General features: G+C 35.6%; 1 pseudogene; it reads right to left on the bottom strand.

The window, feature by feature from the left end:
• Positions 1 to 14,054: 14,054 nt before the first annotated feature.
• On the bottom strand, positions 14,055 to 23,857 carry LOC139706377 (peptidyl-prolyl cis-trans isomerase FKBP1A pseudogene; annotated as a pseudogene).
• Positions 23,858 to 58,038: the final 34,181 nt, after the last annotated feature.

Below are 58,038 nucleotides of genomic sequence, written 5' to 3'. Positions count from 1 at the left end.
AAGTTAGTCTAAATGGACAATTGCAAAATCCTCTCTGTTTGTTCACCTAGGGAAGTGAATGCCTAACTCTCTTGCGGTTTTGAGGATTTATTTTGCATTGACCAGTATAGCCAGATTCTTGTGTTGAACTTTTTATAGCTTGGTCTTCTTACTTTATCTCAAATGGTAACCTTTATAATAGAGCCCCTGCCATGTTGTGTATACAGACGGTACTACACTAAGTAGAAGAAGCAACCCCCGAGCAACCCAACCTTCTTTTATTCCTTTTGTACTGATATAACCTAGAGTTACTGACTACTAAGCCTGTCCTTGTCAATATTGAAAAACATGTAGAGTGAAGAATCCCATACTATAGATCTGTGGGTGGACCATTATGTCATTTAGGTAAATTATCAATAAACAAAATAATAGATACTTTCTATAAATACTTATGCTAAAAATAGAATATACATATATTACTCTTATTGTGCCTAATTAATAAATTAAAATTTGTCACGGGTAGATACGTACAGGAAAAAACATACTGTATGTAGTGTTGGGTATTGTCCATGGTTTCTGGCATCTACTGGAAATCTTAGAACATGTTCCTTGTTGATAAGAGGAGAATATTGTATTTTAAAATTAGGCAATATTCTATATTACAATTCCTAGAGGGAAAAAAAGAAAGTAAAAGGATGGATAATTAATTGAATTTTATAATTTTTAAGGAGGTCAGGAAATGCTTTAAACTAATCTGTTTAAGTGGATTTCATTTGGCAAAAAAAATAATAATAATTACAGCCAGGTACGGTGGCACACACCTGTAATCCCAGTGGCTGGGGAGGCTGAGGCAGGAGGATCATGAGTTCAAAGTCAGCCTCAGCAAAAGTAAGGTGCTAAGCAACTCAGTGAGACTCTGTCTCTAAATAAAATACGAAATAAGGCTGGGGATATGGCTCAGTGGTCAAGTGCCCCTAAATTCAATCCCCAGTACCAAATAAATAATAATAATAACTAAACTTTCTCCTTTTTTTTTTTTTTTGGTTCAGAGCACTTAACTTGCCAATGCTAAATCACATCCAAAAGGTTGGTGGCTAGATCTGTTTTCATAGCCTTAAGATAAATTATTTGCTCTAGTGCCATCCATTTCCCTGCAAATTCCATGATTTTGTCATTTTTTAGTGCAGAGTAATACTCCATTGTGTATAAATGCCACATTTTTTTTATCCATTCATCTATTGAAGGGCATCTAGGTTGGTTCCACAGTCTAGCTATTGTGAATTGTGCTGCTATGAACATTGTTGTAGCTGTGTCCCTATAGCATGCTCTTTTAAGGTCTTCAGGGAATAGTCCAAGAAGGGGAATAGCTGGGTCAAATGGTGGTTCCATTCCCAGCTTTCCAAGGAATCTCCATACTGCTTTGGCCGCACCAATCCCTAAAAAATAAATGCCAAATGTCATCTTTGATATAAGGAGAGCAACTAAGAACAGAATAGAGAGGAAGAGCATGAGAAGATCACCACTAAACAGGGATGAGAGGGGGGAGGGAAAGAGAGAGAGAAGGGAAATTGCATGGTAAAGGAAGGAGACCCTCATTGTTACACAAAATTACATATGTGAGGAAGTGAGGGGAAAGGGGGAAAGAAACAAGAGAGAGAAATGAATTACAGTAGATGGGGATGGGAGGGGAGGGGAGGGGAGGAAAGGGGAGGGGAGGGGGGATAGTAGAGGTTAGGAAAGGCAGCAGAATACAACATACACTAGTATGGCAGTAGGTAAAAAAGTGGATGTGTAACCAATGTGAATCTGCATTATGTATATAGGGTAAAAATGGGAGTTCATAATCCGCTTGAATCAAATGTATGAAATATGATATGTCAAGAACTTTGTAATGTTTTGAACAACTAATAAAAAAAAAGAAATACAGGCCAAAATTAGGATGAATAATCAACAAAAAGGGGAACAGCACTATGTATTATAGAGAATTAAAAGATGATAAAATGAAAATGTGTGTTAACTTACACCAATGAACCTAAAATAAATGAGGCAAAAATGAAAAAAAAAGATAAATTATTTGTTACTCCAGCTATAAGATTTCTAACACAGTTCATATTGACAAGATTTCACGAAAGCAAACATAAATCCCAATTTCTAAATGGAGATTTTCCCATAAGACCTAAAGAAATTAATCACTAGAAGAGAAGGTGAGACTCATTAGTGGAGAAGATGGGCCAGACACTCTGACTGATTGCAGCATCCACATGGGTGTCCAAGGCCCTCATAGGTTCTCCTGAGACTCAGATCATGTTTTTGTGTTTTCCTCTTACCAGCAAGGTACTTGTAAACACATTTATCATTTGGCATAATTTACATAACTAAAGATTTTATAAACTTCCCTTTCACTTATAAAATTTTGATTGTATTAAATTAATTTCAATTTTTTTTCCAACAAAGTCTCTATCATCTTCTTCTCCAAAAATATATGAGCATCATATCGATTCCATATGTATAGGAGAGCTAAAATTACTTGGGAACTCCTTGAGAGAAGTTGTTTTATTCATCTTTATATCTCAAGAACCTAGCACAGTGCATGACACAAGTGGAAAAAATTGGATTTTTTTTTTGTTGTTATTTCTTTGTTTTTCCATCGAAGAACATCTTATCATTATCTGTTATAGTTTGTTTATGGTTTAATTGTGTCCTGTCCAAAGGTTTGTGTATTGGAAAATCAGTCCCCAGGGTGGAGCTGACGAGGAGTATCTGAACATTTAAGAAGTGGGGCCTAACAGGAGCTCTTTAGATCATGGAGGATGCAGAGTAGTTCTGGTGGGATCCCTCAGTAGTTCTCATGAGAGGACAATTATAAAAATATGAGTCTGTTACCAAGATCTGACTACCTGCTCAAATACACATTCCCACCAGAGCCTTCTTCCACCTGCCATCAGGTGACACAGCCAAAGGGCATCCCTCATCCCAGAGCCTGTGCTAAGCTGTTTAGTCTAGTTCTAATAGTTTTAAAAATATATTTCTAGTAGCAATTGTGAGGCACTTCATATTTTCCAATCCTGGTGTCTTTCATTTCTTTTTCTTGCTTTATTCCCTTATCAATGCCCTCCACTGCTATTTAAATAAAAATGACAATGGGGACACCATTCAGATGAAGGATATTGTCTTCTGTTTGTAGTTTACTGAGTTTTTATCATGAATGGGTGTTACATGTTGTGAAGTTTTCATCATTCATTGAGATACTATGTTAGTCGGCTTTCCATTACTATATACAAATACCAGATATAATTAACTTATAAAGAGAAAAATGTACTTTGGCTCACAGTTTAGAGGTTCCAGTTCATGACTGGGTGGACAAGTTGCTTTTAGATCTCTATTTGTGGGTACAATATGGCAATTGCAGGAGACTGTGGCAGAGCTAAACTGTCATGTCATGAGTGTGAAGCAGAAGTGAGGATGGGGCCAGGGTCCCACCATCCTCTTCAAGGACACCTCCCCCCATTGGCACCACTGTGGTTTATCCTGCTGTGTGCCCTGGAACTCAGATGCTTTCTATAGTATAAGTGAGTTTGTTTTGTTTTTTGATTTTGGGGTTTTTGTTTTGGTTTGGTTTGGGTTTTTACTTTTGCTATAATAAGTTAGAACTCTTCTAAGCTCTTGGACTTTGGGGGGACTGTTTCCATCTGTTCCTTTCCTGGGGAGTTGTTTGTCCAGTCTCTAGCATTCTCCTCCCATACATGGCTGGTCATTAGTCAACTAAAATTTTGAGAAGCCCACTGCAAAGCCCTGGAGCTCTGTCTCTGCACCCTCCTTTCTCTCCTTCCCTCTCCCCACCCTCACTCTAGTACTGTAAGGGGACAGATAGATGAGGAAGGTGGGAACACAAGGTTAAGAGAATAATTCTATAAAATAGGCCCACTGTGCTGGGCACCATGGCACATGCCTGTAATCCCAGCTACTTAGGAGGCTGAGGCAGGAGGATCATGAGTTCAAAGCCAGCTCAGTAATAGGGAGGCGCTCAGCAACTCAGTGAGACCCTGTCTCTAAATAAAATAAAAAATAGGGCTGGAGATGTGGCTCAGTGGTGAGGTGCCCTTGAGTTCAATCCCCAGTACCAAAAAGAACATTCCCACGTACTGACCCCCTACAGGCTTTTTTAATCAAAAAGCAATCTGCCTGCAGCCCCACCTGGCCTAGGCAGATACAAAGGTCAAGTAGTCAGTAGGTAATGGATGATGGGCTCTAAAGAAACTGAGGACTGGTTATCAAAGACAAAAACAATGGGTTATTAACCTCCATGATCATGCTCCAGGTCACTCTGGGTTGCTAAAAATTAGCTTCTTGTCCCTGCCCTTGGTAACATACATGGGGAAGAAAGAGAATGCAATAATTAAAAGAGGGATTCTTGGGTCTGTAAAAGAGAAAACCCCATCCTCTTCCACAGACACCCAGCTCTGGGGCCCCTTTTCTCCAGATAAATCTGTCTTTGTCCTTTTCTTAATAAAACTTGCTTTCTGTACTTGCCTCAGCATTTCTTGGGGTTTTATTTTCAACACCAGGGAACAAGGACCCATTCCTGATCTCCAAGACCGGTATCAGGATTTATGTATTCTACCTGCCTTGGCCTTCCCAAATTCTCAACTCGTGTGGATTTATCACCTCTGTTTGTGTTCTTTCTTGTTGTACTTATATAAAATGTATTAATGTAAGATCCTGTTTATATTACTCATTTTTAAAATTTCTTCAAAGTAACAGAAGAAATCTGGTTTCTATTATTTTTCTTGAACAAAAGCAGAAGTCCTGAAATAAGCATTCTGCTATATTTTAATTCCAGCTTCTCTTTGGTCACATTCTCATCAACAGCATCAAAAATAAGTAGGCATTATAGCAAGTTGAATAATATCTCCTCCCAAAATATGCCCTGGTCTAACTCTTGGTGCCTGTGAATATGACTTTATTTGGAAATAGGGTCATTGCCAATGTAATTAAGGGTCTTGAGATTAGAACCTCTGGATTTACAGTAGGCCCTAAATACAATAGCTGATGTCCCTATCAGAGAAAGGAGATTGGAAACACTTGGAGAGACAGAGAAGGACATATAGAGATAGAAGCAGAAATTGGAGTTACAGAGCAAAAGCCAAGGACCACTAAGGATGGCTAAGGCTACCAGAACCAAGGAGAGAAGCACGGAATAGATTCTGCCTCAGGCCTCCAGAAGGGACTGACCTTGCTGACACATTGATTTTTCTCTTGGACTCCAGAACTATGAGAGGATAGATTTGTGCAGATTGGTTGTGACACCTCTAAGAAACTAACAGAGGCACCTGCAATCCAGTGAGCGTAGAAGACACTGCATGAAATAAGGTGCACACGTGCAGCTCATGCTGAGCCAAAGACCATGGCGACACCGCAGAGCAAACAATAGGTATAAAAACTTACATGTCACAAAGACTTCAAATAAATGACTTTTTTGTCTCAACACAACTGAGCATTTTTAAATAGGACAGGATGGGGCATACTCTTTTCCTCTCTATAATAAAATCAGATGTCAAATGATATTTATTTTTATTTTTAAGAAAGAAACTAGATGACCTAGAATTTTGTGTGAAACATTTCAGGCAGATATCAGAGCAGAAAAAGCTGTGGCTGAAATTAGATAAGAAAAATATTGTGGGTTTTTTTTTAAGTTTCCTAATATTGTCAATCAGATTTTTCTAGCAAATAGGACATACAAGTGGACTCAGTGTTTTTTGTTTTTTAATTTTTGCCACCATTAAAGTCTGTGTATGGGAACTCAGGTCACTTTTGTCAATTTTTTCCTTATTGAAGACAAGCTACCTTTTTGGAATGCAGTTACATTCCTATTTTAATGATCCCAAGAAAAACTGAAAATTTTTAAATCTAGTATTGTATTATGTGTGTATGACTTGCCCATCTTTCATTTACATTGATGCTGGGGTAAACTTAGCCTCCCTAGAGCTGCTAAAAATAACTCCATATAAAACAAGAAAATTCTGATCTTCACTTGTAATTGCTCTTATTTAGCAGATATTGCTGAATCCCAAGAATCTTCTTTATTAGCTTCTCTATTCTATTACAAATGTTTGCAAGAACTTGGTGGTGAATAGTCATATAGTAAGCCATTTTACAGCCTTCACTTGTTGAACCATAAAAAGAATCTGAGCTTAAACAGTTGAATACATTGTTTTTTTAATATTATTACGTGGAGATTTTTTTCTGTCTAAGCCAATAATAAAAACAACATGGTTATTATAAACAAAGAAAGGAATATTTAATTCTTTGGAAGTTTTTTTCTGGATCACACCTGACCTGACATTATGTAGAAATTTACTCCCTTTTCTCAAAGGCAATTTAAGATGCCTAGAAGAATGGGTGGAAAAGGGCCTAATAAATAAAATATCGTGGGTGTGACTGGGTGGTAGAACGTGCTTAGCATGTGCAGAGCCCTGGGTTCAATCCCCAGTACACACACACACACACACACACACACACACACACACTGGTTAGACTTTTTAAGAATTTGTGTGCAGTCTGAAAAAAGAAATAACATTCTCTCCATATACAATAATGTGTTTCTTAACTGAAACATACATAATATTTATTTCCTGAAAGATGAAAAAGTCAGGTCAGTTGGCATTTACTTGACTGGGCACAGTATTATGACATTGGTGGTAAATTCATTCATAATACATTTTAAGTATATAAAATGTTTACTATAACAAAATAAATTTTCACAAATTTTGAGAGAAACACTATATTAAGACATGTTATATGAAATTTTATGCATTTTGTGAAATTTGCATGTTGATCAAACATGGAGTAGAGAAGCACCATTTTATGTAAGTTGAAGTGAAACTTCTTCAACAACAACTACTATAAATTTCTGTTGATGTAGAAAAGGAAGGCAGGCAAAGAACACATGGAAAGTTGAACTTGTCTAATCATGCAAACAGTTCTTAATTAGTTTTGAATTCCTTTTCAGCATATAGACATCCACAGAAGTTTCTTCATCTCTATATTAGAGCCAATGAATGGAGTAGAAATCTGTTAATAACTCCAGTAATGCGCCAGGGAAAAGGCAGATGGGAAAATATTTTATTATTTGTTTTTCTTTCTACATACTTATTGGGAGAGTCCTCTCTTATCCTTGCCTTGCTCATCTATTAAAAGTAGAATGTAATGTTACCTTCTTCATAGGGCTGTTATGAGAACCAAATAGGATGATAGCAATAATAACCATATTTATTCAGTATGTGCTAGATACTTGACATGTTAAGAACATTGCTTTCTTTTTTTTTTTAATGAATTCTCATAGCAACTTTGAGACAAGCTCCATTACTGGCCCTATTTTATAAAATAGTCCTAGGATAGTATAATAATATCCACAGAAGGCTCATCATGTGCCAGGCAGTGTGCTCAACATGTTACGTGTGCAAGCAAATTGTCTTCACTAAGATGGTTTCATCTTCAGTCTAACAGGAATAACTCTGGGAGCCCCTAAAGGCATTGGCCAAATACCTGTGTACTCATTCACCCCAAGGGACAAGCATCAGAGATGACCAAGAGCAAGCTGCAGCAGGACGTTCTAATGTAACTCAGGTTCAAAGGCAACATGATATTTTTGTAATAGCTAATATACTGTAATCAGCAAACAATAGGAAAATCACTGGGTTGAGTTGAGAAACCTACACTCAACCATCAGTGAAAACTTAGGCAAATAATTTAATACCTCTTTATTTCTAAAGTTTATTTTCTGAATAAAAATAACAAATTTTAAGTTAGAAAATTTTAAAACTGCTGTTCAAAAAGCTCATGTAAGATGACTGTAATATATTGATATGAATCCTTCCAGAATTTAACTACTCAGATACATAAATACACGTAGTTGGCAAAACTGAATTGTACTGCATTTATTATTTTAGAATATCACTTTGTTATTGAATATATTGTGAACATATTTTCATGTCCATCAATATATTTCCAAAGCATCACCCTCAAGTAGAATAGACATTTAGTCCCTTCTCCCCACCCCACCACCCCTTTGGTTTGGCCATTCCTCTTGGTTATAAAAACCTTTTTAGAGCCCATTTTACATGTTGTACATGGGGTCTCTTTATTCTACACCTTCCTGCTTCCAGAGGCCACTGAATTGATCCCAGGTTCCTCCCAGCATCAGTTTACGAACTTATATATGTCTGAAGTGAATGACAGGGTAGGATTTGAGAACTCAGTGACTAGGTACTCTGACACTTTTTTTAAGTCTTAAAGTATGAGTGGCACTCACGATCTTCTGAGGTCATAACACTAATAAAAATAGGAAAAATCTCATTTTCAACATGCTACACTGAAAATACCCACATTTTCCTGTGTTTGTCACTATGCTCATGATGGACTGAATCCACATTCCACATGGTCCCTGCATTCAGTACCACTTACCTTAATTTAATGCGTCTCACCTGTTTAAAAAGAAAGTATTGTACATGCATAAAGACATCTGATATCCAATTTTAAATCTACCTTACAGATCAAGGCTCTGAGCCTCAGGAAATTAGAGTTCCTATCCCTTGGCTATGATGCAAGCACATGATGAAGTCATGACTTTGAGAACTTTTCTACTCAATCATTTAATAGTCACTAGATTCCAACCACATGTGAGGCTAAGGAACAGAACAGGGACCTGAAGAGACAATGAACTCACCCTGAAAAGGACAGCTTGCATTTCAGCAGCATAGCCTGCTTGATGTCATTTCTTGACAGAAGGAAGAAGCTCCCCCTTCTCTGGTCTAAAGTCTCTCCTACCTCATGGTACATTTCTTTACCTTCTTCACACCTTCCTTATCATTAAGCCCTCTTGTCCCTCCTGGAAACATCTAGCATCTTGATCTCACAGTGTATTTCTGGTTTACTCTTTTGCTTTTCTCTCACTAATTTAAGTCATGTTTTAGTCAGCTTTTGCACTCCTGTGACCAAAAGACCTAAAAAAAAGTAATTAGAGGAGAAAAAGTTTATTTGGGGGCTCACAGTTTCTGAGGTTAGTCCATAGACAGACTTCATTCCTCTGGCCCCAGGTGAAGCAGAGCATCGTGGCAGAAGTGTGTGGCAGAGGAAAGTAGTGGGCACATGGCCCAGGACGCAGAGAAAGAGAGAGTCTGCTCACCAGGGAAAAAGGCACACCCCCAATGACCTACCTCCTCCAGCCACACCCTACCTGCCTATGGTTACCATCCAGCTAATTGGGTTAAGGCCCTCAAGACACAATCATTTCACTTCTAATCCTTCTTGCATTTTCTCACACATGGGCTTTTGGGAAGACAAGCCATGTCTCACCCATAACAAGTAGTCAACACCATGCTTTTGTAAAATAGGTGCACAGTGAATATTTACTGAACAAGTTTAAATAACCTAAATCCTAAAGGCTTCATTGATGCTAAAATTGCCTCAAATTCTGGTTTATGTCTCACATCAAACAAGCAGTTTCAGCAAAATTTCAAGAAAACATATAGTTTCATGGTGTAGTTGTCTTTTCACAATCCAATTAATATCCAGCATGAAACATATGATTATTGAAAAACTACTTTATCTTTATTACTTATCACACAGAGCAAAAGTATACAGTTATTATTTTTGTCCTATCTTCCTCAGTTAAAAGAATATTTTTAGAATAAAAAGAGTACCGAATAAAATTAGACAGTTTTCTTTGTTTTCTCTTTGAGGCTCAAGGAGTACATTAGTACACATATCTTAGATGTAAAATTATCTTAGATGATGTTAAAACTCAACAGTCAAGAAGAATATACCCAACACCCAAATATAGGTTTATATTTTCTCCAGAGAGAAAAAATAATATTCCAAGCTGAGGCTATAACAAATTCTACATTGTAGACATGACGATAAAAAGGACAAGTACAATGAAATGTATTAATATTTATATGCAGCAACCACCCCCAAACACTAGACAGCTGGGCATGATGGCATATGCCTATAATACCAGCAACTCAGACACTGAGGCAGGAGGATTGCAAATTTAAGGTCATCCTCAGCAACTTAGTGAGACCCTAAGCAATTTAGAGAGATCTTGTCTTAAAATAAAAAATAAAAAGGGCTGGGGAAGTAGCTCAGGTGTTAAGTGCCCGCTGGGATCAATTCCTAGTACCAAAAAAACAATATCCTTGGTTTCTGGGTTAAGCTTCTAAATTTTGACATTCTGATAATAATGTATGTCTCAGTGCTCCTAAAATTTTCCATTTTAATATACATGACAAAATATGGCATCAAATAACTCATAGTCTACTTTCTTAAAATTTAAGTATATTTAAAATTTGAGTATAAAATTTAAGAATATTAATCTCTATGGGTTTTACCATCACTAATAGACATCCAGAAAAATATTATTTCCTATTCATTTTTCATAAATTGCAACTTAAATGAATACCCAGATTCCAAGTATATAAATAGTATCATGCAGTACAAGTGGCATATAGACCTTGTCATAGGCTGGAATGTTTATGAGAACTGAAACCTCTACAAGGAAGAGTCATCCAAATTTAATAATGAGAGAAAAGGTAGTCAGTTGAATTGGTTAAAATATTCACACAATATGAGGAAATCTAGTTGTCTGACCATTTAGTTACTGACGTTTATCAAATAGTCATTCAATCAATTCATCTCTACAAATACATTTTTTAATTTGACCACTAGAGGGAGGTATAGGTTTAATTGTGATAGTCCTTACAACCTTTTTGCTCTTAAATTCTTTCTCCCTTTCCTATATCTGTCCACTGAATGACCATATCATTTATAGCTTTTTAAAATCTGACCTAGAAAAGAAAGCTATTACCTATTTTATAAAACTATTGTATATGTCATGCTTCACATACTATCAATCTAATTCTCAATGTGATGGCTGTCTTTCAGTCATTGAGTTTTCATTACTTTATTATTTGGACTTTAGTATTTAATTTCATAAAAGTTAAAAATGTCATAAAATAAGCTCATTTTTAGAGTTATTTAAACAGAAGAGTATGTTCTTGTCCTAGAATAGTCAGGACATAGAATTCTCAGAGTGCCACCAATCTTAATGACTTGCCAAATAACAAGCTAGAAGCCACATTATTCTCTGACCCAGTGACAAGAACATCACCACTAAATCAGTAAGCTGAGAGGCCTCAGGTTTCTCTAAGATGCACTAATAATTCTTTGGCTTAATTAGATTCTTAAGGTCACAGAGACCTGGGACTATTTGCCCTGTTATTTTGGAAGACCTTTTGGAATCAAGAGGCCAAAATGTTTTCCCAATAGGCTCATTAAGTCAATCATTTGCTGTAATTGGATGTTCAATTAATATTAATTCCTACAAGTTTTTTTCATCACTAGTAGACTGAATTGAAAACAGCAATCTCCCATTCCTTTTCTCTGGTTATAGATTAAATTTGATGAAGGTAAATAATTGACATAAGCTGGGTAGTAAATGAGCCTGGTGTTTATTTCAGTGCTGAAATGCCTAGTGGAAAAATCACCATGACACAAACTCCATTGGAATAGGAAAGTTGGATATGTCTAAAAATGCTCAAATCATAAGCTGAAAATGTTTTCCAGAATCTTCTTCATTTATATACTTAAAATCAGTTCAAATCCTATCCCCTCACTTATGCTGCCTTAGTCTTGATGCTTCTTATATCTGAAAGTTCTCATATCTGAAATTCAAAATCATCTACATTTATACTGCCCTGTCAATAGAATCACAAACTTTAACATGGGAATGTGAATATTTCTTAAATATGAGGTAAGAAAACAAATCTAAATTTCACAATATATTCCAATAGATTTGTGTGCATTTTATGGGGTTGGTGAAGGAATGGAAGGCAATTTGGTCTTAGACACTTTCAGATAAAAGAGATCTTTGCAGCTACTAGACTACATAGGATGTACTATTTCATGTAAATGTGTATCTCTTTTCTTTTCAATGGCTGTTACAAATTTGTGTAATCATTGTTAACATCTATGCTTTATGAGATTAATTTATCTATCTGAAAATATGTTTCAAGATCATAAATCAAAGGAGAAAATGTAATCTTTCTCAGCTTTTGAGTGATTTTCCTGGGTTCTGCACCTGCAAACTTTTCATTCAGGCAAACTTTTCAGAAAAAGCTACAAGAAATCTGTCAGAGCCAAAATGGCCCATACTTAGGCAATTTTTTTACCCATGAGAGAGAGAAGCACGGCAATAAAATCGCTATTCATATTGGTTGGAGTTTAAATTACAATAAAAGAAAATTATTTATAGAACAGGATTCTGACTCTTTTAATGTTTCTTCTAGTCTGCATCTAAATTCTCTCTGAAATGTACATAGATTTTTTTTAATTACATCTGTTTATTGCTTACTGAGAAAACAAGTTCATCTTAAAAAATAATGAAAAAAAATATTAACTGAAAGTTAAACAACATTCCTATTCTTTCCCAGTCTCTCCAATTTCTACCTTACACACTCATATATACAAACAGAAATTTAGAGATTGTCTCCAATATTTTGTTACTAAAATAAAAAAGATACCATTAATCCAGGCAGGGCAGCACATGGCTGTGATCCCAGGGACTCAGGAGGCTGAGGCACGAGGATCACTAGTGCAAAGCCAGCCTCAACAAAGACGAGACCCTATCTCTAAATAATAACCTACCTATGCTTCAGTGGTCAAGTGCCCCTGAGTTCAATCCCTGGTACCCCCTAAAAAAGACATAATTAATATATTTGCATATTATTTTATGTTCTTATACAACTATGTTTACAAGGCATATTCTAAGAAATATAACTGTATCATGAGAAAGATGCGATTAAATTTTAGAGTTGAGTATACCATAATGCTCTACCAAAAAAAAAAATTGTAACTTTTACCCTAACAGATTCTGAACATATTGTCAAAATTATTTTTTAAATCTTTCCCAATGTGATGTGAATAAAATGATATCTAAGAGTCTTTGTGTGTCTGTGTGTTAGTTCATAAACAAAATTGATGGATTCAGAATTGATTGATTCTGGGCTGGGATTGTGGCTCAGCAAAAGAGCGCTCCCCTAGCACAGGCGGGACCTGGGTTCCATTCTCAGCACCACATAAAAATAAAGGCATTGTGTTATGTCCATCTACACCTAAAAAAATAAAATAAAAAATTGATTGATTCTTTCTTTGTGTATCAGCTCCTTGTATTTACCCTTTTGTAACATTTCTTCCTATTTATATCTCTCAACCATTTTTTTCTAGGAAGTTTTGGGATTTAAACATAATTTGTAAGATTCCTTTGCATATTAAGAAGAATAATCTCTCTGCCTGTATTGTAATTTTTGGCAAATATACTTCCCAGTTCATTTTTAATGTTTGTGGATGGTTACCATCATTTAATCCTATGTGGTAAAATGTACTAAACACTCCCTTTTAACAGAGATGTGTGGTCACACTTTCAAGATAATTATTTTTTAATCTCTACTACATTTTCTAGTGGTTTTATTTTTATGTTTCACATTTAAATGTTTAATCTCCATAGAGTTAATTTTAGAATAAAAAACAAAGTTTAAATTTTATTATTTTTAAGATTTTTGCCCCTCCACATTTCAGTTTTGGATATTTTCACTTAACCCAACAACATCTCTCACATGAAGAATGAGTCAGCCTTCCAAAGTTCTCAAATCTGCCATAGCTTTGCAATTCAACAGCAAGAATATTGAATATATAATAGGAAAAAAATTTTGAAAAATAAAGACTTTTGCAACCCCTCACCTCACACCACCAATTCCTATCTTAACTTTAACACATCACTTATGCTGGGAATATTTGACAACATACTTCATTGGAAACCAAGATCCAGAAGATTGAAGCTGAATCTTTACCCCAAAATGAAAACTAAATACAATGAGTAACTTGAGGGTTATGGCACACAGATTAGGTAAAGGCACATACAAGGAAAAAGGGGAAGAGGAGATGGAGGTGTGGGAAGCAAAGCTGATAGAACTCATTCCAAGAGTGTAATGGAAAGAACACAGGAGAAGCACTGTGTAGACTCATTGTATTGAACATGTCTGGAGGCACAAGATCCCTCCACGGCAGATCCAAGACCAGGGAGCTAAGCTAGGAGAAAACTGCCATTCTTCCAGTTTTAAAAGTCTCACATGGAAGAAAAGAGCAGCATGTAGTGGGATGATGCCCTGTGCCTGGTGGCACCATTGGCACAGTCTGGGAAGATAGTCTGAGCCTCACTAATCTGGAGGACCACCCCTCTCCCCAACCTCAGATACCTCCTGATTGCCTTGCACAGTATTAAAAGGCTTATTTCTGTCCTGAGAGAAATCAAATTTCTTTCCATCTGCAAGCATCCCAGGGTGGTGCACCATGCAGGTCCACTTCAGGAAGGAGCAGGTCTCCTGGGTATCTGGTCTCCACCTGCATTCCCAAGGCTATGGATGATGCCACCTAGCAACATGGACCTGGCACTGAGTGGTTCCGTTTTTCTTAAAATCCTCATTTTGGTTTATTGCAAAGCTGGGTATTGATGGAATCCAGGGCCTGGGGCATGCTAGGCAAGTGCTCCACTACTGAGCTACACCCCCAGCCTTCCAAATACTTTTGACATATTTCAGATTCCTATAGGTACTTAAATCAATTTCTACTCTGGGTGATCATTGTGTGTGTGTGTGTGTGTGTGTGTGTGTGTGTGTGTGTGTGTGTGTAGTTGTAAATATTCTCTTGATAGTGTCTTTAAGTTGTTTAGTTGGTCCACATCATTACTCTTCTATTTTAGGTTACCCAGTCTATTCCTGTTTACTTTTCGAGAGGAATTTGAACAAGACTATCACATACTGAACAAACAAACATACTTGTTGGTTGAACATCTGAATTTGCAAATCTAACTTAGCAACAACTGATATCTTTAAAATACTGACTTTTCCTATTAAACAAGACTCAATGTTATTGAACACTTTTGTAACATTTTCATTATACTGCCATATGGTTTTCTATTCTATTATTATTGTTGAATTCAAATACAAATTCTTGGTTTTATTTGTCAATTCAACTATTTATATAATTTTTATATTTATGCTTTAATCATTTTAATACTTATTTTTTGAGTATGTGTCATCTATTTTATTCAACTCATTAGTTAATCAGAAAACCTGTAAGATTCAAATGAAGGTAGAAGTCAAAGAACACCAAGTGGTCCATCAGGAATACTGATTGCAAAACTACTCAATAACTAGTTTGGGACAATAATCAAGTACATCTCCAAGAAACATGCTTTATTTGCATTTTAAAGTATAAAAATTATTCGTATTGCTATCAATTGTCTACACCTTTCAGAGTTAAAAATAGCTCAAAGACAATGATTAAGACACAGATCCCAGGTAAAGTTGAATTACACTAGAAAGGAAAACAAAAAGGAATTTTCTTTCCCCCTACATTTCAAAAAAAACTCTTAATATGTTTTCTAATGGAAATATGAGGGTGTTATCTTAAAATATATTTAACATAGTTCTCAACACATCATGATTACTGTCATGTTGTCTTTTAAGCTAATAAAATCAGACAAAATTATTGTCTTTGAGGCAAACACTGCTAGAGAAATGCGTACAAGGACCTCAGTATTCAGAGGTAAGAATTTTCTCATCTGGCTGGGAGAGTCTTCCTGCTAGAAGAGATCTGGTCACCTTGAGCCCTACCCCTTTCTCTGGCAGCATTTATGCCCCAACCCCACAAAAAACACCATGAAGCCACAATATCCATGCTAACATTTCCCTATCTCTTTACAGCATATACACTGTGGCCACTTTAGCATTGCTCATTTGTTACTCATAACGATCATAATCATTCTCATTTTAAACAATTTTTTATCTTTTACTGCAGTTTTAGTTTCACAACAAAATTAGGCAGAAAGGTACAGAGATTTTTCCTATCATTCTCTGCCCCTAACATGCATCACCTCCACATTATCAACACCCTCACCAGAGTGGTACTTTTGTTATAAACCTACATTAATACATCATAATCACCCAAAGTCCGTAATTTGCACTAGGGCTCATTGTTGATGTACATAATCTATGGATTTGGACAAATGTATGATGACATGTGTCACCAATGATGGTATCAGACTGGAAGTTTCACTTCCTTGAAAATGTTCTGGGCTCTGCCTATTCATGCTTCCCTCCTCCCTTGTCCTGGCAACCACTGATCTTTTCACCATCTCCACAGCTTTGCTTTTCCTAGAATGTCATATACTTGGAGTCACACAGGATGTGGCCTTTTCAGATTGGCTTCTTTTAGTGGGCAATATGCACTGACGTCTTTTTTGTGACTTGATAACTCATTTCTTCTTAGCATTGAGTAACACTCCCTTGTCTAGGAGTACCCCAGGTATATTTTTTCATTTAAGTACTAAAGGACATCTTCCACAATTATATCTAAAGTGCTATGAGCACCTAAGTACAGGTTTTTGTGGGGACATAAATTTTCAAATGATTGGAGCAAATACCAAGGAACATGATTGCTGGGTCATATGGTAACAGGATGTTTAGTTTTGTAGGAAACTGATGAACTGTGTTCAAAAGTGGCATCCCGTTTTACATCCCCACCAGTGGTGAATGACAGACAGTCCCTATTGTTCTACGTTATTACTATCAGTTGGTGTTATAATTATTCTGGATTTTGGACATTCTAATAAGTATATAGTGGTTTATCTTTTTTATTAGTTCTTTTTAGTTATACATTGCAGTAGAATCAACTTTGATATAATTATATAAGCATAAAATACTCTAATTAGGACCCCAATCTTGTGAATGTGGGATTCAGTGTGGTGTTTTCATGTATGCACACAGTTATGTCAGATGAATTCCATTGTCTTTCCTTTGTTTCCCCACTCCATTCCTCCAATTCCCCTTTGTCTGATCTATTGAACTTCTACTCCTCCCCTCTCCCAACCTTATTGTGGGTTACCAACTATATATTAGAACAATTGACCTTTGGTTTGGGGGGATTGGCTTATTTCACTTGGCATGATAGTCTCCAGATCCATCCATGTTCTGGCAAATGTCATAAAGCTATTCTTCTCTGTGACTCAATACTCCATTGTAGATATATACCACATTTTCTTAATGAATTCATCTGCTGAAAGGCACCTAGGTTGGCTCCATAGTTTAGCTATTGTGAAGTGTGCTGCTATAAACATTGAGCAGCTGCATCACTGTAGTATGATTTTAAATCCTTTGGATATATACTAAAGGAGTGAGATAGCTGAGTCAAATTGTAGTTCAATTCCTATTTTTTTTGAGGAATCTCCATACTGTTTTCCAGAGTGGTTGCACCAATTTACAGTCCCACTAGCAATATATGAGTGTATATACTCCTTTTCCTGACATCTCTGCCAACATTTATTGTTACTTGTATTCTTGATAATTGCCATTCTGACTGGAGTAAAATAAAATCCCAGTGTAGTTTTATTTTTTTAAGTTTCAAATAACTTTCTTTTGAATTTGTTTTAATTAGTTATACATGACAGTAAAATGCATTTTGACACATCATACATAAATGGAGTATAACTACTCATTCTTCTGGTTGTACATGATGTAGAATTACACCAATCATGTAATCATATATGAACATAGGGTAAAAATGTCTGATTCATTCTACCATCCTTCCTACCTCCATACCCCTCTTCACCCTCTCTATCTAATCCAAAGTACCTCCATTCTTCCCTAGTATCCTGCTTATTGTGAATTAGCATCCACTCATTAGAGAAAACATTTAGCCTTTGGTTCTGTGGAATTGGCTTATTTTGCTTAGCATGATAATAGTCTCCAATTCCATCCATTTACCAGCAAATGCCATAATTTTATTGCTTTTAAGGCTGAGTAATATTCCATTGTGTATGTATACCACATTTTCTTTATCCATTCATCTGTTGAAGAGTACCTATGTTGGTTCCATAGCTTGACTATTATGAATTGAGCTGCTGCAAACATTGATGTGGATGTGTCACTATAGTATGCTGTTTTTAAGTTTGGGGAGTATATTCTGAGGATTCGGATAACTTAGTCAAATGGTGGTTCCTTTACAAGTTTTCTGAGGAATCTCCATACTGCTTTCCATAGGTGGTTACACCAATTTTCTGTCCTACCAGCAATGTATGAGTGTACCTTTTTCAACACATCCTCACCAGCATTTATTGTTGATTGTATTCTTTGATAATTGATATTCTGGGTGGAGTGAGATGGAATCTTAGTGTAGTTTTGATTTGCATTTCTCTAATGCTAAACATGTTGAACATTTTGTCATATATTTGTTAATTGATTATATTTCTTCTTCTGTGAAGTGTCTGTTCAGATCCTTAGCCCATTTATTGACCGGCTTATTTGTTTCTTTGATGTTTTTTGAGTTCTTTATATATCCTGGAGATTAATGCTCATGTCTGAGGTGCAAGTGGTAAAGATTTTCTTTCATTCTGTAGGCTCTCTCTTCACATTATTGTTTCCTTTGCTGAGAAGAAGCTTTTTAGTTTGAATTTGTCCCATTTATTGATTCTTGATTTTACTTCTTATGCTTTAGGAGTCCTGTTAAGGAAGTTAGATCCTAGGCTGAAAAGGTGAAGATTTGGGCCTGCTTTTTCTTCTATTAGGTGCAGGGTCTTTACTCTAGTGCCTAAGTCTTTGATCCACTTTGAGTTGAGTTTTTTTGCAATGTGAGAGAGAGGAGTTTAATTGTTACACGTGGATTTCCAATTTTCCCCACACCATTTATTGAAGAGGCTATCTTTTCTCTTTTCTCCAGTGAATATTTTTGGCACCTTTGTCTAGTATTAAGTAACTTTACTCATGTGGGTTTGCAACTTTATTTATGTGGGTTTGTCTCCATGTCTTCTATTTTCTACCATTGTTTAACGTGTATGTTTTGGTGCCAATACCATGCCATTTTTGTTACTATGGCTCTGTAGCATAGTTTAAATTCTGGTGTTGTGATGCCTCCTGCTTCACTCTTCTTGCTGAAGATTGCTTTAACTGTTCTGGATCTTTTATTTTTCCAAATGAATTTCATGATTGCTTTTTTAGGTCTATGAATAATGACATTGGGATTTTAATTGTAATTGCATTAAATCTGTAAAACACTTTCAGTAGTATTGCCATTTTGACAATATTAATTCTGCCTATCCAGGAGCATGGGATATTTTTCCATAATCTAAGGTTTTCTTCAATTTCTTTCTTTAGTGTTCTGCAATTTTCATTGTAGGATTGTAGATCTTTTACCTCTTTAGTTAGATTGATTTCCAAGTGTTTTTTTTAAGCTATTGTGAATGAGGTAGTTTTCCTAATTTCTCTTTCAGTAGATTCATCACTGATAAATGCGAATGCATTTGATTTATGGGTGTTGATTTTGTAACCTACTACTTTGCTGAAATCATTTACGTGTTTTAGAAGTTTTCTGATGGAATTTTTTGGCTCTTCTAAATATAGAATCATGTAATCAGCAAATTGTGATAGTTTGAGTTCCTTGCCTATTCATATCCCTTTAATTTCTTTCTCCTGTCTAATTGCTCTGGCTAGAGTTTCAAAGATGATATTGATAGAACTAATGAAAGAGACATCCTTGTCTTATTCCAGTTCATAGAGGGAATGCTTTCAGTTTTTCTCCATTTAGAATGTTAGCCTTGGGTTTAATGTATATAGCTTTTAAAATGTTGAGATATGTCCTGCTATCCCTAGTTTTTCTAGTGTTTTAAACATGAAGGGGTGCTGTATTTTGCCCAATGATTTTTCTGCATCTACTTAGATAATCATGTGATTCTTGTCTTTAAGTCTATTAATGTGATGGGTTACATTTATTGATTTCCATATGTTGAATTGACCTTACATCCTTGGGATGAACCCGACTTGATCATGGTGCACTAACTTTTTAACTTGATTTTTGTATATGATTTGCCAGAACTTTATTGAAAATTTTTGCATCTTTGCTCATCAGGGATATTGGTCTGAAGTTTTTTTTGTTTTCTGTTTTTTCCTTGATGTGTCTTTGTCTGATTTTGGTATCAGGGTGATACTACCTTTAAAGAATGAGTTTGGAAGTGTTCCCTCTTTTTCTATTTCATGGTATAATTTGAGGAGCATTGGTGTTAATTCTTTTTTGAAGGTCATGTAAGAACTTGGCTGAGAACCATCTGGTCCTGGGTTTCTCTTAATTGGTAGACTATTGATGGTGTTTTCCCATTTCCTTGCTTAAAATTGATGTGTTTAAATTATGTATGTCTTCCTGATTCAGTTTGTAGGGTCATATGTCTCTAGAAATTTGTCATTGTCCTCAAGATTTTCTATTTTATTGAAGTATAAATTTTCAAAATAGTTTCTGATTATCTTCTGCATTTCAATAGTGTCCATCATGATATTGCCTTTCTTATCATGAATTTTAGTAATTTGAGTTTTCTCTCACTTTCTCTTCTGCTAAGAGCCATAGCCAAGTAGGAATGATGCATGGCATTTTTGGTTGAAAGGTGAGGCCAGCAAGCCATTGAGATGATGATTATGTTAAGATGTGCATTCAATTGGAGATTAGACCCCTGCTGTCCGCCTCAGCCTGCTACTTTGGAGCTCTCCGGGACTCCCGGAGAGTTCCCATTGGTTGGGGAAGTGCGGTAGGAGGGATTTCCGGAGGAGGGATTTCCTGTTGGAGTAGTGTGTCCCAGGAGAAGGCCGCGTGCATGGCATTAGCGGGAGTCTTGGAAATAAAGTTTGTTCCTGCTTGAGTGGCTCGTGATTTTGTGCCCAGCCAGACTGCGGCACTCTTCATTAGCATGGTTAAGGGTTTGTCAATTTTATTTATTTTTTTCAAAGGACCAATTTCTCATTTTGTAAATTTTTTGAATTTTGTTGTTGTTGTTGTTGTTTCAATTTCATTTATTTCAGCTCTGATTTTAATTATTTCCTATCTCCTACTGCTTTGGGTATTGATTTCTTCTTTTTCTAGGTTAATTGTTAAGCTCTTCTGCTTATTTCTTGATCAGATAGTTTACTTTCTTATTGTTGATTTTTAAGAGTCTGTAAATATATTTTTTGAATAACTATCATTTGTCTTGAAGGTATATCATAAATATTTTCTATCAGTCTGTGGCTTGTCTTTCAGTTTTTTGCAATATCTTTTGCAGAATAGAAATTTTTAATTTTAAGTAAGTCCAGCTTAGCAACTATTTCTTTCATGGATTGTGCCATTAATGTTGCATACAGAAAGTAATCACTATGCCTTATGCCATATAGATATTCTAATACATTTTCTTCTGAGAGTTTCATAATTTGTATTTTTATTTAGGCCTAAGATCCATTTTTTTGTTAATTTTTATGGAGAGCATAGGGATGTTTAAATTTTTTTTCTAACTTGGATATCCAGTTATTCTAGCTTCATCTGCTGAAAAGACCACTTTGTTTCCATTGTAATGCCTTTGCTTTTTTAAAAAATCAAATATCAGTTGTCTATATACAATTAAATATGTATGCTTACATGGGACTATTGATGGGCTTTGTATTATGCACTACTGATCTATTTGATTATATTGCCAGAACACAATAGCTGTGCTGTTTACTCACATTGCATCACATGAAGAAATATATTGTCATGAGCTGTCCGTGGGTTGCATGTGGGTCACTGCACATGAAAGCTTCATAGATAGAGACATCTAGTGTCTGGGAATGGCCAGTGGACATTTTCTCTAGTCAATTTCCCAGGGACAATGTGAATTTCTTTCCCACTCAGCCATGGCCCACACAGCACCTGAGATGGGTGTGACCTGCCAAGATGTCAATCAACATTACCTTTACTACATCATTACCTGCAAGACATCAGGAAGCAAGACTCTACCCTTGAACCTTATCCCTGGCTTTGATGTACCTTCTTAAATAAATAACCAAAGCCATTTTCCCTTTGTCTAGTTCCAGAATTCATGTGGACTAGATCTATTGGGTGCTTCATCTTGTGTAAATATATCTCTGAGTATTTGTGTTTTGTTATTTGCTAATTATCTGAGATTGTAGTTTTAAGGTGACTTGGATCCCCCACAAAGAGATGCTGGCTGTCATCCTCCTTCCCAAAAATATATAATCCCAGTTTACAACATTGTGGGTGATACTGAGTTTGATAATTTGATTAAGATGGTTCCCATCAGATTTGCATATTGCATTTTCAGGCCAAAACCTATTCTTTGGTCATATTCAATCAATGGCTTGAGCACCCATTGCTAATTCTTGTGTGAATAAATTATTACAACAATAGTTTCCAAAGAAGATTTTGTAATTATATTATTAATTGCATGTTGATTACCAGCATTCCTTTGTAAAAATAAAATTTCTCCTCTACCTCTTCTCTCATTTTCTATGGACTTGTGAAAATCTACTGGTGTTCATTGCATTGAAATTCATTGTAATCATCATTTTTGATTTTTATATTCCCCCAAATTTAACTAGGAGAAGCCCTTCAATGCTCCCATTAGTTTTCATGTATTTCCTTGCTTTGAGGTACAATAACTTATTTTGTACTTATCAAAACCTTTAATCAATTCTTCCTTTAAATGACTAGTCTCATTTACTTAGAAATTATATATAAAACTAAAAAGTGTCTAATTCTCTTATTCTTTGAAAATAATTGTCTAGTTGTTGTCTTTATTGGCTTTTTTTTTTTTTTTTTTTTGTACCAGGGGATTGAACTCGGGGCACTCGACCACTGAGCCACATCCCCAGCCCTATTTTGTATTTTATTTACAGAAAGGATCTCATTGAGTTGCTTAGTGCGTCACTTTTGCTGAGGCTGGCTTTGAATTCATGATCCTCCTGCCTCAGCCTCTGGAGTTGCTGGAACTACAGGTATGCATCACCAGGCCTGGTTATTGTCCATTTTTTTGCTGTGCTTTTTTTCCTGCTGTTTTGTAGTATCTAAATAATGTTCACATGTTGGACATTTCTTAAGACCATGTTCTTAATGAGGCTATTATATTTGAGTGTGAATTTGTTTAGGAATATTGTGGGGAGGGGCTGGGGTTGATAATCAACGTCAAATCTGGTCATCGCTTCCAGAATCTTTTCCCACTAGGTCTACTGCTTTCTAATCCCAGTGGGTTGGCTCTTTTCATCTTTTGTTGTTTCCCCTTCAGAGAGAGAAGAGATCCCTTAGCAAAAGATGGACATGGTTCAGGGAGAAAGTTTGTAACCCAAAGCTCCTCATTTGTCTGTTATTCTCTGATCTTCTCACTTTGCTCAGCAGCTGTTTCCCTGGATGAAGAGTCTCCATCAGATGAAACAAAGATGAAACATCCACACCTCTCTTACTTTAAGAGGCCCCCCAGAATGTTTCCAGCTTTCCTTGTGGCAGCCTTTACCTTAGTTCTCACTCTCTAATAAAGTGTTGTTAGTTAAGGTTTTGCAGAAAACACATAAGGCACCTCTTTCAGAAAAAAAAAAGATGAAATCAGAAATATAAGTCATCTATTTAAAGAAAAAAAAAACTAAAGTTTGAAAAGAAAATAAAAACCCTAAAAATGAATAGCCTTGGGATTAGATACTCTATGAAGCTCGTTGCTCAGGTCATCCTCTGATCCAGCTCCCCTGATTATATGCCTGAGGTTAAAAAAAAAAAAATACAAAGGAAAACTAAACTCTTTCTATTAAAATCCCAGTCAGAATTGGAGCAACAGTCCTTCTTTGAAACTTGTATCACACACAGTTGAATAAAGCAGGATCATCCCCAACATTACCAAAAGGGAAATGGCAGGCTCTATTGGGGCTGTAGAGTTAATGGCATCAGCATTTTGCTGCTGCAGCATGACCTCTGCATAGCTGTGCCAGCTCATCAGGCAGTTAGGTCTCTTTTAATTTAATGGCAAGAAAAAAAACATAAACCAGTTGGGGTTAAGTAGATATTGCTTAGTTTACATAAACAGGGAACAAGTAAGTAGTGTGTTATTAAGGTCTGGTAGTTCAGAGTTGGTGGGTACTCTTTCTTTCTCTTTTCTGCCATCTTAATCCTTTCCATTCTATTTCCCCAAACTTTCTGTGATTCTTTCTTAGCCCTAATTATTTATGCTTTTTTTTTTTTAAATTCTCTGTCTTTGTACTGGCTATGTGCACATGGTGGTAAAACTTGACAAGCAGTTCCAGCTACCTATCATTCAAGCTCCACTGTTTCATAGGAAATCAGCTTCTACATCAGCTAGAAGATAAAAAGTCCTACAAGAGACTTTTGCCACATGCTATCCTTGGGCCAATCTCCAGGCATGGAGGAATGGAGGAATGGAGAACTATGAATGGTGGGCCTAAGTCTTATACCAATTCCAGTGTAAGGAGGCAAGAATTCGTGAATGTCACCTCCATGATTGAAGAGGGGAAAAACCACTTCACAAAGGAAGGTAGGACACACATCAAAACAAACAAAACCAGCACATTTCCAGTGCAGCTGGGCTTTTGCAACAGAAGTACCTCTGGCCTAGAAGAGAAGAGGCAAGACCTTAGGCATTGCTACAGAAATCTGAAATGTTGTGGTATCTACTGTTCCAACATAGCAATAATATTATGGCAATGGCTTTTTAAAAACATATCTTTCTTTCCTGGCCTCAGAGGCTGACCAAGACAGCTAGAGTATCAGTGAAAAATAAATCTAAAAATGCTGAAGATGGTACAGTTTAGTTTAGGATTAGTTATGTTCCATTGTCATATAGTCTCAAAATCACAGTGTTTTGCTCAAAAAGGTCTATGCCTTGCTTAGATTACATGTGCTTTGAAGTTTTATTGTGGCTTTGTTCTACATTCTCTTCATTATAGGAGCTAGGGTGGTAGCAGCTTGTATCTGGAACATTATATCCTGACGGCAGAGTGGAAATTGAGAAGGCAGAACTGTGTGTGGTGCTTGAAACTTCACAAGGGAAACCATCACTTCCATTCACACTCACCTCTCACTGGTCATTGTAAATATCTTGGCCCATTGTGTTAGTCAGCTTTTTGTTGCTATGACAAATACTTGGGAAAATCACTTAGAGTAGTAAAGATTTATTTGGGCTCATGATTTCAGAGGTTTGAGTCCATGATTGACTCTACTGCTATGGGCAGGGCAGAAGATCATGGCCAAAGAGCATGGTATAGGTGAGCCACTCAGCTCATGTTATTCAGGTATGAGAGAGAAAAAAAAATAAAAATAAAAAAGGGGGCCATGGCAAGATACACCCTCCCAGGGAACACCCCCAGTGACCTACTTCTACCCACCATGCCCCTCCACCTACAGTTTGCACCACCTCCCAGGTGTCCATTCAGTTATCAGTGGTCAGACTCCATGATCCAGTCACTTCCCAAACTCCACCTCTAAACATCGCCACCTTTAGAGATCAAGTCTTCAACTCATGATTCTTTCAGGAACATTCCAGATGCAAACCTAACCACAAACGACGGCTATGGTTTGGATATGAGGCCCCCAAAAGCTCCTGTGATTCAGGAATGTTTGGTGGTGTAAAGATTAGATATGAGAGTGTTCACCTAATTAGGTTACCCTAGTCTGAATGGACTAACTGGGTAACTAGAATAGGTGGGGTATAGCTGATGGAAGTGGGTCCCTAGGGGCAAGTACTGGAAAGGTACATCTTCCCTGAGGCCCCTTCCCCCTCCCTCTCTGCTTCCTGGCTGCCATAAGGTGACCAGGATTCTTCCCCCATACCCTTGTGGCACAATGTTCTGGCTCATCTTGGGCCCAGAACAATGGAGTTAGCCCACCGTGGACTGAACTTCTGAAACTGGAAGCCAAAATAAACATTTCTTCCTCTAAGTTGTTCTTGTCAGGTATTTTGGTCACATCAATGAAATGTTGATTAACACAGTGGTATAAAAAATATATTTATTCTACATGGAAAGATGAAAAGAGAGGCACCTGATGGGAAAATAGTCCAGGAGAGAGAGGCAGAAAGTGTTTTGCCCTTAACACAATCTACCACAATAATTAAAATGACAAAGAGAACTGGGTTTTGTTTGTTTTTAGTAAATGTATGCTGTCTCTAGAGACTCCAAGAAATAGTTTGTAAGGGAATTTTAAGGGGAGATGGAGGTTAGAGTTTTTCTAAATTACCATCTATCAGAACCAAAGAGGTACTGTTTTCATGATTGGACTAGAGAATTATTGAATGTACAAAGGTAAGCGATTGTGAACACCATGTATATCTTCCCTGTATTAATAAAGAATGACTTATATTTTTTAATGACCATATTATATAGCACATAAAATAGGATACTTTTGAGAATAAAGGAGTTACTCTTGCTAAGTACCCTAAACCAAGTAGTAAGACATAGTGAATGAAGACTTATGGTTACTTCATTTGTATATCATGATTGCCACAAATTATAGTAATAATTTTAAATTTTAATTTATTTATCCACAAACCTAGAACCCTTTATTGGGCTCATTGAATACTAGGGAACACTGTTAAAAGTATAGCCTTTTGCCCAGCATGGTGTTGCATGCCTGTGATCCCAGGGGCCCTGAGGCTGAGGCTGGAGAATCACGAGTTCAAAACCAGCCTCAGCAACAGCAAGGCTTTAAGCTACTTAGTGAGACCCTGTTTCCAAATAAAATATAAAATAGGGCTGGGGATGTGGCTCAGTGGTTGAGTGCCCCTGAGTTCAATCCTCAGTACCAAAAAAAAAAAAAAATGTATAGCCTCTTGCAGGCTTATCTATAAAATTCAAGTCTTCAGGGCTGGAGGTATTAGAATGTAGGGACATCAAAGTATTCAATGTTCCTCCATTCCAATCATCTATACTTCAAAGGAAATACTGTATTTCTTACCCTGCCAATATGGAGTTAACTTATATGACTTGGTTTGGCCAGTGAAATCCAAGTGGATTGAAGCTGTAAAAGTCATATGGGTTTCACTGTCTCTCCTCTGTAAAAGCTGTAAAAGTCATATGGGTTTCACATTCTCTCCTATGCCAGGAAAATCACCAATGTTTCCTACAAGGACTGTTCCTTTAACCTTTGTCCCCAAGTTAAGAGGACATGGATTGTAGCCACCATGCTCTCCAAAGAGACTTGCAACATGAACAAAAATAAATCATTGCTGTTAGTAACCATGACCTGGATGCTTTAGTTTCTACAGTACAATCTAGTGGGATGTGGCGCTATCATCTTTGAAAAATGCTAACCAGATTATTTATTCATGTTTTATTTCATTTTATTCAATATTTAATTTTATTTTTTATGTTAACTAGAGAGATAACATAATACTAAACCTTTAACAGCACTATCCCATAGTGAGAATCTCATACAAAATAGAGTACAGATTATGTGTTTAATAACTAGTTGTTGAATTTTTCCTTTTGTCTGATTAGTTGTTTTTATAATACTATGAGATTCACTATTTGACTATAATCTCCACTAAATAGTCTTAGTGTAGTCTTGGAGTTTTATTGATTTGCTTTCTGATAATAGAAGAAGCACATGCACACTGTAGACAATTTGAATGCATAAGTGATTACAAAAAAGAAAACGATCATATCATTCCACATCTCTTAGACTATCATTATTTAATTGTAAGACACTTAGGTTGTTTCCAATTATTTTTGTAATTAATGGTGTTAGTAGTAACTTTTAATGAATGTTAGAAAGAAGAAACTCCAATTATTTTCTTCTGTTGGACTTCTAAAAGATGCATTACAGAGCCAAGAATATGAACAATTTTAAGACTTTTGATATGCGTTGGCAAACTGTTTTACAGTTAAGTTTTACCAATTGACCAAAAAGCACTTGTCTTCTGCAAACTCACCAGCATTGACTGATCATTACTTTAATCTTTCCAGTTGAATAAGCAAACTAAGTACATTTTTGCCATTTTCACTTCTAATGCATTTAAACAGTTTCCTTTGTTTGTTAGCCCTTTGTCTCTTCATATTCTTTCTTTTGCCATAATTTTAATATAATTCATTGGGGGGAACGGGGTACTCAAAGACCTCCCCCTACATGCAAATGAACTTTCAGAATGTACCTCATTTGTTAAGTTAGAAGACTGTTATGCTGAATATATGTTAGGATGACACTAGAGAGATAATATAATACCAAACACTTATCAGCACTATCTCACAGAACTTTCTACAAAGTTAGAAATGATCTCTCTCAGTATATCCAATATGGTAGTCTCTAGTCACATGTCACTTTTAAGTACTTGCAATGTGACCAGTGTGACTGGGAAATTGAGTTTTAAAAATTGTATTCCACTTAGAATCATATTAATTTTAACTTTAATAGCCCACATGTGGCTAGTGGTTACCATATTTGACAGCACTGTTCTAAGCAATTTATCCAGCTTAGGGAATGAGTGAACTTCATTTATGGCCTATTAAATCTATAATTAAAAGGGGAAAAAAACAAGACCAAGGGGAAAGCTACACTTGTAGCTCAGCTTACATATGGTGTTTACATTTAAAAATACAAGTACAATTTATTTTGTTCAAGAGTGAATTTAATTTCTTAAGCTAAGAATTTACATAGGACAGGGTATGCATAACTATGTATGAATAAATAATCTAATTAGTTTTCAAATGAGATATAGCCATATCCTACTAGGTTATGCTGTAGAACCATGCTATAGTGAGTACAGATTAAGTATTCACTAGATAGTTATTGAATGATTTCTTTTGTCTGCTATTTATGGTATTACTAGACTCATTATTTATAAACCTATATCAAATAGTTTTGGTGTACTCTCATGGTTTTGTTGTTTGTTTTCTGGTAACTGAAGGAGCATGCTGCACACTGTACACAATTTGGAAGTATAAATGATTATAAAAAATAGAATAATCCATCTCATCCCACATCCCTTTGATTATCAGTATTAACATGTTATTTTGTTTAGTTTAATTGCTTCTTAAGAATATCTTAGTTATTTAATCATACTATACAATATAAACATATTTTCTACTTATTTTGCATGAGTATTTCCTACATTGGAAAACATGCCACAAAAGCGTTTTGATGAATATACAACATTCCAATATAGCAAAGTCATATCATTGTTCATTATTTTGTTAGGTATTGAACTGATGTGGTCACATTAACCTACTATGTTCATATATAAGAGTAATAACACTTTTAAATTTTTATTATTGTGTTAGTCAGCTTTGGTTGCTGTGACAAAATACCTGAGCAAAATCAACTTAAGGAAGAAAAGATTTATTTTGGTTCATGGTTTCAGAGATCTTAGTCCATGGGTAAGTGGCTCCATTGTTTCTCAGTCTGCTGTGGCAAGGCAGAACACCATGGTGGGAAACACCTGGTGGAAGATGCTCACTTCATGGCAGCCAAGAAGCAGAGAGAAGTGGGGTAAAAAAGGAACCAGGGACAAGATATACTCTTCCCAGGCAGATAGATCTACTTCCTCTAACTAGGCTTTACCTCCTAAAGTTTCTACCGCCTCCCAATAATGCCTTTATAGATTAATCCGCTAACAACATCCTTTATAGATTAATCTGCTAACAACTTTCTAAAAGTCCCACCTCTGAACAGAACTGCCCTAGGGAGAAAGCCTTCATTTAACACAGGAGGAATTTCCAGATCCAAACTACAAAAATTATATACCAGGCTACATTCCCAATTTTTCTCTGTTATTGAGACAAAATCTTCACAATAAGCTTATGACATAGTTCCATGATTTTCTCAATTTATGGATTTTTTTTTAAAACTGACACACAAAGAAGTAATCATAAGTTCCAGAGCCTGCTAGTGTGGATCCAAAATACACTTTTGACAATTCCCTTACATTACCTCTTAGTATATAATCACTATGCAGCATACGATCTATTGTTCTTAATGAAACAATATGTTATTTCCTGAAATGCCATTTTCAAGGGGCATGCTTTATTTCACAACTCAGAGCTAACAGGCTTAAAATCAAATGCCTGATTAAAACCAAGAAATGTTTATGAAACTTTCTACACAAAAAGACAGTTAACCCATATACGAAGAAAATAACCTATCAAATCATTCCCTGAAGTATTTGTCTTCTCAGAAAACAAATATAAAGGACAGCTTGGCCAAAGAGTAGGCTTGCTCTGTTTCTACTGGGTGAAGTGAATAGCAGTAATTTGTAATATCTGTCTTGCTCAGGAAGTTTTGCTTTGCTTAATTTGTGAAAGTTGTGTTTGTTAAACATTTACAAGCTTTTCTCCCTTGGGATAGTTTTATTAAAACTGTGTCACTTTCTCATGGGAAATGTGAAAATAGTGAATTACCTAACTAGAATAATGAATTAACTCTTACTCTATAGTTTTCAAAAGCACAAGATTAATTTGAACTAAATTGGTTTAACAGAAAACCAATCACAAAGGAAATCTAAGTTCTCAAATAGAAGAGGAATCTAACTTCTTAGAGTAAAAAATTCATTTGAAGAGATATCTATATTTTTATTTATTATAATTCCAAACATGATGCCACTAAAATTGTGAAATTTTCAAAGATTTAACAAAGGAAAAATAAATATTAAGTGTCATGAGGAAATTAATGAATTGAATTGATTTGCAAACAACTTGTCTGATTATAATCATATATTCCCTTAGCAGTAGGGCTGCCTGTACTCCATGTTGTATGTTCGATTGTGTTAGGCAAAACTTTAAAATCAGTCCATGCTGTGATGATGTTCCAAAGGCATGAAGAATAACTGGTGAGAATGTAAATTATTCCTAGATCAAATTTAAAATATTGCTTGACAATTGACTAAACCCTGTTGTTCCCTGTCTTTTACACTGAGACAACACAGGTAAAAATTTGTGTAGGCTCTAAAAGCATCATCATTAGAAGACAAAGCTTTGTAAAGATAACCATGTTCAAAACTCTCCATATAACCATCATTTGCAGTTTAGTTAATAGGAAGAATGTATAATTTGATGACAGAGAAACAAAAGTTACAATCTCAATCATGGCACCTAATAGTAGTATAGCACTAAAAAATTTTAATTAACTTCATGGAGGTTTGGTTTCTTCATATATTATTAAGACACACTATTTGCCAGTAAATAAAGTTTTGCCTAACACAGGCAGAATATGTGATTACAATGAGACAAGTTGTTCACAAATCAATTCAATTCATTAATTTCTCCCTGACATTTATTATTTGTTTTTCTGAAAGAAATGGGAATGGGAAAATTCTAGAGACTTGTCACAAAGAGGCAGAAGATGAGGGCTTAAGCAGAAGATGAAACTTAGCAATCATTAGAACAGAAAAAAAAAATTCCAATACATGGGTTGTAGGGAGACCACAAAAAGCAACAGCTGGGATAATAAGATAATGTCAGATGCAAATCACAATAGCAGATAATGTACCTGCAGTTACTCAAAACAATTTTTACTGATTGTATTGTGCAAGATTCCATACCCAAGATTTTTAAAAAGGATAGGAGGACCATTTCTGATCATTAAAATTCAGTTTTTACTATATAAAAAAATGTAAAAATATCATCCTTTCCTAGTATAGAAGTTTACTTGGAAGAACAAGGGAAATAATGCAGATGAAATACATTATCATGTAAACTAAGGGATGTGATACTAGGTTCCTATTATGATGTGCTCATTGCAATAATGAAGTATACTTAGGTTTCCTAGAAAATATATGTAAGAAGTACAACTTCATGGATGTTCCAAGCAAAGTTATCTTTGCTGCATGAATCAGGATTAAAATATGAATCCATATCACCTATGTTTATTTAATTTAGAATTTTTTTTATATATTCTGTTTTATCTGATGAATATTTACTTTGCTTGTTTTATGATATTCAACAATGAGCTTTTCTCACAGTAGATCAAGGATCCACAATCATGTGTAACAAAGTTAGCCACATGGAACAGTAATTTGTGGTGACTTTCTGTTGCTTGCTGTTTCTCGACACCCCCGTACCACTAATGAAGGGCCTATAATGTAGAGATGATGAGAATAGGCTCTCACATTTTAGAGACATGGGTCAAACTCTGGCTCTGCCACTTGTTATCTGGGTAAACCTAAGAATGCTGTACTTCCAAATCTTGAGTTTCCTGTTCATCTAAACAGAGAGGGTGTTACCAGGGCAATCCTTGCTAGGTAGCTGGCCATCAGGACATAACTGGACATATCTATCTTCATCCACAAATGCTTCTGACCTTAGTGACTCTACTGCAATCAGATGAAAAAATTATAGGGTCACAGATTGGATTGGCCTCAGCAATTCTGAATTAAATTGTCAAAACACAGTAGAGCAAGTATATAATTTGTGCATTAGGAGTTTTTCCCTTCATTTTTAAAGTTAATTTTTCCAGCTTGACTGGGATGTAACTGACAAATATAAGTTGTATATGTTTGAAGTCTACAGAGTGAACCAAGCTCCTCAACATAGGCATCACCTCACAGTGTTACTGTGTGTGTGTGTGTGTGTGTGTGTGTGTGTGTGTGTATAACATCTAATACCTTATTTCTTAACAAATTGCAAGTATACAATATAGTCCTCTAAGCTATGGTCACATTATGATGAACATTATTTTCATAAGAGCTTCTTCAGAAACCGAAGGTGAACTGTATGAAAAGAAGCCAAGCAATCAGAAAGATTCTTACAGAGTGAGGGATTAGAACAAAGAAAGTTGGTATTTGACTGGAGTGTATAACATAACTGGACATATCTATCTTCACCATATAGCTACATTTGTCATGTCAACATAATATTCCAGCCATTCTGAAGGCTTCCTGATTCATATTTAAATGGACATTCTCAGTATTTGTTTTTATGTATTTTTGTTTTTATGTATTCTACTTTTTGTTTTTATGTATTCCTCTATCTATTCCTCCATTATAAACTTCCCTTTTGATGGACACAGTACAGAAGAACAGGCATTTTAACCTTTTATTATTTTACAAACAAGTCTTCTAGGTCTAGGAAACTTTTTTTTTTCTTTTTAGAATTTTTTTTTTCAGTTGTATAGGATTATCTCTCAAAAAAAGTCAGTCTTATTTCTCTCGTCTCACCGATTTTGGTACACTCCTCAGTGAAATGGTGAATATTGACTCAAATACCTATCTCACACTCTGTAGAATTGAACAACTGCTGTTGGTTGGGTGAAGTGTCCTCACAGGCCCACGTATTGAAGGCGTGGTTTCCAGGGTGGTGCTACTGGAAGGTGCTGGAACCTTTAAAAGGTGGGGCCTAGTGAGAGGAACTTACATCATTAGGACACGTTCTTAAAGGAGATATTGAGACCCCAGCTCTTTCTTCTCTTTTGTGTCTCCCAGCCGTCATGAGGTGAGCAGTTTCTGCTGCCATGTGCTCCCCACCATGATATACTGCGTTGCTACAGGCCCAAAGCAATGGGGCCAACTGACTGTGGACTGAAACCTCTGAAACTGTGAGCCAAAATAAACCTTTCCTCCTTAAACGTGCATTAGCTTAAGAATTTTGTCACAATGGTAGAAGGCTGATACAGTAAATATTCAATATATTTTAGTTTAATAATTTTATATCACCATGAATTTATCTTTACCTATATCCCGGTTCTACCCCCAAAGAAATAAAGTTGAATTTTGTATATAAGCTCACCATGGTCTCTCAGCTGATCTTGGTTGCCACTAGAACTGCCCATATCGCTTGGTACTGCTGCTCCAGCAGCCTGTCAGAAGAACATCTGAAGTGCTCAGAGTGTGTTGCAACATTTCCACTGATTATAGGATAAGGAATGTGGAGACAGGGACTTTTAAAGGGGTTTTATTTAGCAGGAGCAGCTGGAGAGGATTCAGGCAGAGATTCAAACCATGTGTTTAATACTTGGTTTCTTCTCCACTATTACTTATATTTAGAAAAAGAAAAAGGGAAAGACAGGCACAAAGGGAATGGCACATTTTAGATTTCAAAGTTACAGGTACAAAACCATATCCTCTTCCTCTGAAAAAGTCTCCCTGACTCTACCTAATAACGGTCTCTGTTGCCATCTACACCCACTTCTGCAGCTGTTTCCCACCTTTGCCACCTGCTCCTGCACCCACCCATGCCTTTACACTCCTTTAGTCTTCTAAATGAGAAACGTCTCTATGTAGAATCTGATGTATTAATTAATTAATTAGACATTCAGTTGTTGGTGTAGAGGAAAGAAACTTTGTGAACAGAAGACAGCTGATTTATCAATAGAAGGTTAAAACTCCAAACAGAAAAGTCTTGGAAAGTAACTGGGATATCTACCAAGTGGGTAGGTTCAGCTCCCCCTTCTAATATTTAAGGTGCAAATGCCTCAGCTGTGGGAAGAATACACTTGGCCTTGGGGGAGAGAAAGGAATAGTTAGGGTCAGATCTGTGCACAGATGATCTTAACAAAACCCAACAAGTGGGAATCAGCAGAGAGGAAACCACTCACACCCACAGAACTTTGGAATCCCTCATTATGCAAGACCATCAGGGAACACTCACTAGGAGGCCTGATGGCATGCTGTTGAAGTTAAGTCATAGTAAACCTGTTGTTGTTTTGAAATACACGTAATTAACTTTCGAGTTTAAAAAATATGCTGTTAGTACTGGTAATCAGAAAGAGTATGTCAAGCAATTATCCTGGTAGAGAGATTTTCCAAAGTGCTAGTGGAGCACATTTGGAAAACACCAATTTGAAATTATCTGGGCTTGTGAACCCAGTTTTGGTTAAAGGAGCAGAGTCGGGGGAAATTATCTGACTCACGTGGACCTCAAGTTCCTTCGGTTAGAATTAGAGAATCAGAACAGAGGACTCCAACTTCAGAATTCTATACCATTTTTATTTGAGGTGAATTTACTTATGAAATAAAGGGTACAATTGTGGAGCTTGAAGAATGAGAGAGGGCCATTTTATTTTAAATTCTGACAAGGTTGGTGATACCAATAATCCTAAATGACTTGCTCATTTGAATTCACTCATATGACAGGTTTTATGGGTCCCAGATTGTCATAAGAAAGGTTCAGCAGGCTGGAACTGAATCTTTTTTTTTTCTGACGTCAACTGAAATCATCGCAATCATAATCCCAAAAGACAGCACCAAATGCCAAATATTGGAAATTTTATCCCAAATACTGAAATCCTAAAAAGATCAAAATCCCTAAACTTTAAAATCCCTAAAATCTAAAATCTTTGGAGTCTAATATCCCCCAAATCATAATACCAAAATATTAAAATCCAGAAAACCAATTTTTCTTTTCAGTTTTTTTTTTTTCACGTAATTAGTTTTGTTTTCATTTTCTTAGGATTTTTTTCACTATTTTAAGTTATTGGAATTACTTTTCTACAATTCACTATTATATACATGTTATCTTCACATCCTTCCAAATACTAGAGTCATAAATTGTTTAAAAACTTTTAGATCTAATTTATTTTATGCATATTTTACAAATTTGACTCTGTTCAAATCATGACATCGTCTTTGTGTGAAGCATTTTGCATGTACAAAGCATGAAAACCTCAGCAAATGAAAATATGTCCTTCTTCCACATCTGCATTTGCAAAGATAAAATTTCTCAAGATTTCAGCTCTTAGGACAATTGCATGGGTATTGGTAACCTATTGTAGTTTTTAATTATTCTTGTCAGAAGACTTAGGCTGTCCATTGTGTTGTTTCAGATGACTGCAGTTACAAAACTGGGTGCACACATTACCAGCTATAGTGGTATACATTTGCATATTTTGCATTTTGAACTATTTCTTTATTAGTGTGGTCTGTCTGCTCATAACTGTTATGCCTATACTTCTGTTACAGAACTGGGACCTTCTAAGAACTGAGACAATGTGAAGACCCCCTTCAAACCATGATTCTTGCAATCAAGTCAGAAAGATTTCAGGCATATCACTCAGAGTAACCAGCATAAATTTATTGAAGGGATAGGAAAGGGGAAAGGGGACACTCATTCTCAAGGGGGAGGGGTCCTCTTCGGGAGGATAGTGACAATGTGCCTCTTCTGCACTTCAGTTTTATTGGAGACTCCAGAGACATTTCCTGAGAATACTGCCTAGGTCCACCTCTTGACTCTTGATTGACAGTAGGGTGACATCAGACTTTCAAGTCCCCCACTGCCATGACAATTCTATGTTACCTTGGCCCATGTTGACTAGTTCTAATTAGATCCTTAATCATCTTTACAGGTTTTATAATTAGAAGGAATTATCCTTGTCTTCCAAAATCTGGTTTGTGAAAAGGGTCACAAAAGTCTCTCCCTTCAAAGTAACTTGGGTTCCTCTTATCAACATTATTTCTTTCCTGCATTTCCTTGCAGCTAACAGGCTGAGGAATGTGACATATCCTGTCCACTTAGGCCAGGAGGGGCTGCAGGTAAATTGTTTTTTGGTAAAGAAAGCATGTGGGGGTCAGTACAGTGGGACCATTCTATAGAATTATTCCCTTAACCTCGTGTTCCCACTATCCTAATTTATCAGTTACTACCATCATTAGTATACCTGTTTATGCTTGCAAAAATATGTATTTTTATGATTTGGATATGTGGTGTCCCCAAAAGCTCATGTGTGAGACAATGCTAGAATGATCCTTATAAGTTTTATTTTTCTTAACTTGAAGGCAGCAGCAAGTATGAGAGAACATTTTAAGGATTCTACCAAATAATTTGATCACTACAGAACAGTATTTCAACAAGGTCCTATAAATAAAAATCTGCTGAACAAAATCATCAAAGAGTTTTGGTTTGGGAATATTATGATCCAGGACTTTCTGTGATCATTAATGTTTTTAATAGCTGGAGTTGTCTATTGAGTTGAATCTAATTTTCCTAGGAAATTTAGAGACATTAAGCTGAATATACTTTCATTAGTGACAGCTCATAAATAATTCGATTCTTCTCATTTTAGTAGCTCATTTTAGAAACTGACCAGATGTACTGCCACTTAAATTTTATTCTTTGTGTTTAAATAAAAAAAATTGCATAAATTATTTTGGGTTTTGTTGTCTATATGTTTATTATTACTCTCTATTTCTAATAGATAATAATGGTTTTCAATTTATGATAAGGATAAGATGGGTTTCTTTTCAAAGTATAATTAAATCATATTTTATAATAATTTGAATAGGTATCCCTATTATATTACTTGGAAGATTCTGTGGGAAGTTGAATTTTGAATCTCTTGTTTAAGCTTATGAAAAGGAAAGCAAAATGACATTTCAATAACAATAAACTATAGCATTTCTTATGTTGCTCCTTCAGCCTAGATCTCCCTTTCTATTAGGCATGTGTGTTCATCAGCTTTCCACGACTATAACAGAATACCTAGAATAATTAACTTATAAAGAAGAAAGGTTTATTGGGCTCACTGTTTTGGAAGTTTCAGTCTATAAATGGTTGACCCTGTTGTTTTAGGGCCTGTGGTGGCACATTATACCATGTAGGAGCACATGGCTAGAGAAGCTGCTCATCTCACAAGTGCCCAGGAAACAAAGAAAAGGACAGGAAGGAATGGGGGTTCCTAATACCCCCTTCTAAAGCACACCCCCAATGACCTAACTTCTTCCCACTAAGTCTTACCTGTTAAAGTTTCCACTACCTCCCCATGGCATCATGAGCTAGAGGCCAGGCCTTTAACATGTGGGCCTTTGGGGTACACTTATCCATACTTGAGCAGCATAATTCAATTCAGTCTTCAAGGACAATTTCAAATACAAATAATTTTTTCTGAAGAAAACTATCTGGGTAGTAAAGAAAGAATTATATCATCTAATTTTGCTTGATATTTTCCACAGTCTCATGCTCATCTCGAAGTATAGAGTACTTATGTGCCAAAGATGGGTGCTATCTAAACTGGGATCCTTTAGGGACAGCAACAATCTTTCTTAGGCACCTGTTTAATCACCAGAATACAACACATATTTCATAAACCTATATATGTATTTAAAAGGTAAGTGCACATATTTTTACCTATAGCAAAAATACTCTTGAACAATGTTGAAAACACTTTTGAAATATGTTGCTCTTTATAAATTACAATAGTACAAATAAATTTGAAGAGAAGAAGTCAATGTCATTCATACCATTTGGTGGCCCTGAGACCATTTCAGAATCATATTAAGCAACTCCTCCAAGATGCATATTCTTTTTTTTCTTCTTCATACATATACCCTTCAATATTATAGCCCCATATGTTTTTCTTTCCTTATAGCCCCATATAATATTTTTCTTTTCTTTCCTTTTCTAAGTCACAACAACTGATCCCAGAGAAGAGCATTGCTCCATTGGCATTCAGAGGCAGCAGCCACTAAATCCTGAGTTAGAGCGCTACTTTGTCCTGAAAGGGTTAATACAGCTTTCATTAGAAACAAATAAGACCCCAGAAAGTATTGCCCAATAAATATTCCCTTAGACAATATTTCCCTTGACTTCTGTTTCTCCTGAACCATGGCCTTCCAGTCTATAATCCATCATCATGTGTAGCACTCACTTAAGTAAAACATATAGCTCACTTTCAATCTGATATTGAAAACTTATTTTCCTTTTAATTTTTTTATTACTATAACCTTACCAAGCCATTTACTTTCTGTAAAAGCATTACCGATGATAAATTCTGAACCCTGCCCAGAAGTAGTTTTAATGTGTGAAGATTGTTGGAAGAGACATTGTGGTTTAAAAAGAACTATTGTATTTCTTTTTATTTTCTTCTCAGTAATTTGTGCAAGAAGCAAGTGATATGTCAACATGACAGAGAAACTATCAATAGACAGAGTAGAAGCACTTCCCCCTAACTGAGGACATTATGGATAATGAACTATGCTTCACTATATTTAGTAATAATTAGATTTTGACACAGGCTGATACCAGGGCCAACTTGAAGATAAGCAGACATTCTCTGGCTATAGATGAGAGACAAATATATGCCGAGTATTTGGAGAAAGGAATAAAGCTGAAAAAAACCTCTATATTTAAGACTTTAATGCCATAAAAAACACTCTTAAACTCTGCTAGATTTCTGGGTATTAGATCAATGTAGGCTTCTCCTTTTTATTGTTCTAACAACTACTTTAAAACATAATTAATAATACATTAGTGATAGCATAGCATCTTTTAATGCTTTGTCAATGATAGTATGTGCAATTCTTGTATTTTTTCCCATTTTAAACATTTCCATCAACTATTTTATTGACACAAATTCTAATTTGTTTTATATAACCTAAGTTACTGAGATAACAGGAAACATTTTGGAAAAAATGCATGATTTATTTTAATTTCCATTAAATTTTCAGAAAGTATCAGAATCGGATTTAATTTAATTTAAATTTCTTAAATTAACCTATAAATTATCCCCTCAATTTTAGTTCATCAAAGAGTATGTAAATGATGCTTAAACTAATTGTCATAATACTTCTTAGGTTCAAAAAACTTTAAAAGATTCAGGTGGGATTTTTTAAAAATTATTAAATTGTTCCAAAATGCAGAAAAAGACTAAAATTATTGGCACACAAGATTAGTGAGAATGTCATTCCAATTAATTAGCTATTGGTTAGAAGAAAAGATAAGAGAACAGAGAACAGTGAAAGAGAACAAAAAGTTCTCTTTAGAAAAAGTGAAGTCATTCTTATTTTGAACTTGAGGATTACTTTAGACTTCATTCAAAAGAAAGTAAGAGTTAGTGAGTTATTTAATAAAACTGTATCTCTACTTTATCTGCAAGTCTATAATGTGAAGAAATTGAACTATACTAATATGGAAGGCCTCCCACCAAAACGTACCATTATTGATAGATTCTTTGTTCACATGTCTCCATAAAATGAAGTTTTAAGAATTTGGAATTATTAGATTTTTCACATTGAAATCTGCCAAAACATTTTAAAAATACAATCTAGCCTAAGTCTAGTGAGATTTGTACCAGCTACAGGGAGAGAGCTAAATCTCTGAACACTTATATTGAGGAAAGAACTCAGCATTGGCAACTAGAGAGGTGTTCAGTTGATACACCTGGCAAATTCCTGCTATTAAGGAAGAGATCCAACTACTGGGTGACACGGGTCAGAGCCTGGCCAGGAAGAATTCTCCTGAAATCATGAGACTCTGAGATGCTCCTGTAGGAACCATAGACCTGATTATCAAAGGACCTGGGGCTAAATTGAAGACTGGAAGGTTCAAGTGCCCTACACTTAGTTTAGAGATTTACTGTGGCAAAAAAAAAGTTAGGAAGATTTTCACATGTACTTAATCAATAAAGCCAAGAGTCAACTGACTAAATTTTAAAAATTGAGGGGGTGGGGAAATCTGAGATTTATGTTTGCCAAAAATACTCACTTATAAAGCTTATCTATTCTTTTGCATGTCTAAACAGATGTCAAAACACCATAAACCATATTAGCCTAATTACATTTTTAAAAAGTTTAAAGCATCAGTCTCCCATTAAAACATAATGGAAACTTGAATCAAATGTATGAAATATGATGTGTCAAGAGCTATGTAATGTTTTGAACAACTAATAATAATAATAAAAAAACAAGAAAAAAAATAATGGAAAATAGATATATGAGCAACAAATCTAAATGGAGCAAGCAAATCTTACCTATCAATTTTGATTATCAATGGTTTATTTTTATTAAGTTGATTGATTGTTTTGCATATATTCATATACTAGAATATGGGAAATGACAATTACATTAGAAGCAAAAAAATTATACTTATCTATCTTGTATCTTTATTTTCTAAATCTATAATGACCTGAGCTTTTTAAGTGCTGAAAAAAACTAAAGTGCCATTTGTCAAGTAAGTGTTCTTATTTTTTTTTTTTTTTGATCATTTCAAATTTTAATACTCATGTAGAATATTTTAAAATGTTTTCTTAGGAGTTATCTCTCATTGGGACATGTGTGGGGAGAACAAATGTGAGATCAATCTAGTACAGTAATTCAAAAATAAAAGTAAGATTTTTGAACTGCTTCATGACTGATAAACACAAAACAGTTTCGACATATTGCTACCCACCAAAATAAACCAAGTGTGTTTTGTTTTTCATGGTACTGGGGATTTAGCACAAGGGTGCTCTAGCACTGAGCTACATCTTCAGACCTTTCTTATTTTTATTTGGAGACAAGGTCTCTCTAAATTGTCCGGGGTTGGCCCCAGACTTGTGATCCTATTGCCTCAATCTCCTGAGTTGCTAGGATTATAGGCATGTGCTACTGCACACAGATCTCTGAACTAAGTGTTCTAAAGAAACAGGGCAAAAAAAAAAAAAAGTTTTTAAAATTAACATAAACCAACTTGTGCCCACAAATAAGCAAATTCACAGGAATAGTAAGAACTGGTCAAAAGGACCCAGGAGACAGTTTGGAGAGGTTCTAAGTTGCCAAATTTATCCAATTGAGAATAAAATTAAATAAAGACATAAACAAAAACTCATCAAATAAGAATTCATTAATTCATATTCATGTAAATAAATCAGAAAAGTTCCACCATAGAGCTCTGCTAATATAGAAGAAATTATGGAATTAGAAAATTACCATTTGCCAATCATCCTAGTAATAACAGATTGAGGTGAGAAACATAAATGAGTAAAAGTTGGGGGAAGACCAGGGTATTATATATTAATGAGAGCACTTGTAAGTATGATACAATGTTAACAAAAAAAGGCATTTGGGTAAAGAGCATACAGATTTCTATGTAGTCTCCTTCCAACTTTTCTATAAATTTAACACTAAATTAAAATTTAAGTTACCCCCAAGCCCACCAACCCAGATCAATACAACTCCCTAAAGAATATTTCCATTTGTGAAATATGTTTTGTTCTTCAACCTACTCATTACTTCAGGATTTCTCTAGGCTTCCTGTGGCTATATTTGAAACTCACCGAGGAAAAAAAACACATTTTTAAATAGTTCTGTGTGCCTGATGAAAGAAAATAATACGCACTAGGCTTTTTAAAATATTCAACTAATACCTACTGCAAGTTTACTATGTAACAAACACTATTTCAGGCTCTGGGTTTAAAATTATATTTGCCAGGAAAAAGTGGCAAAGTGGCCATGAATTTGTGAAGGAAGGACACTGAACACTTCTGTGCATGGGGAAGGACCAATACTTAGTTTGACATATACCTGCATGCTCTGTCACATTAATTTACTAATCCATTCATGGAAAAAGCCTGTCTTTAGACTCTGAATGAAGCAAATGCAAATAATATATAGAACCTATTTTTCAGGAAATCAAATTGAGGGAGATGAGATGAAGAAGAGGAAAAAAATAGTGTGCTACTATAATACATGTTGTAATGAAAACAGAAAATGTAGAGCTATAGAAAAGTAAAGAATTAATAATAGTAATTCTCATCCAAGTATATGCAAAAATGTTCAATATCACCAATCAGGGAAATGCAATTTAGAATGACAATACCATCTTCATGATTATTTCATTAGATTGGCTACTATAAAAAGCCAAAAGAAAATAAGTATTGGCAGGAATGTGGAGAAAAGAGAACTCTTGAATACTGTTACTGAGAATGTAAATTTATAACAGCCATTTTAGAAAACAGTATTGAGTATCCCCCAAATATTCAAAATTGAACTACCAAATAATTATGCAATTCTACTTCCAGAAATATAGCAAAAGAAAATGAAATCAGTATCCTGAGATATCTGCAATTCCATATTCATTGCAACTATTCACAATATTCAAAATATAGAATCAACTTATGGGTGCATTGATGGACAAAGAAAAGAGAGAGAGAGAGAGAGAGAGAGAGAGAGAGAGAGAGAGAAATATTGCTGGGCTTTAAAAAGAAGGAAATCCTGCCATTTGCAATGGATGAACCTAGAGGACACTATGCTAAGTGAAATAAACCAGGCACAGAAAAATAAAAATTGCATAATTTCATGTATATGTGGTATCTTAAAAAGTAGAACCAGTAGAAGCTGAGAGTAGAATGATGGTTGCCAACTGATAGAAGAAAATATAGTGTCAACACTCAAACATATTCAGCATGTCTGCACAGGAACTGACTTCCTTAATAAGACTCCTAAAATGCAAGAAATAAAACCAAACACCAATAAGCGGAATGCTAGCAAATTAAAAATGTTCTGCACAGAAAAGGAAATAAGAATGTTAAGAGAGAGACTCCAAAATGGGATATCTTTGCCACCTGTGCCTCAGGTAGGAAATTAATATTCAGAATATGTAAAGAACTCAAAAAATTTAACACCAAAAAACAAATACCCAAATAATAAATGGGCAAAAGATCTAAAAAGAAGAAATACAAATGGCCAATAACATATGAAAAAATGTTCAACATCTCTAGTAATCAAGGAAATACAAATCAAACTACTGTGAGATTTCAGCTCATTACAGTCAGAATGGAAATTACCAAGAATGTAAATAATAATAAGCATTGGAGAGAGTTCAGGGGAAAAGGTACAATCATACATTATTGGTGGGACTGAAAGTTAAAAAAAAAAAAAAAACTATGAGTGGAACCACCACATGACCCAGCTATACTGCTCTACATTATATATCCAAAATATCTAAAATCAGCATACTATTGTGACATAGCCATATCAATATTTATTGCAGCAAAATCCACAATAGCTAAGCTATAGAACCAACCTAGGTGCCCTTCAACAGATGAGCGGATAAAGAAAATGTGGAACATACACACAATGGAGTATTACTTAGCCATTAAGAAGAATGAAATTATGGCATTTGCTGATACGTGAATGAAAATGGAGAAGACCCAATAGTCAAAGATCAAATGTTTTTTTCTGATATGCACAAGTTAGTTTAAAATAAAGGGTTAGAAAAAGAAAGAGAAAAAAAGTGGAGGGGTTCCTCAAAATAGAAGAAGGATGAGTGGACTAGATGAAGGGTATTGGTGGGGGACAAAGTAGGGACAGCATAAGGCAAGAACAATTGAATGAATCTAACCTAATTTTCCTATGAACATATTTATGAATGAATAAATATTTATGAACATATCACAGTGAACATATCACAGTGAATTTATGAACATATTTTCATAAATTTATGAACATATCACAGTGAATCTCACCGTCATTTATATCCACTAACTAAGACACTAACTAAGAAACAAAACTATAAGTAAATAGCAGAAAGATCAGTCAGTAGAGAGAGAAGAACAGGGAGAGGGAGGAGGGAGGGGGTTGGGGAAGTCCTGGGACTGAATTAGAGCACATTATATTCCATGCTTTTATAATTATGTCAAAATGTATCCTAATATTATTATAACTAAAAAGAAGAAAAACATAAAATGGTGGTTGCCAGGAGCAGAGGTATGGAGGACATGGGAAGGTGTTGGTTAAAGGGTACAAAGTTTCAGTTGGGTAAGTTCTGAAAATCCAATGTACTCATCTAATGGTTCATTAACAATACTGTTGTATGCTTGAAATTTTCTGAGAGTAGAATTTCAATGTTCTCACCACCTACACACAGACTGAGCAAAAAGATGTCTGCATTTGTGATTAGATGTAGGAAAATGAGAAAGGCCTTAAGTGGAAGGGCAACAGGGAAATTCTGAAAGTAAAGTATGGGGTCAGATTCTAAAGTTAGGCCAGTCAAGTGTCCTCTCCCTACCCTGCATGCCTTGGAAACCAAGAATCTGTTAACTCATGGGCACTTTTTCAGTTTCTGGAAGGAAACACTTCAAGAGAACTCCAGAAATTAATACCAAATCTGTTGTTTTGGTTTTCCCTTAATTCCAAATTAAGAGTCACCAAATTAATGAGACTACAAAGATTGATCCTTAGTGATAATTCTCATAATTAAAAGCAAATTTTATTAGACATGAACTTAGAAATTGTATTTGGAATTCAAATTAGTTATTGGTATCAGAGATAAAGAAATAACAATTTGACTTATTTTATGTGAACACATGCATTTCTAATCTATTTAGTAAAATGTTAACCGGAAATACATGTTTAATAAGACTACTTTTATGTCCTGATTACCAAAAGGTAAAGTGATTTCAGATTCTGATAGTTATCATTCATAATCTCCTGTAAGTATGCAACTTTAAAATACCTATGCATAGACAATGGGATATAAGTGGATATGTTAGTTTTAATTAATTGAGATTTAGGTTGTTTTAGTCAGTTTTTTTTTCTGCTGTGACTAAAAGATTTAACCAAAACAACTGTACAGGAGGAAAGGTTTATTTGGGGACTCACATTTTTAGAAGTCTCAATCTATAGACAGCAGGCTTCATTACTTGGGGCTCAAAGGGAGGTACAACATCATGGTGGAAGAGTGTGGCAGAGGGAATCAGCTCACATGAGGATCAGAATGCAAAGAGAGCTCCATTTGCCAGATACAAAATATATACCCTATAGCCACGCTCTCAATAAACCACTTCCTCAAGCCACACCCCATCTGCCTCCAGTTACCACTCAGTTAATCCCATCAGGATGAATTCACTGATTAGGTTAAGGCTTTCACAACCCAATCATTTCTTCTCTGAACTTTCCTGCATTGTCTCATATATGAGCTTTTGGGGGATACCACACATCCTAACCGTAATAAGGGTAGTTAGCTCACACTTTGGAGATGGCTACTACAAGTGTCTTAGTGTCCTTCTTCTCCAATACTAAGAGATCTGTTATTTAACTTAAGGGATGGAAGACATTTTTTCTATTGCTAAAGTAAGTGAAAGTCAATTAAGAGGTGAGTCAATTAGAAATGTTACACAGGTAAATAAATTCTTGCAAGAAGAAAAAGAATATTTAGCTAGACTGATAGCCAATATCCTCCAGAGTTATTTCTAGGCCTAAGGACTCTTCTATACCTTTTTCATACTCAATTTTAAAATGTTATGACTTGAGATTGAGCCGAATTTACCCACTAGCATATTGCTGCAGCTGGCTTGAATGAGCTTTTCATTCATGGTCCTTGAAAGAATGCCTAGAATGGCAGCAAGCTGGACCTCACCAAGCTTAACAATTTTATGCCTTTTTTTTTTCTTTTTGCCTGTTTGGCAAAATTATGCCATATATATGATGTAATTTCCCCCAAGACAATAGGTATTGTCATACTCCATCTAAAGCCAAAACTGTGGAAGACAGTAGCTCACAATGACCATTACTACTGGAGGTTTCCAATATCTACTAAAATAATGTCATAGTCTAAATGAACAAATGGGCTTAAGGCATTTTTGTAATAAATACATCTTAATAAAATATATTCAATAGCACTGAGAGCAATATCTTATTGTAAGTAAGCTAACATTTCAATGTAGCCTAAAAGGTTTGACATTGAATGTTTACTGATGGCAAGAAAAGTGCTAGAGTCAAGTAGAGGGTATAAACATAGAAAATAATTTATGGTCTAGTGGGGAAAACAAGTGCTTAAACATTAAGTACCAAATAATGGAACGTGTATAACAACAGAGAAGTGCATGTAGAACTGTGGGTGGGAAGAGAACTCTACTATTTGGCATGTTTGTGGAGATTTTCAGGGAAGGGGAAAATTTTTGCATATAGTAATTCTTAATCTGGGTCTTCTTGGGAATAATATGAATAAGCAGTAAAAAAAATAGGCAGTAGAGAAAGGCCTCATAATGGCAGAAGCACATAAACAAAATATAGGATGCCATAGAATGGGTACTACAAAGAGTTAAATGTCCATGGGCTGTCAAATATTAGTAGGTAGTTATAAAAATTATGCAGGAGAAGTAGCTAAGAGACCCCAGAGATCTGGTTATGGACCCATACAAATCATTTAAGACATTTGTAATTTAGTCAAAGATTAATGTCCCCCATGTCAACTCTCCTTTTCAAATTGATAAATTTGAAATAACTGTATTTTTACTAAATAACTGTATTTTTCATATATTAAAACATAAACAGGGGCTGGGGTAATGGCTCAGCGGTAGAGCATTCGCCTTGCATGTGCAAGGCCCTGAATTCGATCCTCAGCACCACATATAAATAAATAAAATAAAGTTAAAAAATGTATACACAATGAGTTACAGTAAGCAAGACAATGGGGAATTGGCAACACTATATGTAAAGAGACCAGTGGACTAGAATAGAGAGCTCAGAAACAGACCTACATAAATACAGTTCATTTTTCTGTGGAATAAATGTAAAACAAATAATACTGGAAAAATTGGACATCCACACACGTGAAAAAAAATGAATCTAGACACAAACCTCACAGCCTTCATAAAAGTTAATTCAAAATGGATCATAGACCTAACTGTAAAATGCAAAACTATAAAACTCATAAAAATCTAGAGTACCAAGAGTTTGGCAACACCTTTTTATATCAAACACCAAAGGCATGACGCATGTAAGCAATAATTGATAAGTTGGAATTTATTATAATTTAAAGCTTCTGCTGTGCAAAAGACATGTGAAAAGAATGACAAATAAGCCACAAATTGGAAGAAAATATTGGCAAAAGATAAATCTGACAAAGGATTCAAAGCCAAAATAAAGAACTCTTCAAGCTCAACAATGATAAAACAAGCAATTTGTTTTAAAAATGGACAAAGACTCTACCAGTCACAGCATATTAAAAGGAACTCCACATCGTTTGTCTCTAGAAAAATCATTAATTTAAATGACCTACAACTACACACCTGTCAGAATGACCAAAACCCCAAACACCAAATTCTGGGAGGATTTGGAACAAATAAGCTCTCATTTACTGTTGGTAGAAATGCAAAATAGTATAGCCACTTTGGAAGACAATTTGGCAATTTCTTCAAAACTAACCATAGTTTTGCCATATAATCCAGCCATCACACTCCTTGTTGACTTGTTGTTTACCCAAATGAGTAAAACATTCATATTCATACAAAAACCTGCACATATATTCCATCTGGAATAGCTTCATTTGTGATTGAACAAACTGGAAGAAATCAAGATATTCTTCATCGGTAAATAAACTGTAATACATTGAAAATGAAACAGTATTCAGGACTCAAATAACTATTAAGGCATGAGACAGGGAGAAAACGAAAGTGCTTATTACTAAGTTAAAGAAGCCAACCTTAAAAAGTTGCATACTCTATGATCCCAACTATATGACATTTGGAAAAAGGCAAAAGTATGGAGGCAGCAAAAAATATCAGTGGTTGTCACAGGTGTTAGAAACAAGAGAGAGATGAGTAGGGAGAACACAGAGGATTTATAGACCTGTGAAAACTATTCTTTATGAGACTATGATGTTTCATATGTGTCATTATAAATTTGTCAAAACAAAATTTGAATAGACAACAGCAAGAGTAAACCCTGATTAAAACTATGGGCCTTGAGAGATTTTAAAAACATACAATATCAAAGAACTACTAGAAATTCACTAAAATTTAAGAAATTGGTATTTACATTAGTAATCATAGCCTGCATATGCATTTTTTGAAAAACAGATGGAATAAGTAATAAGTAACATATTACTCATTTCATCTAGGATCATCTAAATCTATGTTTTATTATTTATTCCATCTATAGTCATAGTTTGCAGCCAGCATAGATCTGTGATCAACCAAAACTTGAAAATGTCACCAAGAGTCTACAACTGGCTTTCATGCCCTAGAGAGAGGTGGTCAGAATTACCTGATTAAAAAATCATCCTGGAGAGCTGTAACTCTAAGAGACTAGAGAAAAACAAGACCATGGGAAAAAAGAGGAGAAGGAGGGTAGAGTAGTTTCATCTGAAAGATTCTGCATGAGGGCAATGATGCTGTGATTGGAGAAGAGGGGATAAGGTAAATGCTCAAGTCTTCACTGATGGGACGTGAATGGTGAGTACAGGAGGAATTCATCAACTACAAGTATGACTTGGGTGGTTGATAGTGGTGTTAACAAGTAGGAGGAGACAGACTACAGAATGGAAGATGGCTAATTTGTTTTGGATGTGCTGATTTGATCTGACATCAAGTAATATACACAGCAGGCATTAATTAAAATACTCCTAAAGCTGGAGGAGCCAACAGCACCAAGTCAGTGAAACCCTACATTTGTTGAGATTGTACAAAGACAGCAAAGTAAAAACAAAGCTTATCAGCACCAATTGTGGGAAATTCCAAAATTTAATGGGAAGGGAAAGAGAGCCTCTACAAAAGACAGAGAAGAAATAGTGGCATATGGAGAACCATGAAAGTCTGGAGCATGGGGAGCAGAGAATTTGAACTACAAAGAAATGGTGATATGTGTTCAGTGAGGCTAGCCAAGAATCAGATATCATGTGGACTGATGCTAAGAAATAAGAAAATGAGAATAATAGATTCAACAATGGCTCTAAAGATAATCTAGCCTACTCCAAACCCCTCAATTTTTTAATGAGAAAGTTCAGAGAAATTTGTTGTCTATTCAATGACACCAAAGGGCATTGCTAGGTTTAGAGCCATGTTCTTCCATAAAAGATGAGCACTCACAAAATTGTTATTGAAGTCTACAAGTGAAAACTACTGTATGCCAATATCCAGGGCTGTTTGTTTGTTTGTTTTATTAAGATAACAAAGAGTATTCACTCTTGACAAATGCACTTCAGTTTCCAGGAATATATGGACCAAAGCATCTTATCAGCTTCAACTTATCAGCATTGCCTAATTTGCAGATCTGTAAAATTTGCAATATGGCACCTTATCCCTCTACTCTGTCTGGGCTTGAGTTCTCAAACTCTGAGATTAGACACCTACATGGTGTTGCCTATAGCTCCCTACGGATTAACACACAGTGATAGCCTAAGCTGCTACTGAGGAAAGAGACCAATGAGATGATTCATGGACTATTGCACAGACACCAACCAAGCAGTTAAGATACAGTGTGGGTGAGACTGAAAATTAGTACAACTCCTTTGAAAAACAGTATGGGTTTAAAAAAAAAAAAAAAACTAGGAATGGAACCACCATATGACCCAACTATCCCAGTCCTTGGTATAAATGATTTAAAATCAGCATACTACAATGATGCAGCCAAGTCCATGTTTATAGCGGCTCAATTCACAATAGCTAAGCTATGGAGCCAAACTAAGTACTTTCAACAGATAAATGGATCAAGAAAATATGATATATATATATATATATATATATATATATATATATATATATATATATATATATATACACACACACACACACACACACACACACACACACACACGGAGTATTACTCAGCCACTTAAAAAAATGACTTTGTGACATTTGCCTATAAATGGATGGAACTGCTAAGTGAAAAAAAATACAGCCCCCAAAAGTCAAAAGTTGAGTGTCTTCTCTGATATACAAAAGCTAATCCAAAATAAGGGGGTAAGGAGTTAAAAATAGAAGAAAAATCAGTGGAATATACAAAAGGGAATGTGCTGAGAGCCATTGCCAAGTAGGAATGACGCATCACAATTTCTTTGTCAGCCTACTCCATGTTGCTTAGAGGAAGGACTCTCCATGGTGGACCCAGGTTTTGCAGTGACTTTGCATGAAAGGTGACCTTGCTCAAGGACCAGGGCGGATTCGGGTTTAGGGTAGATCAGGGTTTAGGGTGGATAGGGATTTAGGGCGTTCTGGGTTTAGGGCGGTTCCAGGTTTAAGGTGTACCCTGCTGGGAATAGGGCGTATCCTGCTGCCTCAGGCGCGCCCGCTCCTTGAGTTCCCGTTGAGTTCTCGCGGGATTCAGAGAGTATTTTGGGATTCAGAGCCCGGTGGAGAGTGTGGATTTTGCCCAGAACATGGATTTTGCCCAGAACCTATTTGTAGAGTGCCGGTGTGAGTTTGGGAATAAAGAATTGCTGTTTGAATCTACAAGGCTGTGAGTGGCTCGTGATTTTGTGCCCAGCCAGACTGCGGCAGGAATAAAGGAAGGAAGGAGGGATGAGTTAGGAAAAGATAGTAGAAGGAATCTGACCTAAATTCCTATGTACATATATGAATATACCACAGAGATACTCATCATCATATACATCCAAAAGACACTAATTAAAAAACAACTATAAGTAAATATCAGGAAGACCAGTGAAGTAAAGGGAAGGGTATAGGGGGAGGGAGAAGGGGAGGTAAAGGGAAAATAGTGGAGACTGAATTGGAATAATCATGTTCCATGCTTTTATAATTACGTGGAAAAGAATCCTATTGTTATGTAAAACTAAAAAGAACCAATAAAAAAGATACAGTGTGTCCTTTTATCTCTCTTTTGTATGTATATGTGACATGAGTGTTAATAGAAATGTTTAGTTTTTAATATATTGAAACTTTTATATTGGGTAATTTGCCACGTTGCATCATCTTGTAAGTTTAAACAATTTGGAAAGTATATGCTAAATTGTAACTCACTTTTTTTGACAAAACCAAATGAGTGAATGCTTTGCAGTTTCTGTAACATTATAACTTTCAACACAGCCGATGTTATGGAAATTCAACATTTTCAAAAGTTTGTATATCATATGTTTCATAAAATGGAAACATTTGAAGGTTTCATTTGGTAATGGTGTGGTTTTTTGTTCAGTAAAGTATGTGAGTTTTGCTTTTAGTCTAAAATAGAATGTGATGTAATCGGATTCTGCATGAAATGATCCCTCTATAAAAACAAGCTCATTCTTGTCCCACCAATTCTGAACATTAATCGTTTACAATATATAAACACAACACCCAGTGATTTTCAGGGAACAGAAACAAAAGGAAGATCCAATAAAGGATATTTTACTTTCAGTTTCCATCCATACAATAGAAGGACAACAGTGAAATGTTGGTGTTCTGTCATTTTGTCAGTGAAGGTAGTGATGGTCTTTGGGGGGAGGACACACTGATTTTCAGCAGCATTTTCTGTGAAGTGATAGTAAATATTTTGCTAAAGTTTCTCATATTCTATCATAGCCAAGATTTATATTATTGTCATATTTTAAGGTAACCATCGGTGTCAGTTTCTGTCACTTTGTTAAGCTACCTAAGAAAAACCAACTTAAAAAGAGGAAAAGTTTGTCTTGGCTCTCAATTTTGGAGGTTTCAGTCCATGATTTGTTGGGTCACCTGCCTTTGGGCCTGTGGTAAGGCAGCACACCATGGCAGAAGTGGTGGAGGAAGCCAGGAAGTGGTGGCCAGGAAGTGAAGCAGGATACAGGAAGAGGCCAGAGCCTCAATATCACCCTCAGGGCACACCCTCAGTGGCCAGACTTCTCCCACTAGGCCCCACCTCTTAAAGACTCCACCAGTAGCTCCAAGCTGAAGACTAAGTCCTCAACTCATCAGCCTTTAGAAGAAAACATATCTAAACCCCAGCCCCATTAAACGATAAGTTAGAACTACCAAGATCTAACTTACAATGGTACCAACTTGTACTTCCATTCTCCACCCAGCAGTTTATTTCAGGCTTAGCATAAATAGCTTTATTTCAATTAAAGAGGATAAAGATGTCAAAATACTGTACAATTTCAAATGTGAATTTAGTTAAGTTTCACAAATGTGTTAAGATTACTAATTTATTTCCATATGTTGGAATCCTAAAGGTTTAGAATTATATTCAAGTTTTAAATAAATCAGTGTGCATGATAAACTCTGAAATCCTATCTACACAGAGGAAAGGCACTACCTTTGAAAACTGATTAAAGTACTCAGACCAAGATAGATTATCTCAAATAATAATAATTTTGTTATTTTCAAGATGTTACTGAACTCTTTGCATAAAATGAAATAAAATCCAAAACATAAATGGTCAGACACTTTGATTAAGAGATCAGTGGTTCTCCTGGATATTTCTCTGTGTTAGAAAGAAACAGCATTGGCTATTTACTTCATGGAAGACATTGTGCTATATCTTGTGGGATACAAAGGCTCTACCCTAAATTGTGGCTCTGGGAGCTAAGTGGTAACCTGAGCCCAAGCAGTGTTCTTATTGCTGCCCTGGTACTGATGTACCAGGTCAAATCATTTCACTTTCACATTTCATAACTTAAAAAAAAAATAGGAGTACATTACTGCAACAAGTACCCCAAATATAGCTCTAATTTCCTGAAAAGGGTACAAGTTCTCCTGGAATTAACAGAACTTTCTAACCTACTATTATGAAAGTTAATTTCTTTAGGTCCTGCTAGGAAGATACCTCGAAAGGATTAGAGGTTTATTTGATAGATCAGAAAATATTTTCTTTCCAAATCCATTTCATTAATACCTTCATAAAAAATAAGACACTCAGTATATTTGGAAAGAGATCTGGCCAAGTTAAGGTGACATCATAGTTTTCAGATGATCTATAAAATTTTGATAAAAACTATAGGCTGGAGTTGGGCTCAGCAGTAGAGTGCTCATCTAGCACATGTGAGTCACTGGATTCAATACTCAGCACCATATAAAAACAAATAAATAAATAAAGGTTTGTACCTGGCTACAACTAAAACAAATATTTAAAAAAAAAACAAACTTCAAGCTTTATTTAAAAAATTGGTAAGAACTAAATATTTATTTCTTTTATGATATAAATAAAGTCAAGTAGGTAAGCAAAATGGAATTTCATTTTTTAAAACATAATGAATTAATATAAACACCCCTTAATTACCATTATGATTTTCTAAAATGATAAAAACACAACTTCTTGAATAAAAATTTAGGTTCTTTGGAATAAACTTAAATATTACCAAAAAATAGAAACAACAGGCAATCTCAACATTCCTATTATATTTTTACTTTTCCAGTCACTTGACTAGTCTAAAATTATAATGAAACCTTTTGTTGTTGTTCTCTCTCTCTCTCTCTCTCTCTCTCTCTCTCTCTCTCTCTCTCTCTCTCTCTCTCTCTCTCTCTTGACCAAGGATTGAATCCAGGGGCACTTTGCCACTTAGATACATCCCCAGCTCTTTATATTTATTTTATTATTCATTTTGAGACAGGGTCTCACTAAATTGTTTAGGGCCTCATTAAGTTGCTGAACTCATCCTGCCTCAGCCTCCCAAATAGCTGGGATTACAGGCAAGTCCACCACTCCCAGTGCTATAATGAAACTCTCAATGGCAACCATGACCTCTGATAAGGTAGCATATGGAATTAATATAAGATGGGGTGTCTTTAAGCACCTACTGACTTAAGCATATCTAAATTGTAATTAAAAGGTCAAAAAGGGCTGAGTTTATTGCTTATTTATGGTGATTATACTTTTAAAATAATCTTAAAATTATAAATGTATCATTTGGCATTGATACTTTTACTTACATATTTATATTTATATAGAGACAACTGACACATATAAATAACAACCAAAATAAAATTCTGTTAATTAATTGTTTTTTTACTTTGAAAAGTTTTTAAAAACACAGATAAGCTCAGAGAACAATGTAATACATTTTCATCTACCCAACACACAGAAAAAGCAAAGGCTACTATTGTGTAACTTTTGTTTCAGATGTTTTTATAGGGTTACTTATTCCTGGACTGGGGCAGCACTATGCTTATCTTTGGGGATGCATCAAAGTCTGGTATGATCTTTGGCTGAAACAGAATTAGATGAGCTAGCTGGCAATTCATCTTGTGCTGTTTAAAATCTCAGACTGCCCTGGAGGCACGCTTAATAACTAGCCTTCTTTGTGTAAGGATAAAAAGACAGATGGTTTTGAATCAGGCTTACTACACATCCTGCCATTTGCTATGTGACCTCTTTGTAAACATCTTCCTGGGGTTCCCTAATGCTAGGACAGACAATACATATATTGATGGTTCATAATCTGAAGTTAAGGTATACCATGCACTGAGGAATGACCCTGATGGCTGTGCTTAGAAGTTTGCAACCCTGCACAGGATTACCTGCACTGTCTACTACTGTGTTGGGCCATTTCCTTTACCACCTCTGTGCTGCTGTCACATAAAAATGCAATTGCTTTGGGTACTTTACATCCAAGAAAATTAATCAACGCTTTTATAACTTCTAAAATATTCCTTGAAATCTTTTGGATTTTCTATCTACATAATGATATTGCCAACAAATCATAATTTTCATTCTCAATTTTTAAAATTATTTTCTTTTTTTTTTGCTCTGGATAGCAATTCCAGATCAAGGTTGAATAAATTTGTGCTAACGAGACTGTGGTCTTATTCCAGTTGTTAAAAGGAATGCTTTCAACACGTCACCATTATTTATGATGCTTGCTAGATTTCCTTAACTACATTTATCAGATTAAGGAATTTTACTTCATACTTAATCTCTTTAAGGTTTTCCTTTTTCTTTTTAGTCCTGAATACTTCTTAATTTTTTTATCAATTCTTTTTTTCTGTATCAGAAATAGTGACATGATTTTATTTTGTATTTCTTTAGTGTGATCAGTTCATCAATTCATTTTTTATATTAAATGAATTTCTTTGGGGGATAAACTCAGTTTCAGAGTGTGTGTGTGTGTGTGTGTGTGTGTGTGTACACAACATGATTGCCTACCAATTGTTGTATTTGGCTTGTTACTGTTTTTGTTTAAGATTTTTGTTATCTCAATAGACAAGTTTGACTTGGATTTCTCTTTTTCATATTGTACTCAGAAACTAGCAAGACAATGCTCAAATATACTTCTGGTGTTTCTCACTTCATCTGAGGGGTTAGTGCCTTTCCACTGCTGTTCTGCAGTTCTACCATTCCCACTGCAACCCAGGAGCCCAGTTCAATAACAACTCCTGTCATTTGCTAAAGAAAATAACTACCACTAATTGTTCTCAATAATGCTGGTTATGCCTCTTATCAGTGGATTTCTTATTGGCCACAGCAGCGTCCTCCAGGTCCTCCTGAAGAAAACATAAGCATTTCTAATTCTCTGAAACTATTCTCTCCTCCTCACTTGGCCTCAGCTCTGCCTCTTCTTTTAAGGCACATCATATATTCCCAGGTATCTGGGTGTGGATCTAGAAGGTATTCATGCCTGAGTGTTAATCCTATGTCACAGAAGAATGACAACCCTCTTGACAAACTCTCCCTTATCTACCAGAAGCCCTCAAGATATGTTCTCCTCCATACCCTCCTGGGTTCCTGACAATACAATTTACCCAGATTCTGCAACTTCTTTAACCCACAATAATTCCTCCTTTGGTTGGCCCATCACTTCCTTAATTAAGATATGAGAGACTTGGCTCTAGTTATGGTTTTGATAGTCAGAAGTTAAAAAGAGGACAGAGCCTGAAAAAAGAATTGCTTTTGAGGCTTCAATCCTTGAACATGAAAGAATGCTACTTCTGCAGAGGGTGTAAGACAGGGTGTGGACTCAAGAATCTCAAATGCATTTACTTAGATCTCAGGACTGGGGGCCCCACTTCTTCCCAAGTAGAGCCCTGCTTTGGCATAAGAGATAAATTAGTAACCCTTCTGTCCCTATAACAAATAATTAAGATAATCAATTTATTTTTTTATTGGTTGTTCAAAACATTACAAAGCTCATGACATATCATCTTTCATACATTTGATTCAAGTGGGTTATGAACTCCCATTTTTACCCCAAATACAAATTGCAGAATCACATCAGTTACACATCCACATTTTTACATAATGCCATATTAGTGACTGTTGTATTCTGCTGCCATTCCTATCCCCTACTATCTCCCCTCCCCTCCCCTCCCATCTTCCCTCTCTACCCCATCTGCTGTTGTTCAATTCTCTCCCTTGTTTTTTTTTTCCCCTTTCCCCTCACAACCTCTTATACGTAATTTTGAGTAACAATGAGGGTCTCCTTCCATTTCCATACAATTTCCCTTCTCTCTCCCTTTCCCTCCCACCACTCGTCTCTGTTTAATGTTAATCTTTTCCTCATGCTCTTCCTCCCTGCTCTGTTCTTAGTTGCTCTCCTTATATCAAAGAAGATATTTGGCATTTGTTTTTTAAGGATTGGCTAGCTTCACTTAGCATAATCTGCTCTAATGCCATCCATTTCCCTGCAAATTCTATGATTTTGTCATTTTTTAGTGCTGCGTAATACTCCATTGTGTATAAATGCCACATTTTTTTATCCATTCATCTATTGAAGGGGATCTAGGTTGGTTCCACAGTCTAGCTATTGTGAATTGTGCTGCTATGATCATTGATGTGGCAGTATCCCTATAGTACGCTCTTTTAAGGTCCTCAGGGAATAGTCCGAGAAGAGCGATAGCTGGGTCAAATGGTGGTTCCATTCCTAGCTTTCCCAGGAATCTCCATACTGCTTTCCAAATTGGCCGCACCAATTTGCAGTCCCACCAGCAATGTACAAGTGTACCCTTTTCCCCACATCCTCGCCAGCACTTGTTGTTGTTTGACTTCATAATGGCTGCCAATCTTACTGGAGTGAGATGGTATCTTAGGGTGGTTTTGATTTGCATTTCTCTGACTGCTAGAGATGATGAGCATTTTTTCATGTACTTGTTGATTGATTGTATGTCCTCCTCTGAGAAGTGTCTATTCAGGTCCTTGGCCCGTTTGTTGATTGGGTTATTTGTTATCTTATTGTTTAATTTTTTGAGTTCTTTGTATATTCTGGATATTAGGGCTCTATCTGAAGTGTGAAGGGTAAAAATTTGTTCCCAGGATGTAGGCTCCCTATTTACCTCTCTTGCTGAGAAAAAACTTTTTAGATTGAGTAAGTCCCATTTGTTGATTATTGTTATTAATTCTTGGGCTATGGGCGTCCTATTAAGGAATTTGGAGTCCGACCCCACAATATGTAGATCGGAGCCAACTTTTTCTTCTATCAGGCGCAGAGTCTCTGATTTGATATCAAGCTCTTTGATACATTTTGAGTTAACTTTTGTGCATGACAAGAGAAAGGGGTTCAGCTTCATTTTGTTGCGTATGGATTTCCAGTTTTCCCAGCACCATTTGTTGAAGATGCTATCCTTCCTCCATTGCATGCTTTTAGCCCCTTTATCAAATATAAGAAAGTTGTAATTTTGTGGATTGGTCTCTGTGTCCTCTATTCTGTACCATTGGTCCACCTGCCTGTTTTGGTACTAGTACCATGCTGTTTTTGTTACTATTGCTCTGTAGTACAGTTTGAAATCTGGTATCACTATACCTCAGGATTCACACTTCCTGCTTAGAATTGCTTTTGCTATTCTGGGTCTTTTATTTTTCCATATGAATTTCATGATTGCTTTATCTATTTCTACAAGAAATGCCGTTGGGATTTTGATTGGCAT

This window comes from Marmota flaviventris, chromosome 7 (assembly GCF_047511675.1).
Source record: "Marmota flaviventris isolate mMarFla1 chromosome 7, mMarFla1.hap1, whole genome shotgun sequence".
Lineage (NCBI taxonomy): Eukaryota > Metazoa > Chordata > Mammalia > Rodentia > Sciuridae > Marmota > Marmota flaviventris.
This window is presented reverse-complemented; position numbering and strand designations above follow the sequence as displayed.